This window comes from Candoia aspera, chromosome 5 (genome assembly GCF_035149785.1).
Source record: "Candoia aspera isolate rCanAsp1 chromosome 5, rCanAsp1.hap2, whole genome shotgun sequence".
Classification (NCBI taxonomy): domain Eukaryota; kingdom Metazoa; phylum Chordata; class Lepidosauria; order Squamata; family Boidae; genus Candoia; species Candoia aspera.
The window spans coordinates 109,012,507-109,079,409 of NC_086157.1; the positions used below are offsets into that span (position 1 = coordinate 109,012,507).

Below are 66,903 nucleotides of genomic sequence, written 5' to 3' on the forward strand. Positions count from 1 at the left end.
TCCGCCACCTTTGGCTGCAAAGGATGTAATCAATCTGATTTCGGTGTTGTCCATTTGGTGAAGTCCATGTATAAAGCCGTCTCTTAGGTTGTTGGAAGAGAGTGTTTGTTATGCAGAGTGAATTGTCTTGGCAAAATTCTATCAGCCTATGTCCTGCTTCATTTTGTTCTCCCAGGCCATACTTACCTGTAATTCGAGGTGTCATTTGACTGCCCACCTTAGCATTCCAGTCTCCTGTGATGAAAATAACATCTCTTTTAGGCGTGTTGTCCAGTAGGTGCTGCAGATCCTCATAGAACTGCTCTACTTCAGCTTCTTCAGCATCTGTGGTTGGGGCGTATATTTGGATCACTGTGATGTTAGATGGCTTGCCCTGAATTCGAATTGAGATCATTCTGTCGTTTTTTGGGTTGTATCCAAGCACTGCTTTAGCCACTTTACTATTAATTATGAAGGCTACTCCATTTCTTCTGTGGTCCTCTTGTCCACAGTAGTAGATCTGGTGGTCATTTGATGTGAAGTGGCCCATTCCAGTCCATTTCAGTTCACTGACGCCCAGAATGTCTATCTTTAATCTTGACATCTCACCAATAACCACATCCAATTTGCCCTGGCTCATAGATCTTACATTCCAGGTTCCAATGGTGTGTTGATCCTTAGAACATCGGATTCGCCGTTCACCACCAGCACCGTCGGCCGCTAGCCATCCTTTCGGCTTTGAGCTAGCTGCGTCATCACGTCTGGGGCTAGTTGAGCTCATCCTCTGTTCCTCCCCAGTAGCATTTTGACCATCTTCCGACCTGGGGGTCTCACCTTCCGATGGTATACCGACATATCTCTGGTTGTACTGATCCATTTAGTTTTCACGGCAAGAATACTGGGGTGGGTTGCCATTACCTTCCCCAGGGATCGCATTTAGTCTGACCTCTCTGTCATGACCTTCCCGTCTTGGGTGGCCCTTCACGGTTTAGCTCATGGCATCATTGAGGTGCTCAAGCTCCAGCACCACGACAAGGTAACGATCCTTTGCTGAAGAGAGCTGCTGTTACCATTCGGAAATTATTCCTGAGGTCCACCTGAAATCTACTTCCTTGCAAACTCACTGTTTCTTGACCTGCCTTTTGGTACAGCTCTAAAGGACGCTGCCCTATCTTCTGCATGACTGTCCTTCAGATACTTGAAGTCAGCTATCATGTCTTTAAGCAGATGGCTGCAACCTTTGCATGAACACATTCAGTGCAAGGGACCTCACCACTTCTCTGAGGAATTTGTTCCACAATTGAATTGTTCTTGCTGTTACAGTTTTGGCAAACACAAAATGGCTTTGTGCTGCTCTGGAAACAGCTTCAGACCTGCGAGGTTGGGCAATATAAGCTAGTTTTGAGAGCCAAGAGGCTTTTTTTTTCTGGCCCTGCACCAATTGGTAGGGTTTGAACCAGAGCAAAGTTGCTATGGGTCTCTGGAGCTATGGGTCTCTGTGCTATGGGTCTCTGGAGGTTATGTACTTTCCCCCTGGATCAGTCTCCTGATGAACCCCATCACCTGGTTGCTGGACTCTCTCTACTCGTTCACTACGGAGGAGCTCATTATTACATACTATCCTCAACTTTAGCTACTGCAGCACTTGGTTGCCAAACACTTAATATTTTATTATAACTAACAATTACATTTTAAATGTAGCAAGAGTGGTGATAAGGTGTTTGGCTGCTTCCTTTTTTTTTTTTTCCAGGACCAATGATAATGTAGGGCATCAGGAAACTGAACAATGTTTTGGTGGTGGTGGTGGTGGTGGTGGTCAACTGAAAGAGGTACTGACTGTCTCATAGTGATATCTCCAGATTCTCTTCAAACTAGGGTTGGCAGAAGCAAAAATAATTATGGACCAGTTCAAATTTCTTTGGAGGTCCTGGGAAGTAGAAAAATGTCTGTGGTAGATGTCCCTGAACCATTAAATGCTTACTATCAACTAATGAGCTGAATACTTTTCACATAGACACATCACATGATGAATGACTTTATGATATATGTGAAACAAGCACCAAGCTTTGGCATTATTTTTTCACTCTGACTACCTTTATGTATCTGTAGGACCTATAAGAAACTTTGATAACTTTCAGTGGCAAAGATGAAAACATTCCAAAAATCCATGTACCTTTTCACAAAATTGTGACTGCATGCCATCCTTGTCATCTCCTACTCTGTGTCAGCTGGAAACTAAAAAGAGGAGGAACTGTTATTAATCAGACAAAACTCTTTAATCTTGGGATTCTAATTAACACTTTAATTAGCCCATTCTTACCTTTTCAGACAACACATTGGGATAATGATCTGTAACAGTCAGCATTACTAAGCCACACTATATATACTAACAATTAGTCATAGTTGTACTAGCAGCAGCACAATCCTTAAAAGGTAATTTGTAATATGGGATAATAGAGGGAGAAAATGTAGAAGCAGTGAAAGACTTTGTATTCCTAGGTGCGAAGATTACTGCAGATGCTGACTGCAGTCAGGAAATCAGAAGACGCTTAATCCTTGGGAGAAGAGCAATGACAAATCTCGATAAAATAGTTAAGAGCAGAGACATCACACTGACAACAAAGGTCCGCATAGTTAAAACAACGGTGTTCCCCATAGTAGCATATGGCTGCGAGAGCTGGACCATAAGGAAGGCTGAGAGAAGGAAGATCGATGCTTTGGAACTGTGGTGTTGGAGGAAAATTCTGAGAGTGCCTTGGACTGCAAGAAGATCCAACCAGTCCATCCTCCAGGAAATCAAGCCAGACTGCTCACTTGAGGGAATGATATTAAAGGCAGAACTGAAATACTTTGGCCACATAATGAGAAGACAGGACACCCTGGAGAAGGTGCTGATGCTAGGGAGAGTGGAAGGCAAAAGGAAGAGGGGCCGACCAAGGGCAAGGTGGATGGATGATATTCTAGAGGTGACGGACTCATCCCTGGGGGAGCTGGGGGTGTTGATGACTGACAGGAAGCTCTGGCGTGGGCTGGTCCATGAAGTCACAAAGAGTCGGAAGCAACTAAATGAATAAACAACAACAACACAATATGGGATAAATAGAAGTTCTATCATTAAGGTTTAGCATCTGGACATTTGAAAGTGTTGGGAAATTCAGTTATTCATGGATCAGTTCACACTTCCTATTTTCTTTTGTGGCTGTGCTTAAACTACATCTTGTGCCAGTGCCAACCCAACACCTTTACTGCTACACCATACCTCTTCCACTGTTATTCCATAGCAGCTGATAATTAAGAGGTGTGATTTATCTTTCAAGAGTGAATAAACAGAATTCTAGACTAATAACCCTGGATAGAATTTGTTTGATTCCCATCTAGATTGATAGCCATCACCCCATCTAATCATGAACTCTGCAGTTTAGCATCATGCACGTAGAACTGGAAGGGTGCTTTCTGCCATCAAGCCCAGCCCCCATTTAGTGCAGGAATCTAAATTAAAGCATTCCTGATAGATGGCTGTCCAGAATTTGCTTTCCTTCCAGACCCAGCAGCCTCCAGACACTAGGACAAAAATTTGAGTGCATCACCAGAGTTATCCAGAGAGATGGTGTATAATTAGGTACCATAAACATATTGATGACATTGCACCCTAATTGAAAAGTAAAGGGGAAAGAACCAAGTCTTGTGGGACTCCATATATAAGAGTCCATTGGGCTGATCTCTTCTCCCCCACAACAATGGACTGGATACACCCACTGAGGAAGAGTGGAGCCACTGAAGCATAAAGTCCCAATCCCCAAATTTTGAATAGTTTGATGATTAGATGGTCTTGAAAAACCAATAAACAAATAAATGTTTTAAAACTCTGCAGGCACCTCAGAAGAATACCAGGTAGATGGTTATCTAAGGCAGGGGTCCCCAACCCCCGGACCCTGGACCGGTACCGGTCCGTGGCCTGTTAGGAACCAGGCTGCACAGCAGGAGGTGAGTGGTGGGTGAGTGAGTGAGCAAATTTACAACCTGAGTGTTTACAGCCGCTCCCCATTGCTTGCATTACCGCCTGAGCTCCATCTCCTGTCAGAGAAAGCAAGCCCAATGGCTGCTATCTCCAAATGGCGTGAAGAAAAAAGAATAAAAGGTCGGGAAAAAGAGGAAGCACTTGAATCATCCCGAAACCATCCCACCCCCACCCACCCCAGTCTGTGAAAAAATTGTCTTCCACAAAACTGGTCCCTGGTGCCAAAAAGGTTGGGAACTGCTGATCTAAGGCACCTGAGAGGTCTAATAGGAGCAGAAGTGACACACTCCCATCATCTAGATCCCAGAAAAGATTATCAATCAGCATGACTAATGAGATTTCTATTCTATGTACAGCCCTGAACCCTGATTGAAAAGGGTCTAGATAATCTGCTTCCCCGTATACTAGCTGCTTCCCCACCATGGCTTCACAGAGTGATAGCTATCTAACACATCTGGATCCAGGGAAGGTCTCTTAAGAAACAGGCACTATAGCTTTTTCAAGGCCTCAGGAGATACCCTTGAAGCAAGGCATTGACCACCTCCCAGGTCCAGCTGTTCTCACCCTATCCTGCCCCCCACAGGAACCAGGAAGGGCATGGATCAAGCTCACAAGTAGCAGGGGACGTTTAGTGAGCATCCAATCCACTTCGCCAGAATCTACAGGCCAAAAGGAATCAAGATGAACATGGCAAGGCATGGACCCAGTTACCAACCTGGACTCTGCCCACGAGAAGTCAAAACATTGGCATAATTGATGTAATTTGCATAATTATGTTAGTTTATGTCATTTACAAATACTGTAAATCACATCAATACTCTGGCTGCTTTGTTGATTACTCAAGACTGAAGTCTAAAGTAAAATGTCTGTTGCATCCAAAGTCTGAGGTGTTACTGTGCGAAAATTATTCTTCATCTTAAACTGGACAACACTTCAAAGCATCTAATTAGTATTCTTTTCCCCTTGGTTCTTACATTACATCTGAAACATTTATATGTTTTTCTGCTTGATACAACATATTCCTAAATGCAATTATCTATTCCTATAAAATGCTCACAACCCCATAAACTCCACACTTTAATTATCTTTGCCAATATCTGCTGTTTTGTTGTCACCCAAACCAGCCAACTCTGGCACAAAAATATCCCTTGTCCCATCCATCAATCATATGCTTTTTCTCTGCATTTTTACTTCTTCTCTTGACCCATGATATCTTCACAGGGTATTTTTAGTCATCCAAAGATCTCTAGTGAAAATGATTGGTATGTACTGGTCACATTTATTATCAGCATTCTCTTTTTTTTTCCCCTCAATCACATAGCTCTAATTAACAAATGGCAGGAAAAAACCCTGCCCAAATAAATGATTGAAAGTGATAACTTTGAGTGAATGTCTCATCTGCTGATTTCTTTTATAGCCAATGGAATATTTATTTATTTTATTTACTTAGAATGTTTATATGCCACTCACTCAATTAACAGTAAACAGTTACATTCCAAGCTCCCCAATTGTTATAAGGAAAGAGATTCATGGTTTCTTCTGCAATATAAGTCTCACCATGGAAAAACTAGAATTAATTGTAGATTAATTATATAACTTATCTGTGGTAGGACCTCCAAAACATGACCCATTGATGACCTGGACTGTGTGTGAATAGGCAGTTCCACATGTACCTTGGTCCTAAATCATGGGAAGTTTATATACCACTGTGGGTACCTTGAATGGTGCTAGAAAGGCAACAAGAACCAGTGAATTTGTCCAAACACAGGGGCTATCATCTGAGGTTTCCATGGGAGTGGGGTCACATTCCCATGGAAGTGACCTCACCCTGCAGATGTCCTTGATTATCTTGCCCAGATTATAAATGTTTTCCTCTAAGCCTCAGAATTGTAATGAAAACTGGGAAAGGGAACAGGACAAAAATAGCTGGATATAATGCAAAAATAGCAAATTAGCAAAAAAAGAGATATTAAAAGATAGAAACCCTCTAACCTAGATCTCATTTATAGTAATACAAAACTTAACCCATGGCCATCCTCATTGCCCTCCCTAGCCCATCAAATCTTTCCACAGCCCAAATTTCTTTCTTTTCTTTTCCTTCTTTCTTTTTTTCATTTTGTTTCATTCAATAAAAGAAAAAAAAAAGCTAGGCTTTCCAAGTCTGGGCTGCAAAAGTCCAGAGGATTATTAGATTGCAGCAAAGAGATACAAAGCCTGGTTGTTGTTGTTTTTTAAAAAAAAGCTATTTTAGTTTATTTTGGTCTTAGACCAGAGCAACTGAAATAATAATAAAATTGACTGATTATGTGCCATCAAGTCAGTGTAGACTCTTAGCAACCACATAGATTTTCTCCAGGAGGATCTGACGGCAACCTGGTCATTCAACTCTTCCAGTTATGCACCCAACCCTGCAAATAATAAAATGGACAGATCAAAATTGAAACATAATATACAGTAGATGAAATAATATACAAGAACACATATAAACTTATATTGACATAAAACAATACTCATACTTACCCCACTTGAAGCCAATGTTTACATCCCATCAGAGCCAGTAACCAGAACTTGGCTGCATTATTTGATATCTTTGCCTCCTGATCAGCTAATATGAGACTGACGTAGTCATCCTCAGATGGGATGGCAATCCAGTGGGCTCATGTAAAATGCCTTCTGGTATTTTGGAGGTGATATTAAACTGATAAGGGACAGATGCAAGCTTTTTTGCTGGTTTAAACTGGAATAAAGTAAGGTGATTCTGACCAAAATTATTTTGGAGGTCAGTATTTCTGGCACATATCTTAAAGAATGACTTGGCCTGTTAAAACCCCATTCAAATCACCGCATTATGTGAAAGTCCACAATACTTTAAGGTGTAACTAAGTGATTCCTCCAAGAAGACCAAAATTTATCTTGGGGAGTCAGAGGGGGCTGAAAATTAATTTAAGCCAATAGCTGATACACACGATCTGTGCTCAGGTTTTAATCAATGCCATTCTAGTCTCAGTCCAAAGGACTGAATTTGAGATGCAGCATGGAATCGGAAGTAAGTTCCTTAGAAATTCAGATTAAACAGCTTCTAACATAGCTTCTAATATAGGCATATATTTGAAAGCCATAAGATAACCGTGCTATTACTTTGGCCTCAGACACTTAAAGACCAGATTAGGGACAGATTGTCCTGGAGAAAATCTTTCTATGCAGTTGCTAAGAGTCAACAACAATAACTTGATGGCACATAATCAATCAATCAATTAATGAATCGATCCACATAGAAAACCCTTAGAGTGTGGCTACTTTCCTCTTTATCTTCTCTTTTAACGGTTGAATTTGGGTCCTCCAAGTGTAGTATAGAAAACAATTTTGAGATATTTAAAGGTCTTAACCTGTTCAATAATTCTGAACCTTCTGCCATCTATGTTTATATCTAGGAGGATTCTTTGATTTTGTTTGTTTGGTTTTGATTCTTTAATTTTTGTTTTCTTATAGTTAATACCCAGGTCATTATCTGTGCAATAGGAGGCAGTTGATCTTAATACTCTCCTTCGTCCAGTAGGTGAATAGGAACAATGGCTGTAGCATCTGCATACAATGTTCTACTTCTTGTGTTCTACTTCTGTGTTTGGAAATAAAGCGAATTGTGCAAATTGTCCATGTTCTGTGAAGCCAAAGATATCTAACTTCAGAAACTGTAGCACTGCTTCCCTATAAAAACTTATCTCTGCTGAAAGAAGTACAATTATACCAAATGATTAAGAATAGCTGTTTTGTTTGTTTGTTTTTGTTCTCTCTCTTATGTGTGTGTGTATGTGGGTGTGGGTGTCTATGCAAAATTCAAAGAAGTTTGACTCTTGGAAACTGACTGGGGAAGTCCCAGCAGTTTTCTTGGCAAGGTTTTCAGAAGTGGCTTGCCATTGCCTCCTTAATAGGGCTGAGAGAGAGGGACTGGCCAAAGGTCAGCTCACTGGCTTTGTGCCTAAGGTGGGTCTAGAACTCACAGTCTCCTGGTTTCCGGCATGGTGCCTTCACCACTGGACCAAACTGGCTCTCATCTTCTCACTGGGAAAGCAAAATTAAGCTGTTCCATCCTGCACAACTGAAGGCTGGATATTTGTGTACAAGCATCTCTATACATTTAAATGGTAAAGCTGGTTTCCAGATTATTTATGTACAATCCTTGAGTTATATCATTTAATCATATCTAGGATCAGGGAGGAAGAAAAGGAAGCAGAAAAGTAGGGAGTACATACAAAGAAAATAATTCAAGGCATTAATGATTTGAAGTCAAATCAGTTTCATCAAGTTTAACTACCACATCTAAAAATACCATAAAATTCAGAGTTAGCCACCATTTGGAGTCAGTGGGCCCAGGTGGTATTCAGAGAGCATTTTGTGTGGACAGTCTCACAAAATGGCCACACATTTGGTCAGAGACACATGCAAAAGGAATCAAAGAAGACAAGATGGTGGCCACAACCATGTGACTGAATTTCTGTCCCTTTTCATGTGTGGTTCACTTTAAAAAGGGATGGGCCTTTAGTCATGTGGTTGAGGCTGCCATCTTGACTTTTTTAACATTCCCCCCCATAGAAATCCCTGTGGTGGGATGGGTTAGCCACAAAAGATTCTTCACCAGAAAGCAAACTAACATTGTTCCAAACAATCCCCTTTAGTCCCTCCAGAACCTTCCTTATCATTTCTTAGCTTACTTTATCCAAGCAGATAGGCACATTTCCAGACCAAGTACTGGGGATTTTTATTTTCCACAAATGCCTTGTGATCTCATGTGGAGCCCAAGAGGCATTCTTTAAAAGAAGAAGATACTAGAAGGTTGATTTTGTTTTATACAACTCCCATCTGATCCCTATCCTTGTATGGAATTATAGCTGTAGAGCAAATTAAGCTACAGCCGATGGGATCAACAATTCTTATTAAAAGGTACTTTTAAAATGAGAGAAGAAAGTCTCTCCAAGATGGGTGTGGGTTTTGTGTGTATGTGTGTGTGCATCTAAAAGCTTCTAACATAAAATTTAGCACAAGGCGTCTGCCCTTCCCCAGAGGTCTGTTCAAGTGCCCCCAGTTTGTTCCTGTGATTTAAATCACATAACAAAGTTCAAGTACATGTTCCCACCTGAATCAATATAACATTAACCTCCTTTCTGGTTCTGATCCATTGGCTAGTGAGATCATAGGCCATGCTTGTTTGTGACTCCATTCTGGGGAACAATGTGCCTATTTAGTCAATTAATGAATTGTCACAGTTTCAGTAATGCAAAAATGAATGAACAAATGGCCACTTTGTACTGATAGTATCATCAAAGTATAATTGGATCTCCAAGTACTCAGTGGCTTACCTTGGTGAGTCAGTTGATCTGCATTTAGACAGAGGTCATTTCTCCCTTAGTCCCTTATAGCAGTTTATAACATTACCCAGCCATCATTATCCTCTTACTGCTATATTGGTATAAGAATGGTTGGATGTCTCTAAAAGATGTTCCACATCATTAGTAGATCCTCCTGCAGTTTCCTTGGAATTTACTGAATGTCCTTGGAATTTACTGAATTTCCTTGGAATTTCCTTGGGAGGATCTACCCATCACTAGTAGATCCTCCTGTAGTTTCCTTGGAATTTACTGAATCATATAAACTGAGAATGGAATGGAATGGAATGGAGTGATGCAGTGTGGCATGACGCCAGGTCTAGTTAGTATGTGAATGAGAGGCTACCAGGGAACACTATGGCTAGAGTGGGAAGCTAACAAACATCTCCTAAGAAGGCAGTGGCAAATCACTTTCTATTGTTACTTAAATGGCCTAAATGGTCCCACCCAACTCTGTGATTCAATATCTGTTAGTCTGGAAAAAAATAAGTTTAAAGAAATATTTAGGAATAACAGAGCTAACAGAAACCCTCCTCCACAAAAATGCACTCAATTGCAGCCTTTGGTGACATGTGGAGGGGAGAAAGAGAGGGAAGCAAACATTCGCTTGTCATTACCATCACTGCCCAGAATCACTTTTCTTTTGTTTGTGATGCAACTCTCTTGCAAATGACCCACCAGCTTATTGTTGTTCAGGGCAGCATGTTCTTTCCCATTCTTTCTTGATCTTTGTTAATTGATCTTCCTTCACTTAGTTTTCCTATCTTGCCCTTCTTTCTTTCCCAAGCATTCCTGTTCTCCCTTTCAGAAGACATATATAACATTCAACCTTTTATTTTGATTGAAGACGTGTATCCAGATGTACTCCATTTTATTTAGTTCTCTACCCTTGTTCCATTCCTGAAAACCACCAATTACTTAGCTTCTATTGTTTATTGTGGACAGTTGTCTATAATACTGTTGTATATGACACTCTTTTTCCTGTCTTTTGTTCCCCCATTCCAGTTCATCCCAGTTTTGCCTTATTTACAGATTTTTTGCATGGGTGTTCACATCTTTGCAATGTCACCAGTGAAATCATAGCTGGGGGAGGGGACTTAGTTAAATTGCAGTAGCAAAAGAGGATCCTCCCCCTCTTCCTCCTCCTCCTCCTCCCGCTCCACCTCCATTGTGTTTTGTTATGTTTTCATGCATTATTAGCCAACCAGAGTCACCACACTGAGATGGGCAGCCATAAAAATCATAAAAATAAACAGGTTTCAGTCAGAGCTGCCATGAATGCTTCATGGGAACTCTAATGTTGCACCCAACATAAAAAATTTGCAGCAAACAAATCAACAGCAGAACTAATGCTTGCATCTTAGATACCAGGGTAGATTGATGTAGGAAATGCCAGCCTCATACAATTGGTCAGCTGCCAACTGACGGTAGAATTAAACACCAGTAAGCAATGTGAAATATTCGAATTGTCTTAGAAGGCAAAAGTAGGAGAAGATTGCAGTACAGCAATCAAGACATATTGGTTGCATATGGCCCCCAAATGCTTTTTAGCATCTCCAGAAGTCCCCCAGAACTGCATTGCTGAAGTTTGATGGCAAGTTTCCAGTAGGAAACACAAGAAGTAAGATGTAGCCAATTCAGCCCCGCACCCCACCCCATTTTCTCCACCCACTTGTGGCATGCCATGATATTAGCATTCTGCTCCTGCAGGCCTGGGCAGCTGAAAATAATGCTTAAAAAGAGTTCTTCCAACTGTGGCTGGACTCAAGGGAGTCTTAAGCTTTACCTTAAGCAGAATACCATTTTCTTCCATTAAAAAAGCAGCAGTATCTCAAAAGTCCCTGGTTCTTCACCCATATTTTGATAACTAAAAAAAAGACTGGATGTTTTGTTTTATTCAATGGACTTAATTGGCCTTTTTCAAACTTCAGGATCTCACAAAATCAACAGCTAATGAATGATCCTAGTTGTTTGCTTTATTGGTTATAAAAAGCAGAGCCATTGCCTTCCAATTTATTGGCCATAAATGCATAACACCATCTGTTCATCCAGGAAAATTTTCCAGTATTGCATACAATTCAAATAAATTGAACTTCCTTTGATGGCTGATTAGCAGTCAGTTAGAATTTGATGTAAATTATATTGAATTAGGTCTATGTTGGCAAATGATCAGCTTTGTATTTTAATATGGACAAGCTGATGAGAGAAATGAATGTAGCATAAGGATAGAGTGCATTTATTTATTTGTGTCAGAAGCATCACAATTAAAATAAGGCATACTGTAAAACATAGAATTTAAAATATAAAAGTTAAAAGTTAAAATATATAAAAGTTAGACAGATCTTGCCCAGAAACTGGCAACTTTAATTGCGTCCTGTCGCGCTGTCATGAGGTCCTCAAATGTGCATTGGTCAGGGCACAAAGGACAAGTGTACATATGTATTGTTGTCTGCATGTCTCCACAGTCACAAAGGGCAGAGGCCACCGGACAGCCCCATTTGTTCAGAGCATCTCTGGATCTTGTTATGCTCGTGCGCAGTCTGTTCAACGATTTCCATACTTCCCAACTTTTGCCAGACCCAGGTGCCAGCTCCTCTACTGGTTCCATCCAGTGTTGGTTCTTTGTAGCTTTCCATAGGTCCACTCTACTTTTAAATTCATTGAAATCTTCCGTCAACATAAGGAAACTTTTCCTGGATTTTAATCTCTGAGGAGCTGGTTGTAGGCCATACAGAAGTTGTTGTTTGGATATTGATGATTTAAGCCTCTCTCTGTATGCTGCTGCTTCTCTACGGACAGCAGGTGGTGCAATGCTCACTAGGGGTAGATCTTATCTAGAAAAGTAGGTTTCAGACATCCGGTAATGCTTCTGCTAGTTTCATTTAAAGCAACATCTACTTTCCCAGCATGTGCTGATTTATACCAAACTAGGCAGGCATATTTCTAACCTCTACATACAATCATAGAGTGATGATCGCATGTAGAAGTTCCTGCTGGAAGCATGAGTTCAGTGGTGATGACTTTTCAGCCTTCACAACCTCGCAACCATAAGGGACAGTGAGGTGTAGATAGAAAGTTAAGGATTTACTCTGTGTCCTCTCTTTGTCATTCTGCCTCCTCTTTGTCTATGAATCACTAACCTTGGATCACTAACCTTGGATCACTAACCCTGGATCACTTCCTTCTGCTTTTGTTCCCAAGGCTTACCTTCACTTGCTCTCTGATTCTCCTTCTGGTAGGATGTAGTTCCTGCAGATAAGTGTTAGGCTTTGTATATCCTTAACACATATTTACAGAAATCTCCTTTCTTTCATAGTTATAAACCTGCTTCACTAATAAATGCTCAGATTAGATTTCCATTCTCGAAAACACCCATAAATACACAAATGCCTTCCCTCCTACAGTCCCCAGGTTCAGTTCTCAGAACTTCCAATTAGAAAGATCATGTTGGAAGTCATGGGAATATTTCCTTGCCTCACTGCTACTGCTAGCCAGAATAGACAATACTGGGTTAGATTGAGGAACAGCAACATGATGGCTTAGAGAGGCAGGGTATCCATCACCTGCCCCACCCCAAAAAACCCTGCAGCCAACTAATTAATTTAAAAATAAAAGAAGGGGTTTATTTATTTATTTATTTTTATTTTTTTATTTTTTTAAATGGGACGCGGTGGCGCTGCGGGTTAAACCGCTGAACTGCTGAGCTTGCCGATCGGAAGGTCGGCGGTTCGAATCCGCGTGACGGGGTGAGCTCCCGTTGCTAGTCCCAGCTCCTGCCAACTTAGCAGTTCAAAAACATGCCAATGTGAGTAGATTAATAGGTACCACTTCAGCGGGCAGGTAACGGCGTTCTGTGTAGTCATGCCAGCCACATGACCACGGAAGTGTCTACGGACAAACGCCGGCTCTTCGTCTTTGAAACGGAGATGAGCACCGCCCCCAAGAGTCGGACACGACTGGACTTAAAGTCAAGGAAAACCTTTACCTTTACCTTAAATGCCGAAATTTCACAAGTTTTCAACATCTTAGTTGAAGACGCCAAATCTTATGAGATTTTGCACGAGAAGGCCAAAATCTCATCTTTGGGATCATGCATAACATTCTGGTTTCTCATCCAGGATCTCAGGATGAGACTGTCCAAATGCAGTGAGATTTGGCACTCTTATAAAATTTGGTAGTTTGGGTTTGTTGGTGCCTGGGTCATGATGCAAGATGGGGGCAATGCTAATCCCAGATATAGATGAACAAATGAAAAAATGATGAAGCAATTTAAGTCAGCTTCCTCTGATATTAACAAAGAACTCTGTAAATGACAGACCAAAATGTCCTTTCAGGCAAGCCATTATGCTTTCTCATCATGGGTGGTTCTGTGCATAAATTGAAGTCTCTTCTCTAGTTTGTTATTTAAAAAACAGACTGGAACAGAGATCATGTACTCCAGAGATAGGGAAGCTGGTGTCTTCCAGATACTTCATGCTATAATTTCTGTAAACCCCAGTTCATATTACCAATGACTCTAGGAACTGTGCTATAAAACAGTTTGAGGCCACCAGGTTTTCTTCAGTGTGATATCACCAAGAACCATAAGTTTGATCACATGGTATCTGTAGGTATCCAGGGACAGGGGGATAAACAAAATCCTAATCTGGTTGATGAGAACTAAATTACGCTGGGATCCTAAGAACGCCTAAGACTGTAGGCTTATTAACAATAAGTACATCTTTGTAATGCCATGTATGTGTCAAAGCAGATTATCCTAGCTGGCTAAGGATGCCCACTCAGAAACAGGTGTAAGCTGGTAATGTTTGCATAGGGATATTTCTGCTCACTTGACAGTGATACATACCAGCTTTGAGGGACCATGATGAGGTGCAGGAATAGAAGGAAGAAGAGGTCCTGGTAGTAGTCAATTCTTACAGAGTCCTAACATAAACTTCCTTCCAGGTAGCATAAAAAGATAGAGTACAGATCTGGAGGGTTGGCTCCTGACCTCTCTATCCTAGAAATTTTTTTAAGATGCAAAAAGGAGTTTTTGTCTGTCTCCAATTCCTATATGTATGCATTGTTTTTGTCTTCCATTAAATTCAGTCTTTGCTTGCAAACCATCAGTGAGCTTCATGTTGAAGAGAAACTATGAGCATCTCTCAGTTGTCACACACTGTTATGTGAAATATTTTTTCAAACCTATTTTGTTTGATAAAATAGATCTTGTTTCTGTTTTAGTCTGTGGTTCTGCCATTCTGTGCAGAGGGTAGGTGGGGCACACCAACCTGAATCTAGTGAAGTGTAGCTTCTGGGATAATTGTTATAAGGAATTGTCTTGGCCGGTGCTAAAATTAAGCAATTCTATTCCTATATTTCTCTCCTAGAGAATGTTCTAATGAATCCCCCCTCTGTCTTCTTCTGAATATATCGATTTTCATATGAGGCAGACAGGCTGATGACTTCATGGGATGTAAGATGTCACAATCTCACTCCTTCCAAGTAGGTTGGACCACAACTCCTAGAATAGAACCCAGGATAACCCACTTTAAATTGGATTCATGGCTTATTGAAAGAGAATTATCTGTGATTTCCAGGAAGAAGATGAACCAAACCATGGACAATAAAACTCTTAGTCAAGTAACAATATGTTTCCCAGGAGACAAAAGCAACTAAATGCAAATTACTGTTATTAATAACCCATCCCTATTAACTTTTCACAAGCAAGTGAAAATAAGCTATTTAACCAAACATTGAGGATGTAGATGATTGATCTGTTGGATGGACAACCATTTCATGGCATTGTGATTTTTAGTATTTACTGTACCCTGCCAGATTTCTAACCAAGCTGGGTGTTTTAAGAGTACTCTAAAATATCAACAGACAAACAAATCAATAGAGCAGTAGGCTTGTTGATTTCTTGTGAGAAAAATAACTAGCACTATGGACTAACATATTTATCACCACATAGGCTTTAGTGAATTATAACCACTTCATCCCATGAAAAATGTACTGTGAGCCATGAAAGCTTAGGAAATAATAAAATCATTACTCTTTAAAATGTCCTAAGTTCCTTTATTTTTACTAAGGGGAAGTTATGACTGATGGGACTAATTAGGAACATTTCAAAAGAAGCTTTCCAGCTCTTGAACTGTTTTTTGATCTAAAAATAGTTTGGACAAGATGGGATGTGTTGTAATTTCCTCTTCAGAATATCTTAATAAATTGAATATCTCCTAATTATTACCAAGCTGATTGTTGGTGTAGGGGGGAATAGCACACTTATGCCAGGAATTGTAATAGGCAATTTGGAGGTTCTCTGAGTCATCTCATTCAAAACAGGATGTTAGCTGGTATGGAACGATGGGAGCCCTTGATGGGACATTTGGTGATTCTGCTGAAATTATATTTCAGTTAAATATTCCTTGTAAATAAAAAAAAATATGAACAAATTTCCATTATAAAATGTTTTAGGCAATAAAATCTACTATACCCATACCCACACCCACACATACTTTTTGGGCCAGAGAAACCATAGAAGCAGGGAGATATCTGAAGTCTCTTTTCCCTTTAGGGCTTTTCATCATTAACAGGTACTGTATATAGCAAGCAGGGACCTGCAGAGAAGGTCTTCTCCATGTACAGGAAGTTCTGTTTCTACTTCATCTGTTTGGTACAGACCAATTTTGTTTGCTGCATGGTGGATGTTAAGTAACCAACATGCAACCACTGAATAGAAAGAACTAGAGTCTGTTAAATATTTTTCAAAAGTGGGAGGAAATCAGCTGCAGCCTTTCATGTTGTCTGCTTCAGGTGAAATTTGCCTGCCCAACGTCATGCTATAAATCACCCCCCACCAGGAGGTGAGAAAGGTGGGAACTCAAAAGCAAGAATTCTTTGCTGCAGCTTCATTCCTATGGAACATCTTATTATTTATTTGTTCGTTTGTTTATATTTGTTTATTCCATTTCTATGGCCGCCCATCTCGGACAAGTGACTCTGAGCGGGAACAATCATAAAATCAGTTAAAAAGTACAGTCTTGCCCCCTGACATTCTTGTCTCCAGAACTTTGGGAATTGAAGAGAGAGGTACTGTATTTAGATAATGATTAATTTTCCTGGAAATTGACAGGAGATTGCTGTGCTAGGAAAGTGATGTTATTTATTGATGTATGTGCTTAGTTTAGATCATATTTCAGTTGTATCGTTTACTGAACTGTGTAAGCCAGGTAGACTCATTTGATTGAGGCTACATGGAAATGCTAGATAAATAAATAATGGCTGAAAAAGGAGGTGAGGTGCTTCTCTAGGAGCTGGAACTTTGCTCTTGTTGATCAAACCAAACAGAAGTAGCAATGACGAACAACACAGTTGTGTACAGGTAGTCCTCAGTTAACAAGAGTAATTGGGGCCAGCATTTCCATCGCTAAGCGATGTGCTCCTAAAGCGTGACATCACGTGACCACATTGCTTAGCAACAGCAATCCCGGCAGTCTCCATTGTTGTTTTTAAGCGAATCTCATCTGATCATTAGTGAGGACCCATCCTGATCCAAGCCATTCTTGGCTTGGTCCCTCCCAGCCCCGAACTTCACTAAGCCTCCGTAAACCTGCCTCTTCTAGAACTCCCCCCACCCACCTATCTCCCCCCTCATCTCTGCCCTTTTGCCCATAGGCTCAAGATTGCTTATCCTTAACATGGACAATAATACCACTGAAGACAGATTAAGACAATAAGCAGTACGTTAGGGTTTATTTCGGTTTTGCAGGAGTTGGCCCCTCTCAAAAAAAGAGAAATAATTAAAAGAAATGTACCTGTTGAAAAGTTTCTAACTGGCCTTTTTGAATGCAGACATACATATTAACCTATCAATTATCCTGATTAATTATTTCATCTTCTATGCAAATAGGACATTCAGGGTTATGGGATGCATACTTTTAGCAGAAGGCTCTGCTTTCTACTCTTTATACTTACATGAATGGAATAATTGGGAGCTTTTTGATCAGAGGTTTACCCTGTATTTGGAATTAAACATCAGTTATCAGATGGAGAAGCAGAGTGATCGTTTTCCCAGAAACAGCTGTAAATCCACAGTGGAAGTGAAAGAACAATGTGAAAGGAACATAGCTGGGTGGCTGATGGCTTTAGTAGAAGATGTTACAACCTCAAACACAAAGATTTCAAAGCAAGGCAGGAGAATAAATCAAAAGTTGGTCTTTTGTCCTGCATTTAAAAATATGCTAAATCTTTCTCAGAAGTAAGGGAAGGGAAAAAACCATAACAATTATTCTGAAGGAAGTTGGGCTTGATTCTTTTTCCCTTTGCTTTCTTTTGAAGGATGAAACCTATGCCCTGAAGATGTGGCATCAGTCGATTTCTTACACCTGTCTCCAAACCTGGCATCTTCCAGAAGTGCTGGGATTGCAACTCCCAGAATTCTTAGCTGACACAGTGGCTAGAAATTCTGGGAACTGTAGTTCCAGCAAATCTGGAACATATCTGGTTGAGGTAAGTTGTAGACTTACTACTAAATAAGTACCTTCTCTTTGATAGCAACATTGCACTAAGATAAATTCTGTTCCTCAGTATCCCTGATACTACAAACATCCAGAGTGCTTCTCTCTGAATTACCTACTCTGTTTTGTCCTCCTTAACCTCCCACAATTTCCATTGCCACAAACACTCATACCATTTTTGATCCATTTTAAAATGGATTACTGGATCATTTAACTTGGATCATTACATGGTTGCAAAGGGGTCACACACGTTGCATCACTTTGATCCAATCTAATGGTCCCATTTTTGAAGATTTTTTGATATAACCCAATCCCAAAGACTCAGGACATTTGAGGATTTTACTGCTGCTTTTATTTAGTTCTTTATTGAATTTTATTTCAGAATTGCTGAGTAGGATACAAAGTTAGTCATGCTTGGAAGAAATCCATTCAAATCCATAAGACCAAACATAGACATGATTAAATTCCATTGTTTCAGTAAGTCTACTTGAAGTAGACTAATATCTAGAGTCAACCAGCTGTGTGCCAAATGAGAAGACAGGACCTTAATCATCATCATCATCACTGTCATTCTCATCATTATTTTCCATGTTTCATAGGAAAGACTTTGAATTTCTGAATTCAGTATCTTCAAGATATCTGTGCAGATGTGGAACACAACAGGGTAACTAGCATTCTCCAGTCCTACCTGAAGCTCACCATTATCTGCACCGAAGATTGATTGATTGATTGATATTCTATCCTGCCTTTATTATTTTTATAAGTAACTCAAGGTGGCGAACATACCTATTACTCCTTCCTTCTCCTATTTTCCCCACAACAGCAACCCTGTGAGGTGGGTTGGGCTAAGACAGAGTGACTGGCCCAAGGTCACCCAGCTGGCTTTCATCCCTAAGGTGGAACTAGAACTCTCAGTCTCCTGGTTTCTAGCCCATTGCCTTAACCACTTAATTGGATGATAAATCACAGTTCAAATTCAACTCATCAACCAAACTAGGTTCTTCTCCCCTAGGAAGACAGAAGGGAAACTTGGATGCATAAACTAAATGGTTGCCTTTTTGTTCTTGTTCCCCAATTATCTGAGGCTGGACACTTTCTGTTCTGTTGTTGTTGTTGTTTATTCATTCAGTAGCTTCCAACTCTTCGTGACTTCATGGACCAGCCCACGCCAGAGCTCCCTGTTGGTCGTTGCCACCCCCAGCTCCCCCAGAGACGGGTCCGTCACCTCTAGAATATCATCCATCCACCTTGCCCTTGGTCGGCCCCTCTTCCTTTTGCCTTCCACTCTCCCTAGCATCAGCATCTTCTCCAGGGTGCCCTGTCTTCTCATTATGTGGCCAAAGTACAAAGTACCAGTTTCATGGTCTGTTCTTACTGTTTGCCTTTAATATCATTCCCTCAAGTGAGCAGTCTGGCTTTATTTCCTGGAGGATGGACTGGTTGGATCTTCTTGCAGTCCAAGGCACTCTCAGAATTTTCCTCCAACACCACAGTTCAAAAGCATCGATCTTCCTTCGCTCAGCCTTCCTTATGGTCCAGCTCTCGCAGCCATATGTTACTACAGGGAACACCATTGCTTTAACTATGCGGGCCTTTGTTGTCAGTGTGATGTCTCTGCTCTTAACTATTTTATCGAGATTTGTCATTGCTCTTCTCCCAAGGATTAAGTGTCTTCTGATTTCCTGACTGCAGTCAGCATCTGCACTAATCTTCGCACCTAGAAATACAAAGTCTTTCACTGCTTCTACATTTTCTCCCTCTATTTGCCAGTGATCAATCAAGCTGGTTGCCATAATCTTGGTTTTTTTGAGGTTTAGCTGCAAGCCAGCTTTTGCACTTTCTTCTTTCACCTTCATCATAATGCTCCTCAGTTCCTCTTCGCTTTCAGCCATCAAAGTGGTATCATCTCCATATCTGAGACTGTTAATGTTTCTTCCAGCGATTTTAACTCCAGCCTTGGATTCCTCAAGCCCAGCTTGTTGCATGATGTGTTCTGCGTACAAGTTGAATAGGTAGGGTGAGAGGATACAGCCCTGCCGTACTCCTTTCCCAATCTTAAACCAGTCCGTTGTTCCATGGTCTGTTCTTACTGTTGCTACTTGGTCGTTATACAGATTCCTCAGGAGGCATACAAGATGACTTGGTATCCCCATACCACTAAGAACTTGCCATGATTTGTTATGGTCCACACAGTCAAAGGCTTTAAAATAGTCAATAAAACAGAAATAGATGTTTTTCTGAAACTCCCTGGCTTTTTCCATTCTCCAGCAGATATTGGCAATCTGGTCGCTAGTTCCTCTGCCTTTTCTAAACCCAGCTTGTGCATCTGGCAATTCTCGCTCCATGAATTGCTGAAGTCTACCTTACAGGATCTTGAGCATTACCTTACTGGCATGTGAAATGAGTGCCACTGTTCAATAGTTTGAACATTCTTTAGTGTTTCCCTTTTTTGGTATGGGGATATAAGTTGATTTTTTCCAATCTGATGGCCATTCTTGTGTTTTCCAAATTTGCTGGCATATAGCATGCATTACCTTGACAGCATCATCTTGCAAGATTTTGGACAGTTCAGCTGGGATGCCGTCATCTCCTGCTGCCTTATTATTAGCAATGCTTCTTAAGGCCCATTCAACCTCACTCTTCAGGATGTCTGGCTCTAGCTCACTGACCACACCATCAAAGCTATCCCTGATATTGTTATCCTTCCTATACAGGTCTTCCGTATATTCTTGCCACCTTTTCTTAATCTCTTCTTCTTCTGTTAGGTCCTTGCCACCTTTCTTTTTGATCATACCCATTTTGGCCTAGAATTTACCTCCGATGTTTCTAATTTCTGGAAGAGGTCTCTTGTCCTTCCTATTCTATTGTCTTCTTCCACTTCCGCGCATTGCTTGTTTAAAAATAATTCCTTATGTCTTCTGGCTAACCTCTGGAATTTTGCATTTAATTGGGCATATCTCTCCCTATCACTGTTGCCTTTTGCTTTCCTTCTTTCTTGGGCTACTTCTAGTGTCTCAGCAGACAGCCATTTTGCCTTCTTGGTTTTCTCTTTCTTTGGGATGTATTTTGTTGCCGCCTCCTGAACAATGTTGCAAACTTCTGTCCAGAGTTCTTCCGGGACCCTACCTACTAAGTCCAGTCCCTTAAATCGATTCTTCACCTCCACTGCATATTCCTTAGGGATATTAGTGAGCTCATATCTAGCTGATCTGTGGGTCTTCCCTAATCTCTTTAGTCTGATCCTAAATTGTGCAAGAAGAAGTTCGTGATCGGAACTACAGTCAGCTCCAGGTCTTGTTTTTACTGACTGTATAGATGTCCGCCACCTTTGGCTGCAAAGGATGTAGTCAATCTGATTTTGGTGTTGTCCATCTGGTGAAGTCCATGTATAAAGCCGTCTCTTAGGTTGTCAGAAGAGAGTGTTTGTTATGCAGAGTGAGTTGTCTTGGCAAAATTCTATCAGCCTATGTCCTGCTTCATTTTGTTCTCCCAGGCCATGCTTACCTGTAATTCCAGGTGTCATTTGACTGCCCACCTTAGCATTCCAGTCTCCTGTGACGAAAATAACATCTCTTTTAGGTGTGTTGTCCAGTAGGTGCTGCAGATCCTCATAGAACTGCTCTACTTCAGCTTCTTCAGCATCTGTGGTTGGGGCGTATATTTGGATCACTGTGATGTTAGATGGCTTGCCCTGAATTCGAATTGAGATCATTCTATCATTTTTTGGACTGTATCCAAGCACTGCTTTAGCCACTTTACTATTAATTATGAAGGCTACTCCATTTCCTCTGTGGTCCTCTTGTCCACAGTAGTAGATCTGGTGGTCATTTGATGTGAAATGGCCCATTCCAGTCCATTTCAGTTCACTGACTCCCAAAATGTCTATCTTTAATCTTGACATCTCACCAATAACCACATCCAATTTGCCCTGGCTCATAGATCTTACATTCCAGGTTCCAATGGTGTGTTGATCCTTAGAACGTCGGATTCGCCATTCACCACCAGCACCGTCGGCCACTAGCCGTCCTTTTGGCTTTGAGCTTGCTGCATCATCACGTCTGGGGCTAGTTGAACTCATCCTCTGTTCCCCCCAGTAGCATTTTGACCATCTTCCGACCTGGGGGTCTCATCTTCTGATGGTATACCAACATATCTCTGGTTGTACTGATCCATTTAGTTTTCAGGGCAAGAATACTGGGGTGGGTTGCCATTACCTTCCCCAGGGATCGCATTTAGTCTGACCTCTCTGTCATGACCTTCCCATCTTGGGTGGCCCTTCACGGTTTAGATCATGGCATCAGTGAGGTGCTCAAGCTCCAGCACCACGACAAGGTAACGATCCTTTGTTGAAGTTAGCCCTGTTCTGTTCTGTTAGCCCTCTTTAAATCTTGCTTAGCAGCTCATAATGCTTGACTAACAACAGACCACTGATTTTTCTTGAAAACAAGTTATTTCTTCAGTTCTGCGATGACTCTTCCATAACAGTTGAGAAGGAAAAGTAAACTTGTGTTTTTTGTATGATAAACACAACTGCAGCAAAGGTCTTTCTTCCAGGCTCATCATCATGACATCAAACATCTCATAATTTCTATGACTCTGAAGAAGGAGAGAGACCTTTCAAAGTTCTGAGCAGCCTGTTGGGGGTAAGGGAGGTCTTTTCTCATGGCTAGCACAATGAGGGGCCAAGCTGGTCATCTTCTATAATTCTATAATAACAGTTTTATGACAGCCAGGAACAGGGAGTGACGGTATGATGTTACTCTTTGACTTGCCTGTGTGTTAATTTCAAGGATCAATTTGTTCCTAGCTATTGCTGTTTCATTTGTTCTGGAGTTACTCAGACTAAAAATTTGCAAGAGTTATCTGGATTATACTGCTTTTGATCTTCTTAAAGTTACATAGAATCCCAGGAGAGAAATGCAATTTGTGAAGGTAGATTTTGCTTCTGATGTTCCTCTGCCTGCCAATCAAAAAGTAAAATAATTTCTTCAAATTTTAAGTTTTATTTTCAAACTATGTAGGATGTAGGGAGTGGGCACATTTTTTTATTCCACTGAATCATATGCACACCTTCACACAAACTGCACACATACATATTCTACACATTATACATGCATGTTCATGCATCACATTCATCTACCCATTCACCTGTCACATACTTATATACTGTGGAGTCCTTGGTGCTCTCTGAGCCTGGTTGTTTTCTTGCAGACATTTCATTGCCAGACTAGGCAACGTCTTCAGTGCGAAGAGGGAGTGGGCCTTGCTCTCAGTTTATATACCGTGGCTTGCCCTGCTTGTGTTGGTGGGGGTGTTGTTCTCTCCTTGGGAATTCTTTGATTGGGCTGTTGTTTGCTGCTTGGTTGGAGCATGCTAGTCATGACCTTTAAAGTTCTACATGGATGGATTGTCTCTCCTAGCAATTTTCTACCCACTCTGGGCATTCTTCTGGAGAGGTGATACTGGGGTCCACACCCCATTTGAAGTAAAGAGAAAGCTATCTATCTATGAGTGATTGACTGATTTTTTTTTTAATCTGTTCAATTATGTCTGATTCTTGGAGACTGCCTGGACAAGTCCCTGCAGTTTTCTTGGCAAGGTTTTTCCAAAGTGGTTTACCATTGCCTTCTTCCTAGGGATGAGAGAAAGTGACTGGCCCAAGGTCACCCGGCTGGCTTTGTGCCTAAGGCAGGACTAGAACTCACAGTCTCCTGGTTTCTAGCCTGATGCCTTAACGACTACACCAAACTGGCGCTTGATTGATTTATATCCTGGCCATATTTGGCACAGTTCAAGGTGGCATAGATAATGCTTCTTCCTCCTATTTTCCCTATAACAACAAGCCTGTGAGGTGGGTTGGACTGAGAGAAAGGGACTGATGCAAGATCAAATATCAAATCTTCACTCTTTGCTCATGCCTTCAGTAATCAAACCAAGGGTCAGTACTGTGGCTCACTTTGATTGTGGAGTCCTTGGTGCTCGCTGAGCCTGGTTGTTTTCTTGCAGACGTTTCATTGCCAGACTAGGCAACATCTTCAGTGCAAAGAGGGAGTGGGCCCTGCTCTCAGTTTATATACCGTGGCTTGCCCTGCTGGTGTTGGTGGGGGTGTTGTTCTCTCCTTGGGAGTTCTTTGATTGGGCTGTTGTTTGCTGCTTGGTTGATTGCCTGAGTTAACACTAGGATTAACACCAGATGAACCATCAGACAGCACAATACACCCTAATCAAGGAACTATTAACTCAGCATTGGCATTGGCACCGAAACGCCATGCCTTTTTTCAAATTTATTTATTTATTCATAAAATTTATATGGTCGCCCATCTCACAAAAAAGTGACTCTGGGTGGCATGGCATGACTCTGTTTCATCTCCTGACTGACATGACACTCATTAACTCATTCCCAAAACTTACTCTATTCCTTATATTTCTTGAAATATTGGCAGTCTTCTGAACCAGATGCTGCATGTCTGTTAGCTAGCCATCTCTCTCCACTAATCCTCTCTCAAATTGCTGTTTCTACTCTGTTGCCAGAAATGGGAACACCTGGAACTGTTCTGTGATGCCTAGCTGATGTTTGATCACTTGGGTTCTTGACGTCCTCTGAGCTTGCTTCTCTTCCTGCAGATGTTTCATTACCAGGCTAGGTAACATCATCAGGGCAAAGCAAACTCTATGTCCCCACAACTTTACCCAGGGGTCTCATGTAGAAGTTGAAGAGGAGGGAGAGAGTATCAAACTCACAAGTAGTGGGTTGCGTGCCACACCCCACAAAGAGGAGCCTAGGGAGCTACCTTTCCCCCACAGACAACACCAACTGGAACCAGCCCAAAAGAAGGAAAATTTCCAACCCTTGGAGCCAGTCCAGAAGGATATCATGGTCAACAGTACTGAACTCTGCTAAGAGATCAAGGAGCACAAGGATGGACTCACCGCCTCCATCCTGGCTCTGGCATAGGTCATCTACAAGTACAGTCCCCATATTGAATCCCAGTCTGAAACCCAACTGAACCAGGTCTCCGTAATCTGCTTTCTCCAGAAGATCATCCTTTCTACACAAATTGGGGAGAAGGGCTGTTTTGAGGTGTGTTTTTTGAGAGTCCAGAGAAAAATAAAGTGAGAGAAAAATAATTTTTTTCTGAATTTTTTTTCTGAAAAATAAGTATTTTCTGAAAATATTTTTTCTGACAATTTCTGAAAAAAAAATTTCTGAATTTTTTTTTTTGAAAAATAAATCTTTTTCAGGGAAAAATAAATTTCACATTTCAGTGTAAAATTCATAACGTAAATATAGTCCCTTTCTTTCAGGTCGATTTCAATGACGTTGCAAATCAATGACACCGAGGAGCGGTTTCAGTGAGCAATCAACTAAGCAGCTGCAGGCAGGAATAAGAAGCTCTATAAATTAAGAACAAACCTGGAGGGATTGAGTAGCTCACTATCTGCTAAAAAGTGTTTTATTACATGAAATGGGAGCGAGTGAATACATGTATTGCTATTGGTGAATTGCTTCCCAAGAAAGGTTTGAATCAATGAGTATACTAACATGCATATAAAAAGAGAAAAATTCACAGCCATTAAAGCTAAAGTAACAGTACTAATTGACTGTGGGATTTTTCAGAAGATTATGTCTTTGCAGCTTGTCTCAACCCATGCTCTTCAGAATATTCCAGATGTCATCCTGCAGTGGAGGCAAGAAGAATGTTGCTATTCCTCCAGCTGTAAAAATGGGAAAGCTTGTTCTCATCACTGACACAGAACAAGCAGACCTGCTATTTGGTTTACCAAGTGGTTGTAAGAAAATCATGGTTTATGCTTAGGCAGCTAATATTGGAGGGAAGCAAAGTGTTGGAAAGAGTGCTGTTTGGTTTGCTTGGGGGGTGGGGTGGGGAATGACTCTGCCCTATCTAGGTTTAAGCACAGTTTAAGTGCTAAAATCAGTGTTGGAAGGATCCTTTCATGTCCTTGAGTCCAGCCTGCTGTTCAGTGTAGGAATCCAGCTTAAATCACTCCTAAAGATTTGAACAGATCTCTCTCTCTCTCTCTCTCTTGTTTTTTGGTGCCTTCAAGTCAGTGTTGACTCCTGGACAAGCTGCCTGGACAAGTCCCTGCAGTTTTCTTGGCAAGATTTCAGAAGTGGTTTGCCATTGCCTCCTTCCTAGGGCTGAGAAAGAGTGACTGGCCCAAAGTTATCCAGCTGACATTTGTGCCTCAGGCAAGCCTAGAATTCACAGTCTCCTAGTCTATAGTCCGGTGCCTTTAATCGCTACATTAAACTGACTCTCAACTTCATTATACTATAAACTAAAAGTTCATTACAATACAAATGATCCAAAGCTCCACTCTATTTTTTAATGATTGAACGATCAATGAGCTTCTTTCTTTTCCATTTGCCAGTTCAGGCAATCAAGGGCAATGCACAGTCATTAATCATTCAAATAAATTTCTCCTTTTCCATAGAATAGCCCTCTCAGTAGATGATTGGGGAAACCCACTGCTCTAAGAATCCATTGTCCAGGATTTTGCTTTGGTAATAAGCCCTTTTGATGGGGGGGGGGGGGGGAAAGCTGCCTGAATGTAACTGTCATGAATGAAGCTTATTTGTACCATTAATTTGAATATTCTCAGAACACACCACCTGTCTCTAATCAAAAGGGCTGGAATTCCCTTCTTATCTCTCCAGCTCATTCCATTTTCTCTGCTTCCACAGTCACCAAGTGTATGACAGGAGTGGCAGCGGGCACTTTTTCAGGTGTCGAATTTCTGCCCGCCTGAAAGTCAAGGCTCAGACTCTACCCAAAATAAGAAAAAGGAAATCACGCTGTCCAGAGAGTATTTTTTTTCCTTTTATCATACATGCTCCTTTCAAGATTATAACTGCAGCTGGATATATGAAAAAAAAAAATCTTCAGCTGAAACTGGAGGTCAGGATGAGCTTCATTCTCTGCTTTAATGGTGTATGTTACACATCCTTTTGTGTAGCTGATTGGGAAGGAGGGCCCGGGGACTTTGCACATAGAAAAGAAGCTCATTGAGATCCCAAGTCTGATGACTGAGAATTTTATTTAGCAGCCCCACTGACATTTGAGTTGCCATGCTTGCCATCAACTCTACATTCCCAAATAGTTTGTTGTAATCACAAGGGCTAGAACCATGGTGTTCTTCCAGCAGGAAGAGAAGAAAGGGCAAGAGCAAGACAAGGGTTTCTAGAATTTGATGTTCTCTGAAAAATTAAATCCATTCTGTGCTTTTTTGAAGAGGGGGGAAATAGAAATGCATGGATGTGTTCATAGCAAAATATAGGAGAGTATGGAGCTCCATAGCAATATTGTGAGGCTCAATTTATAAGCTAGTGCCTCTAGCATAAGATCCAATGCAGACTCTAATCCGGATCTACCAAGTCACCCAACCACTTCTGTGCCATGATCTTTATACAAGCAATGGAGAACCTCTGGAAAACCTCTAGCTTTCCAGATGTTGTTGGGCTGCAGTGCCTCTTACACCCAGCCAGTTTAAGCACTGGACTTGATAGGACTGCTAATCCAACCTCTGGAAAGCCACAGATTCTTCGTCTGTAATATCTACTGTCCAACATTGTTCCCCAGTCTGATGTATCTAATGTGTTGGCTTTCTAATTCCCATGATTTTCAGCCAGTTGAAATCCAACACATCTGGAAGAAGAAAGCTTCCAGTTGAAGAATGTGTGTGTGTGTGTTTGTGTTTCTCTCTTTGAGATCTCACTTGCAAACACATCCACTTATATCAGTTCATCAGATGGGTGACTTTTCTTACATGGTTTCTGGTGGAAGTCTTATGCTTAGAAGTTAAGTGGTGTAAATGAAATGGCCTATTTGATGGATCTGCTGGTGCATGGAGGCACTAACAGCTTCCTCTCGGAAGCTGCATCATGAGAAACAGATTTAAATCATCTAAGTGCTTGCCAAATATATTAGGGCATATTGCCATAAAAATGTGAATGTGACATCCAGAATTAACTCTCAAAATTTAGCATCCTCCCTCCACCGAGCTGTTATAGATGAGAAACAAGCAATGATGAAGAGGCTAGTTTGGGCCTTGGAAAGCCAATATATTAAAATAAGAATTGCTTCAGCACCTTTTTCGCTCCTTTTTTTTTGTTTGCAAACTGTGCCTGATGCAAAATTACATATAATCAAATTGTCTGAAAATGCTGAGTGTGTAATGGATAGATTGTAAGCTCCCCACCAGCAGTATCACTTCTAATGCCTGGATGGGACATTACTAAAAGAAGCTTGGGTATATAATGTTGGATTGCACTGAAAAAATGTGGGAAGTGAATAAATATGATGGATCTTATAGAGCAGGGTTTTTCAAACTGTGTTCCACAGAATCCTAGTGGTCTGCAAGAACGTGATGAACTTGATGAGACAAGAGAAAACGAAAAATTCACTTGAAAGCAACCAATTTTCTACCTCTAGAGCTTTGCCTGCTGTTCATGGATTCTAGGATTCTTTTTTTTTAACTAACAGGTTCCACAGCCTGAAAAAGCTGGAAAACTCCTGGCCCCTTACTCTGACACAAAATAATGTTCTAATTTTCTGCCATAAGGAACAGATTCAGGCTCAATCCTGCCAAGACTGAGGGGCTGTAGCTGTTTGGTCTCCAGATATGGGAATTTTTGACCTTTGGTTTTGGTTGGGGTAGCACTTCCCCATTCAAGGCTAATGTGTGATTTGGGGTCCTTCTGGACTTGCAGCTTCTGTTCTAAGAGCAGGCGACAGCTGTGCCAGGTGAATCTTTGCACAGATTTATCTTGTGTGTCAGTTGCACTCATTCCTGGAACAGGAGACTCTTCAGAGAGTCACTCATGCCCTGGTCACCTCACAGCTTCACTGCTGCAACATGCTGTACATGGGGCTGCCCTTGAAGACCACCCAGAAGCTTCAACTGGTCAAAAATGCAGTGCTAATAGGTGTACCTCAAAGTGTCCATGTGTTATCACTGTTCCATGTGCTACATTGGTTGCCAGTTGGCTTCTGACTGCAATTCAGGGAGCTGGCTGTCACCAACAAAACCTTCATGGAATGGGACTGGGTTATTTGAAGGACCAGCTATCTCCAGTGGTTCTGTCCAGTAAGACTGGGCAGAGTGGGGGTGCTCTGGGTTCCTCAATTAAATGAAGTCCTCTAGTGGGACTCCAGAAATGCACCTTCTCAGTCTCCCTGGTGATTCTCATTGCTCCTACACTATAGGGGCTCTGCAAGTCTACAAATGTGGCTCTACTCCCAGGCCTGGCATTAAATTGTTTGCTGAGCCGCTGGAAATATTTTTGTAAGGTATTGGGTGATTTTATCTGGGTGTACCTGTTCTTTTCTCTTTTGGTTTTAACTATGTAAGCCCCCCAGAGTCATTTTGGCCTTCTAAATCTAAATAAATAAATGGAAGCAGCAGGATGGCTCCTGCACACATTCGCTCACATACCCTAACCCTCCCAAATTGCCCATTCTTGTTTTATACACACACACACACACACACACACATATACACACACATTGTATATAAAATTTATATTTTATATATTTATAATTCAATATTTTCTACTCTAATTGAAAGCAGCTCATCAGCTCTCCAAGGTTTCTCTTGTTATCTGCTATTCAGCCAGTCCATTAGCTCTAAGTCAATCCAGACGACCCTCTGATGGCAGCAGATAGCATTTTCTGTTTCTTTTTGCAGCCGTACGGATTGCTGCATCCCAAATCTTGCATCTCTAAAGCCAAGGGGAAGGAGTGGTTTGAAACTTGGATCACTCCCAGATATGAAACTGTTTGACTGTAGAATGTTCTGTTTCAACTGATCCCAGCATTTCAGGGATGAGTTGTTCAGTTCTAGACAATTTAGGAAGCGACACTTCCAGAAATGCACAAACCACCATGGAAATGCTCAAACTGGACCATTCCAGCAGACAACAATGTTCCAGAGACAACATTTTCTTTTTTGCACATAACTATCCCACAGTTATGTCATCTCTGAAAGAAAAAAGCACCAATGTAGTTGCAGGCAGTGGGGCAGGAGTCAGACCAATCCATTTCCAACTTCATAGTGTTAGACATTTCACCCCCCTCACCCCTGAAAAGTCCTATAGGGCAGTGTTTGAATTAAGAAGGAATGGGGAACTGTGGCCCTCCAGCGGTCTGGTGGACTAAAATTCTCATGATCTCTACTCACTGGTAGATAGTGGCTTTGGGGAGGGGGAATCCAACAACATCAGAAAAGCTACTGTTTCTCCACTCTGGATTTAGAGATGTGGCCAGAGGCAAAGCAAAAGTTGAAATATCAGTAGGTTTGGTTTGGTTTGGTTACTCACATAGATGCTCATACACTGCAACTAGTTGTACATGTTTCACTAATTGATGGTTTCCTCAATCAAGCTTTGTTGAATAAGATACAATTGACTGGTTTGCGCAAGACGTTAGGCCATATCTAACAAGCCATGTTGTGATTTATCATGTTGCATAATCCCAGGCACAGACTGTGTCATATATTACTAAGCCATGTCTTGTTCAGCCATGATTTACTGATTCTACAATTGGTTGGGTTTACACAGTAGGATTAGGACCACTTATTCCCACAGTCTCCCCCCATGGGGTATCTTCTGCTATTTTAACAGTCATAATTAATTCTGCTTTTTCATAAGAAACCCACATTATGAAATTGCCAGTGTCCTGAAGTGAATCCCTCTTTTCATGGCTTAGGATAAGGGGCCCAAATAGGTCTTTTCACACAAGGCTGTTAGGGTTTTATATGCCACATAGGGTTTTTGTTTGTTTTTGTGCCTTCGGGTCAGTGTTGACTCCTGGCAACTGCCTGGACAAGTCCCTGCAGTCTTCTGGCCAAGCTTTTGGAAGTGGTTTGCCATTGCCTCCTTCCTAGGGCTGAGAGAGAGTGACTGGCCCAATCAGCTGGCTTTGTGCCTAAAGCAGGTCTAGAACTCACGGTCTCCCGGTTTCTAGCCTGATACCTTAACCACTACACCAGACTGGCTCTTTTATGTTTGTGCTATAGCTCTGTATTTCTGTAAACCAGCAGAGGTGTTGATATTGTGCAGCATATCCATTTCTGAACTCAAAAACATTACACCAAAACTGATAATTTACAAAGCAGTGCCTGCATGCACCACATAAATGGGAGTAGTATTCCACATTTTTAGTGGATTTGCAAAGGGGGGGGGGGCAAAATGATGCAATATTTACCAGGACACACATATCCCTGGGCTCAGATTTCCTTTTTGTTTGGTATGTGTGAGCTGAATTAACTAATTGGGGATGATGATGATGATGATGATGATGATGATGATATAACATAAACCAGCTGTGGTTGTCCGAGTGGTTATCGGCACATGGGGTGCCATACCAAAGGTCCTTGGATGACACTTAGAAAATCTGCACGTTGACAAAATTTCCATCTGTCAATCACAAAAGGCTGCACTGCTTGGATCTACTATGCCTATACATTACAACATCCTAGGTTATTGGGAAGAACCTGATGCGAATGAAAGCCAACACTAGCTAAAGAATTGGCAGCTGTGATTTCACATTGTTGTGTATATAATAATAATAATAATAATAATAATAATAATAATAATAATAATAATATGATAGGTAGACAAAAATGCCAAATCCAGTCTAAACATCTGGCTGACTGTGCAATCAGCCATAATAAATTAAATTTATATCCCACCCAACTCCCAACGACTCACGTCATGTACAATTTAAAAAGGAGGTTTTATGGACATATATTTTATGTGTGTGTGTGTGTGTGTGTGTGTGTGTGTGTCTCCCGTCAATTTATTCCTAGAATAACAATAACTGAGAGGTGAGCGACTGAGCCAAAATCACCCAGAGGAGTTTCTGTGGCTGAGGGTGGATTTGGACCTGGATCCCCTCAGTCCTAGTCCGACAGTCTAAGGCAGTGTTTCTCAACCTCAGCGGTTTTAAGCTGTGTGGACTTCAACTCCCAGAATTCCCCAGCCAGCCCTGCTGGCTGGGGAATTCTGGGAGTTGAAGTCCACACAGCTTAAAACCGCTGAGGTTGAGAAACACTGGTCTAAGGACTACACTGAAATGTCAAAATCCAGGTATTTTTGAAGGGAGCTTCTGTTTGACTTAGTTCTTTCCAGTGATCAGGAAGGGCATCAAATGAGTTTTCCAAACCCACACAGATATCGGCCACCGCTAGCCATCTCCTGGTGGTCCGTCGCCCTGCAGCTTTTGCGACGTTTCCACCCATCCCCGCCAGCCTTCCCCGCTTCCCTCCGTCCCTTCTTCTCCCCCCTCCGCCTTTCCACGCAACTGACCCGGTGAGTCACGCCCGTGTCGCTCGCGTGGAGAAAGAAGGGACGTCTTCCCACGTGCTCTCGCTCGTCCCGGGGCGTTCAACTCCCTGGCGGCGGAGGGGCATTTCTAGAAAAAGCAGGGGGATGGGGGGGCGTCAGAATAGAGGAAATGCAAAGAGATCATTATTAGTATAGACAAGATTTTGCAATAGGTATTTCGGGGCAAATGGTGAACGTGTGTCCCTTTGTCGTCCCTTTACAGTGACCCCGTCCCGCGCCTGCTTTCTTCTCCACGCACGAGCAATGACTGAAAGGCACGCGCGCTAAAGTGACTGTCCTTTGGCATCCTGCAAGCCCCGCCTACCCGGGCGGAGGAGGCGTGGCGTAGCTCCAATGGGCGGGCTCGGGACTCCTTTCCCGCTTTTCCCTTCCAGCGGCAAAAGGAAGAAGGTGGGCACTGGGGCGTTTCTTCACCGCCTCCCCAGGACTGAAGCCCCGCCTTCTTTTCTTCCTTTCGCGCCTCTTGTTCGGAGGGAGAAAGGGAGGCGGGCCTAGGGGCGGGGCGAAAGCAGCAACAGCCTATTAAAACCCCTCGCGGTGCGGAGAGCGGTGGAGTAGTGCTAGGTGGGTGAGCGAGGCAGGAGCCGGGCCCGGAGGGGCGCTCCGGAGCATCTTCCAATGCGAGGCGGCGGCGGGCGCGGGGCAGAAGGAGGCGGAGGAGGAGCAGTGCCGCGCTGGAAGCGCAGAGGGGCTGCTCTGAGATGCTGGAGAATGGATCTCTGAGGAACTGCTGCGGGCTGGGCGGGCGAGGGGGCTTCGCCTTCCCCCAGGGCGGGGAGGAAGACGGGGAGGCGGCGGCGACTTCGTCGGCAGAGGCGGCGGCAGACCTGAGGCCGGGCTGGGTGGTCACGGTGCTGTCCAGCGTCCTGATCTTTACCACGGTGGTGGACGTGGTGGGAAGCCTGCTGGTCATCGTCTCGGTGTCCAAGAACCGCAAGCTCAGGAATGCAGGTAAGAGGGGAGGCAGCCCGCCGCGCGCGCCCCGAGGGAGGAATCATGTGTCTGCGAGTTCCACGGGACAAGACAAGCGCGGGGGAGGGGAGCGAGCGGGAAAGCACGCCAGGTGCTTCTCTCTCCCTTGGCTCGGTGGCTCGCCTTCCTCGACGCAAGGGGAAGCGGACCAAAGCGGGAACCGAGGCTCAGAGACCGGCGTTAAGTTTGCGCACGGAAACGCAGGCGCCTTTGCTGCAAGGAAAGGAAAGAAATGTTTACAACCCAAAATGGGAAGTTTACAGCTTAAAGAGTATGTGTTTTCTTCAATGCCATCCTTTGGATGGGGTGCCCCAAATGGACACGACATTGTCTAAGAATTTTACTAAGGCTCACGACCTCTGCTCCAGAAACAGTGAGATTCATTCTCACCTTAAGAGCCTAAGCAAAGGTCTTGTCAGACCAAAGTGTGCTCAAGTTTACGATCCTGTTTCCCAGAGGAACCAAGGAGGTCCCTTCCCCAGCCACAAGCATTCACAAAGGGTGCACCTTCCCTGTTGTTGCACCCCAACAACTAGTTCTGATATATTGCCTTTGACATGAAATCTCCATTTACTGAGCACAGCTAATAGCTGCTGATAAACCTACCCTCTACAAACTTTGGCTATTGGCTTGAACATTTTAAAATTCCAGATGATTCTGGTTGCAACATCCTTGAGTACCTCTTATTCCTTCTGTTCGTGCTCAGAGGCCACCAGGCCACATGTGCAAGATACACGCATATCTATTGCACTTTCCCCTTTCACAGTGAGGAACCTTATGCAATGCACAGAAAAGGGTAAGAAATAATAAAAGAAATTAAAGGTATGAGATTGAAAAAGGAAACAGAGTGAAAACAAGTCTACACCAACACCATTCATTGTCCCACTCCAGACCTTTCCATTTGGGCTTCCACGTTCATACATTGCCTTTTATTCTTTAAACTTCTCATCTCTTTCCTTTTGAGGATCTCATCAACTCTATCTAACATGGTGTACAAGTAGTCCTTGGTTAATGACTGCCCTGTTTAATGACTGTTTGAACTTACAATGATGCTGAAAAAGTAACTATGTGTGAAAGTTCAGGTAAAGGTATAAGAGCAAACAGCCTGAAACCAGTTTATTCTCTTTCCATTACAAGGGACATAAAACAGAGAAGTCCCTTGTCCCACACAGGTGGGAGAAAGACACACAAATCCGGTCCTTGATCTCACTGCAAATAGGGTTTGCATTTGACGTATAGCAGTTGCTGGAACACCTCAGGCTACTGAACAAGCTGCTAGTGCCTTACTCCTGCACCAGAAACAAGTGGCTCAGCATCAGAACTAGGTGATGATCCAGACAGATTATCTGAATCATTTGTGCAGTAGATGGGCAGATGCAGCAACCACTGGCCACAGTACCACTTTTACCACCACGATGCTACAATTCCCCCAGTTGCTTGCCTGCCAAGTATGATGGGAGTCACAAACAGGTGGTTTATGACCATCATTCAATGTGAACTGTGCACCTCTTTGAGAACAGCAGAATTTTCTACAGATTGCTCCCAAGTCCAGTTTATAATCGGCATTTTGACAGAGGAGCTGTAAAATGGCAACCCCCTTTTGGGAAATTAAGTTAACACCCTAAAGATAGACAATTGTACCTATTTCATAAGTGGACTGAGATCTGCCTTCAATGACACCATCAGATGAGCAAACTATGGGATCCAATGCTTACAACAAGGTTAACTTAGGACACAGGCGAATGTGTCAACTTTTTGCTTAGGATGTGAGCTGGAATGAAGTACTTTGACCTGTTTAGAGACCGTCTGTCAGATAAGCTACATCATTAGCTAATTTGACATAGAACTCCAGACCCCTTGGAAGTATGAATTTAGTGCTGCATGGTTATATGGATAACTTGACTGCACACAGGATGGAGTTGAAGAAAGATGCTACTACTCCCTGTCTTTCTCTCCTTCTCTCCTCCATCTGTTTATCAGAGTCTTTGTTTTTTTTAAATTAATTTTTATTTTAAAAAAAATTTACAAAGTAAAAACAATACAAATTTAAAGAAAAAAAGAAAGAAAAGAAAAGTGATAAGTAAATGTAAATTTTATTGTAAGCCACCCAGAGTCCCTCTTCTGGGGGAGATGGGTGGTAATAAAATTTGAATAATAATACATACATAAATAAATAAATAATGGAAAAGAAAGAAAGAAAGACAGCAAATAGAGAGAGATAAAGAAATGGCTTCCAGTCTTCTTTACAGCAGTTATACTGTAAATGCATTTATATTTTATTCTCTCTCTTTAAGGTTACTTCATGGCTCCCTTCTTTCCATATTCTACCCTTTCTAATCATCAAACCCATAAATCACAAGTTCATTTTTTCCATTTTCTGCAAAAAGTCCATAAGGGGTTTTCAACTCCAACACCAGACTCTGGAAGATTTTGGGAGCCAGAAGGCACACCTCTCACTTCACCATGCATTTTGTACTCAGGCAGCCTCCATATGTACAGGCCTGAATAGGTGATCTTTGGAAATGCCCCAAGTCACCTTTCCTTTAATTGGAAAATGGGAGAATTGTGTCATAATGGCCAAGTGTACGTTCCTCTTTCCCCAAGGAAACTTTATGGCTTTGTCATGCAGCCATCTAACTGAGCATCCTGGGGAGCCCAGACAAACTGGCTTTTATCAGTGTGTAGGCTTTCATCAGGCTTTCAGGAAACACGAGGAGACAGATCTGAGATGACAGCTGATTGTCAGTATGCAAGGAGGTGAGGCAGTGATAGCAAGCAGACTCTCACCAGATGACTCTTAGTACACAAAGACAACTGAAGTGGTAGCTGAGCTCTGGCCTGTGAACAGGGGACGGCTGCAGCAGATCACCTAGCCCTCCACAGACCATATGTTGACAATCACCACCATAAGGAGTAGCAAGTGAATCATGTAAGTTGTTATGGACAACAGCCCATGTAATTGTTAAAACAAGGACAGGACTATTCATTCAGATGTAAGGCCCATTGATTTTAATGGGACATAACAATCAACCTTCAGTCTGCTGGTTTCATCAACAAAGTTCATAGTATCCTTTATCTGTCTTGCTCACCGTCTCTCATCCCTTTCCTTGGCAGTCAGCATGAAGAAACAGCAAACAAACTAGTTATTTACAGTTTAGTTGATCTGAGAGTTTTTTCAGTTCAAGAAGAGAAACCCAAGTGTGTGCTCACCCCTCTGGTTCAACCCAGTGACTTTTAAACCTGCTTAGTTTCCCTGGATCATAGCTAGTACAAATTCTGAACTATGATTTAATTTGCTTGCTTTGCTGGGATGATCTTGATTTCACTTTCCTTTGGAGCTAGAAGGCAGGGAGTTCTGTCTGTTGCTGAAAGGGCTGCTGTATGAAAGAAGAGGAACCTTTCGTTTGCAATTCTTGAATTGCTCTTTTCAAAAAGTGTCTTGTTTTGTGAATGGTGGGATTAAGAGGATGAAGCATAGGAGGGAATCCTGGTTGGAACTTTAAATGATTCACATTCGGCACTCTTTACAAAATTCTCCCTCTCTAGAACATTTTGATCTCAGAGGGCTGGAATATAGAGGAACAAGCGCTCGTTTCAGCACCCGAGAGGTGGACAGTTCCCCTGTGTGTAAGGCAGAGAGAGACACAATAACTACACCACCTCTTTCTTTTCAGAGTAGTGTTTCTCAGCCTCTGCAAGTTTAAGAAGTGTGGACTTCAACTCCCAGAATTCCCCAGCCAGAATTCTGGGAGTTGAAGTCCACACCTCTTAAACTTATAGAGGTTGAGAAACACTGTTTTAGAGTACTGAAAGCAATCCCTTTTTCTCAGAACTTCGCATGATAAATAGATAGGTGTGTGTCAGCATGCTGAAGGAATCCTTCCTTCTTCCCTCCCTCCCTCCCTCCCTCCCTCCCTCCCTTCCTTCCTTCCTTCCTTCCTTCCTTCCTTCCTTCCTTCCTTCCTTCCTTCCTTCCTTCCTTCCTTCTTGGTGTCATTTTGCTTTATTTTTATTTAATTACAAGTGACAAATTGCACTGAAGTTGGTTAAGCTCATGTGAATGCTTTAAGCTGCAGTTCTTTACTCAGTTTATCTGGGAGTAAACCCCATTACAAAGGGACGTGGTGGTGCTGCGGGTTAAACCGCTGAGCAGCTGAGCTTGCTGATCAGAAGGTCGGTGGTTTGAATCCGCGTGACGGGGTGAGCTCCCGTTGCTAGTCCCAGCTCCTGCCAACCTAGCAGTTAGAAAACACACCAATGTGAGTAGATTAATAGGTACCACTTCGGCGGGCAGGTAACGGTGTTCCATGTAGTCATGCCAGCCACATGACCATGGAAGTGTCTTCGGACAAACGCCGGCTCTTCGGCTTTGAAACGGAGATGAGCACCGCCCCCTAGAGTCGGACCCGGCTGGACTTCATGTCAAGGGAAACCTTAACCTAAACCCCATTAATTCCCTGTAGGTACGCATAGGATTACAGTACATAAGTACAGCAAATACAAAAGGTATTAGTGTCCATTCATTCAATGAAATACTCTCTAGTTCTCAAAGCTTTTTCTGTGATCAGTATTTTAGTCTTAAATTTGGTCAATGACACAAGGGTGTGCATGCACACTTGTTCTCTTGGTTGACTCTTTAGAACAACAACAAAAAGCAGCTACCACTGCTAGTAATTTGATGAAGTCCTAGGAAGTTGAAGGTGTACTAAAGAAACTTAATGCTTTCGAGGTTAGTACATGACCTTGATCTAATCACTGTCTCTCAGACAAGCCTTGCTCAAAGGACTGTGACAGTAGAAGGAACAGGTGATTACAGATATTAACTTGATCTCATGGGATAATCAGTACGATTCTGGAATTAGAGCTTCAGGACAGGTCTTAAGAGCTCTAGGCTCTAACCTCTATCCAACCATGAAGCTCACTGGCCCCATCATACAGCTTGCCCTCCTGAGTAGTGTTGTTATAAGGATGAAATGAAAATGGAAGAACCATATCTGATATGTCTTGGAATCCTTGGATATACAGTAATTAAGTAAACAAATGAAATAATTGATAGGATACAAAATTAGTAAGGTTAGTAAACAATCAAAATCCAAAATATTAATCAGCTTGCTTTGCTCAGGACATCTGTTTCCAGTGCCAGGGGTTGAACATTCAATATATAAAGACGAATTGAGTCACTTTTCAGAGCCCTCATCTACCCAGGGTTAGAAGAAAATTCTTCCAGATCTGAGTATTTGGAGACAGATTTAAATCTCACAGTGGGCACATGATATTTTACATTGGTTGTAAAATAAAGATGAACTTAGGGCATGAAAGGCACAAAGGAAAGGAATCATTTTTGCAAAATCATCCTCATCTTAAAAAGTGAAATAAGCAGTTATACCTTACCTTGTGAATTTTGGGGTTGAGCAAGTACAATGTAACATATAAAACCTGATCCTTAACAATACTGATCTATTTCACAGAATTGCTTGCAAGATGGCATGACTACTGATTATTAATATTCATTTGCCTTTATTGCTGAAGTAAATATACATTCTTATGCTGTAATAAATATGTTAATTTTGAAGGTACCACAAAACATTTTGTTGTTTTTTTTACTCTGCTTATTCCTATTTCCATATTCATCAAATTGGCTCTGTCTTTTGTCATTTTCCTCCCTAACCTATAGTTTACCTCCAAGAGTATTATGCTGTTATCCAAACAGAGCTCACAGCTGAGTAACACTAATGATTCTGCTGAACATGAACACTATTATTGATTTTTTTTTTTAAAAAATCATACTAAAGAACTAAAGAAACTCCCTAGGCAGTGACCTTGAAATATACAATACTATGAATGACAGTGAGCCTCGTGTGGCACAGAGTGGTAGGCGGCAGTATTGCAACCAAAACTCTCCCCACGACCTGAGTTGGATCCCAGCAGAAGCTGGATTCTCGGGTAGCCGGCTCAGGTCGACTCAGCCTTCCATCCTTCTGAAGTCAGTAAAATGAGTACCCAGCTCACTGGGGAAGGTGACGACTGGGGAAGGCAATGGCAAACCACCCCGCTATAGTCTGCCAAGAAAACGTCGCAAAAGCGGCGTCCCCCCAAAGGGTCAGACGTGACTCGGTGCTTGCACAGGGGACCTTTCACATGAATGACAGTACTGAAAGCTGCTAAGAGATACAGGAAAACAAAGAATACCGCAATTCTCCTCTGAGTTTTTTGATGTACGTCATCCATTAGGATAACCAAGACTGTTTCTATCTTAACCCAGCTCTGAACCAAGATTGAAATGGCAGCAAATAACCCATGTCTTCTGCAGCAAACAAGTTATGAGAGGTTGGGATAAGATGCAGCATTTGCTGGAAAGTGTAGGATAGACACAAGTTAATGAAGATTGAAGAGCCTAATTTTTTCTGTATAAGCCTAAGCACAATCTCCTTAATGGCAAGGGTTCCCTTAAAGAAGTATTTATCACCAAGATCCAGATACTCAGGATCTACCCTAGATCTAGGGTTCTACCCTAGCAGATTTTGAAAGCCACAGCGGGGAAGGTTCTAGGAAATAGGCAGTGGCACTCAGGACTCCCCAAAATTTTATCCATATCTTCAATTTGAAAAATATTCAAAGCAGTAGGACCATATGGTATTCTAGCTGCTCCAGTATCTGATTCCATCAACAATGTGGAAATTTAGTGCAGAAACACAATATGCAGTGCAAACTGATTCCCAAAAGCTCTAGCATGGTCCCCCGAATTAACCGGAACCCTTACCATGTGAAAATGAAATAGTTTTGAAAATTGGTGTCATGTAGATAAAATAAGGGCAGAGAAATAAACTTTCCAAGCCTGTGGAAATCAACCCTGGTTGAGTTCAAACCAGAAATTTGAATTTCCAAGAGGGCATGGTTCAATCTGAGTTTTTGATTCAAGGTTCCAGGTCAAACTAATCTGAGTCAAGCCATTTTGAGATTCAGTTCAGAAAAAGATAGTGTCCCCTAGAGAACATCAGTCCTGTTAAACTTCAGCTAGCCACCTGTGAGGGTTTCACCACAGTGCATTTAAAAATGTTTCTGCCTGCCCATATTTAAGGCAAAGAGAACAGAGATGAAGTTGTAAGCTTGTATGATTCCTACTTATTTTTCTGGAGTGCTAGCCTTTGCGCAACACTGAAGAACTAACATTGACTTGCCCTAATGAGGTCGTGTGCTTTGCTGCTTCTGATTCCAGATTTTTGGGTGGGAGGAGAGCTACCATAGCTGGTTGGCAAGCTTTGACTGTCCCAGGAAGAACCTGTTATCACTGGCAGAGTTCAGTCAAGGTTGTAGCTTGCTGGTCACACTCTGGATAAGTTAATTAGCAGAGCAACAGCCCCAGGCTAACACAGTGAAATATAAAGACCCAGAGGTAGTGAGCAATAGAGAAAGAGGGTGGCACAGGAAAAAAAAATGGCATTCATGGGCTTAGCACCACCATTCCTTTTTAAAAGTAAATGTTTAGGCCAGCAATTCCCATCCGTTCATGGTTGAGAGACTTAAACCTGCCCCAATCATATGGGTTTTTTAAATTAAAAAACAGCATTTGACCCAAGGTTAGACTCTGGACTCATCAGTCTTGATCCCACATTCAGAGTGCTGAAAGCTGAGCTGGACTCCTCACTGTGTTGGCAGGAAATGTATCACTCCCTTCTCAAAGTTAATGCTTGTGGCTGGTCGTTTTAAGTGTAGGGATTAAATGGATGGGTTTTCAGGGGCATAGCTCTTGAATCTGCTTGGGACTTGAAAGAGGAGTGACTCGCTTTCAGCCCTGTTTGCAGAACTAGTTGAGAGCTGAGGAAATTAACGATGCCCAAAGCATGCTTACAAAGTTTTGGTAGGCTTGAATCTCATTGGCCAGCTGTACACATAAATGTATAACAACCCCAGAAGCTGCAGAAAAACCACTGAAGCTGTGAAGCCCTTTGATGTACTACTTCAGAGCAATTTGTCATTCACTTTACAAATCTGCTTCAGTGGGGTGATTCATCCAGAACTTCACTGAACCGGAACATACTTGGACAGCTTTGAAAAGCCCTAAATATTTCTTCTCTACTATCATCACCACAACAAAAGCCCTGAAAATGGACTACCATCCATGCTCATCCAGTGGCTCCCTGACTCATATATTCTGCTAGCTGATGAACTCATGAGAGTGCCTGGGACTGCAAGAAGATCAAACCAGTCCATCCTCCAGGAAATCAAGCCAGACTGCTCACTTGAGGGAATGATGTTAAAGGCCAAACTGAAATACTTTGGCCACATAATGAGAAGACAGGACACCCTGGAGAAGATGCTGATGCTAGGGAGAGTGGAGGGCAAAAGGAAGAGGGGCCGACCAAGGGCAAGATGGATAGATGATATTCTAGAGGTGACGGACTCGTCCCTGGGGGAGCTGGGGGTGTTGACGACCGGCAGGAAGCTCTGGCGTGGGCTGGTCCATGAAGTCACGAAGAGTCAGAAGTGACTAAATGAATAAACAACAACAAAATGAACTCATGACCCTTTGGGGAGTGAGAACCACATGTGGATATTGTGTCAGAGGCTGCACTTAGTGAGATAAAGGGAAAGTAAATATGGTTAGAACATAAAATAGTTATGCCCAAGGCAACAACATCAGTACAAAAAGTGTTATCCACTTTTTTCATAAGTTGATTTCCCCACCCTATCTATTCTCTCCTAACTTCTACAGTAAGTCTTTAAAATCACCAATGTGCATGTATTTAAAAAATAGCAGTGTCTGTGATGAAGGGAAGCTGACAAGAAAAAGATGCATATGGGATTCCTGCTGCAAGTTGGGTTTCCATTTCACATTCTATGTGTCCTGCTTGATTAACTTTGATAGAGTTTGTGAAATCTTGAATCACGCCAGCTAAGGCAGTCCTGAACTCCTACTCCAAGACTGCATTCATCAACTCAGAAAATTATGCTGTTGAACCAAGTGGTGGATGTTGCACCAACATAATATTTATCCTGTCCCTTATACTGAGTACCAGGAACTAGAATCTGAAAATGGTGGGCTGTTGGAAAGTAGTTTTGATTTAGCAGCCTTCCAACATTCCTTTCAGTGCCCCAGAGTTGGTGGGGCCCAACTCTGCATTTTGCAAGCTTCATTATTTTGAAGGGGCAAGAGGGATGCTCGTTTCACACATACACAACATACACAAACACACCTCTGGACCCTCTATTTAAAGTGAGCCTGGTCCTAGCCACTTTTGATTTATGCACCTCAACAAGATTGCCTGTTGTAGCCTTAATAAGTTGCACATCTTGGCTACCTTTCCAGCTTCCTTTGTTGATGCTATTTGATTAGTCTTTGAGAAAACATTATGGCACCTGGAAGGGTCATCACAACCAAAGGCATCTTTTGCTAACGGTACGACAACAAAGCCAGCATACAAGCTAATCCAAACACAGTTAGCAGTTGTTATTGTTTTGAAGACATAACGCAGTCTGGACACCATCCATGTATCCTGTTTTATCATTTTCTGATAGAGTAGAGCTGATGTCTTGGTATCAAGCTGTTATAGTATGGAGACGAACAATTGGGAAAAGGATGGGCAAAATCCCGAAGGATCTCCTGAGAAATATGAGGGATAGCTCCCCGATTACTCTCCTCCAAACTGAAATTAAGAGAAAATCTATAAGGCAGGTAAAAAAGTCTTTTGAGATAAAGAATCTCTGAAGAGTTGGAGGGTCTCTTTGCTCCAGACCCATGCACTACAATTGGTTAGATGGTAGCCATTGCCAGACCTTTGAGGTAGTCCAGACAAGAAGCATACCCAGTCTTTGAGTTGGCAGAAAATTATGCCAGCATGAAATGTGTTGCTTTTATTGCTGATCCATTTTTGGTCTCAATTGCCTCCCAGTCATTACTAGCTGTCACACTTTTTCCCAAGGTATTGGGTGATAAAGCTTAATAGATATTATATACTTTGAGACTGCCCTTGGATGGTATAAGAATAAGGACAACTTAAGCCTTTCCCATGTGTTGGCATTTCTTTGTTTTTGCAAGGACCAAGCCATTAAGGTTACTATGGTAACAAATCACTCTAGCAGAGTCAGAAGGTCAAACTTAAGTATCCTTAGTTTTGGGTGTGAAAAGGCATTACTATATAAGGTAAAAGCTCCTGATTTGCCTGGAGGGCAGCTTGCCTGGGCTTGTTAGTTTCAGTTTCCTTTTTTCTACACAGCCTTCCTCCCAGTCCTCTCTGAGCACGTGTGAATGCACAAGCTTGTAAATGGTTTTGTGCTTTCTGTAAATACATTTATTTTTATAGAAATGCCTGGTGTGTGTGTGTGTGTGTGTTTTTTCCTGATCTCTTCGGCCAAAGACTTTCCAGCACACTCTAACATCATGCATGGGCTAGAGATGAAATGAAGACAATGTCATGGGACACGGCATAAAAAAAGAAGTTGCCAAGGCATGCTGGTGCTACAGTAAGGTTAAATGAAGAAAGGGTCTTTAAAATTCATAGAAGGAAAACTTCTTCATTGTATGCCATCTGCAACCACCTTCCCCACAAAAAGGCTCTTTTGGGGGGGTCTCTCTTTGGGTTGAGATTTTTGGAAAAGGGAGTTGGTATATCATGGGGAACTTAAAATGGGGATTCCCCAGGCCTGCCTGTCTACCACAAACACTTATGAAAGGGAGTCAACAGAGGTAACTTATAACTATGCTGGGGCACTGGGCCTCTTCTAAAGACCAAATATGCATAAGAGGGTTGGGGTAATGTTGGACAAAGCTTCCTTATATTGTCATTGCTCAACTACAGTTCCTTTATTAGCCTTGGTTCATCAAAGTCATTAGCAGAGGTTCTACACACACACACACACATGGTTCAGTTTGGGACCATTTGTATGCAAAGGGTATATTCTATTATTGACTTAAGGTCCAGTCCTTGCTGATAGGAGGACTTGGACAGATAAGTCCAGGAATCAAAAAAATGCTTGGGTAGGACATGTGGACCTCAGATGCTGCTGGACTACAGCTCACAGCATCCCCAATTGGCCACAACTCCCAAGAATGCTAAGAGCTGTAATTCAGAAATGTCTTGAATTATAGAAGTCCCATGCAAGAATTTTTCTTCCTTGAAAGTTGGATTGGTGGCTGATATTCTGTTAACAAACCCTTGTTTTTAATAATGAACATGTGGGCTAGAAATGTTATACATAAATAACCGTTTGGATCATCTCAAGGTTCTCTAACTCTGGTCTAATTCCAGGTAGAGAGTTCTGCTATTCATGAAACCTGGCATCCTATGGCTTTTGGAGAAGGCTCATGTGAGTTCAGGATTGGCCCTAAAGGGAAAAACTGAGATAGGCCAGCTTGCAAATATGAATACTTAATTCAATTCAATTAAACATACCATGAAAACTACAACGCAGGGATTATCTCTGCTTGAAGTCTCTAAGACAGAAATCCTGGACTGAAATAGATAAGCAATGAACAATCTTCTGAATCATCTCTGAATCTCTTTTAAAGGTGCAGAAGGCAGCAAGGGGGGTAACCTCAACAGTCAGTTAGTAATACTTGGTTTTTAATGATTAAATAAGAGATGGGAAGACACCTAGGAGGATTTCAGGTGACTTTAACTCTTGCCCCATACTTAAGTTAGGCTGTGTTGAGTCTGATGGAATGCATTCCATGAAGATCATCTGAAATGTCAGGTTGATTCATCAACCAAGCATAGCATGTGGTGCAAATTTATCTATCTATCTATCTATCTATCTATCTATCTATCTATCAAATTTGTCACCACCCATCTCCTCCGACCAGAGGGACTCTGGGCGGTTTACAACACAAAATAAATATACAATAAAAACTCAAATAAAAACAAAAATGCAGCCACTAGGTCTATAACTGGGTAAGGTATTCTATTAACACAATGAATGAGATAGATCAGCCTGCAAAAATGATAAAGTAATTAATTCAGTTAAATTAAAAACACATTGTGGAAAACACACTTCAGAGATTACCTCTGCAGTCTGAAAGGCTGGGCCAAAAATGATGAGCAATCAGCAGTTGTGTGAATTTCTTTAAACATGGAGGAGGCAAAAAAGGCCCTAAGCTCAAAAGGATAATATTAATTCAATTAGTGGTTGCATGAATTGTTTCTAATGAGAAATAACAGATGCTGGAAATGTTCAGAGATTTTCAAGAGAGCTTAATCTTTTGTTTTGCATGCAGTCCTGAGCTGGATTGGAGTCCATGTATCTGCTCTTTGAATAGGAAAAAAAAACTTGGTTCCAAAGAGTTTTCCTCTTAGACAAGTAGGGGATGTAGGGTAAAGAACAAAGTTTACAACCCCAGTGAAACCTATTTACCCGCATCTTACCTGTTACTTACTCCTGATAACCATTCCCATAGCTGCTAATGGTCAAACTGATGTCAATGTTTAGCCTGGCCCTCCATGCTTGACATCTAGGGTGGAAAAAATGTAAAATCTCCTTCAAGCTGAGGAGGGGGAAATGTGGACATGGGTGGGATGGCGTCATCATGCAAATGATGTGACTTACAAACTTTTGTCAGTTGTTTTACATCTTTACATAATCAGGCCACTTGTACAATGATCATCTAGTAATGCAAGTGTCACGCTGACATCATCACAGCTTGATTATAGTCCTTATGGAATACGGATTAAAATCAGAATACATAATTAATTTTTAAAAATGGGACAACAGAGGGGAAATTTCTGAATCCCATCAGTTCAAGCCTGTACTTTTGGCTTTCTTAAGGCTACTGAATCTGTGATACAAAAATCCAGATAACATTTGATTGTTGGCAGAGTGCTAGAAAGCATTTGGCCCAGGAGAGATCAGAAAAGTCACACACCAGGCATTTCTATAAAAATAATTTTATTTACAGAAAACAAACATATTTAAAGGCTGTTTGCTGAGAGGAGAGATTTCTCTCAGCTGCATATTCTCTGCAAGCCTACACAGAAGGGAAACTGAAACTAAAACAAGTCCAGGCAAGTTCCTCCCCTTAGGCAATGCAACCATTAACAAGTGAAAAGGGGACAATTAAATTCAACCTCTTCATCCGGCCAAAATGATTAGTTACCATAGTAACCTTAATCTGTAGTAGAAAACATATTAACATTGATGGCAGCCAAGAGAAACAGGAAATGAATGTTTGCTACCATCTAATGGTCATTCAGATTTTTGCAGCCCAGATCTGGTAATCCTAGCCCTCCTTCTTTTCCTATAGAATTATAATGGCAAAAGATGGAAATGGGGTGGGTGAATACCTCTATAAAGGCCCATATATGAACACCACATGGAAACCTTTCTGTACAATCCCTGGATTTGCTCTAGACTACCTGAATTTATACCTAAAATCTTGATAAAATAGTTAAGAGCAGAGACATCACACTGACAACAAAGGTCCGCATAGTTAAAGCAATGGTGTTCCCCATAGTAACATATGGCTGCGAGGGCTGGACCATAAGGAAGGCTGAGCGAAGGAAGATCGATGCTTTTGAACTGTGGTGTTGGAGGAAAATTCTGAGAGTGCCTTGGACTGCAAGAAGATCAAACCAGTCCATCCTCCAGGAAATCAAGCCAGACTGCTCACTTGAGGGAATGATATTAAAGGCAAAACTGAAATACTTTGGCCACATAATGAGAAGACAGGACACCCTGGAGAAGATGCTGATGCTGGGGAGAGTGGAGGGCAAAAGGAAGAGGGACCGACCAAGGGCAAGGTGGATGGATGATATTCTAGAGGTGACGGACTCGTCCCTGGGGGGGCTGGGGGTGTTGACGACCAACAGGAAGCTCTGGCGTGGGCTGGTCCATGAAGTCACGAAGAGTCGGAAGCGACTGAACGAATAAACAACAAAAAACCTGAATTCAGCTCAGAAGATACGTTGTCAACCCCTTGTAATCTGTTAAAGTAAAGAAATAGTTTCAGGGAACTGTGCTTGATATTTGCTGGATGGAGAACAGAATATATTTCATGGGGCTGCCCTTGAAGAGCATTTGGAAACTTCAGCTGGTACAGAATGCAGCTGCCCAGGTTGTAAATAGTGTCGGCTACTTAGCACACGTAACACCACTGTTTCAGGAGCTGCATTGGTTGCCGGTGTGTTTCTGGGTGCAATTCAAGGTTCTGGCTGTCACTTCTAAAGCCCTTCATGGCTTGGGACTGGGTTACCTGAGGGACCGTCTTCTCCCAGTTGTTTCTGCCCGTCCAATTTGATCTGATAGGTTGGGCATGCTGCAGGTCCCGTCAGCCAAGGCATGTCAGTTGGTGGGGACTAGAAGGAAGTCCTCATCCTTTGGAACATCCTATCCCCTGAAATTTTGGGAAGACCCCCAATTACTTTGGGGGGGCATTTGGGGACCATTGAAGTTTGCTACCTCCAAATGGTGGCCGGTAAGATGATTATTTCTTACTGTTGTTTTGTTTTGAACCCTATTCAAAACATCTTTTATTTATTTTATTTATTTATTTATCAAATTTGTCACCGCCCATCTCCTCCGACCAGAGGGACTCTGGGCGGTTTACAATACAGAATAAATATACAATAAAATTTGAATAAATATACAATAAAATTCAAATAAATATACAATAAAATTCAAATAAATATACAATAAAATTCAAATAAAATCCCATTAAAACTAAAAGTATTTCTTAACTACCCCAGCTCATAAAATCCAGATGGCTATGATCTCCTTCAGTCATTGCGTAGGAGGGGCACTTCAAGGCACTAGCCAACCCCAAGTATGTCAATTCTCCTCCCCGCCCCAAGCCCAGTGGCAGAGCCAGGTCTTCAGCTTCCTCCGGAAGGCGAGGAGCGATGGGACTAGCCTCACCTCTGGGGGCAGATGTTCCAAAGGGCGGGCACTACTGCCGAGAAGGCCCGCCTCCTGGACCCCGCCAGATGGAATTCTCTTATCGATGCAGCATGCCCTCTCTGCCCTCATGTAAGCCTCTTGGAGTTTCCAGAAGTGGAGCAGCATATAAGTGACAAATCAAATAGTATACATAAATATAAAATATTATAGGCCAAAGACATTCCCATGGAATGTTCATCTTAGTAATAGAATACACAATAAAATAAGCTGCCCCTAGAGGTACATTTGACCATGACCTACCTCTCATTCCAGAATGCCCTGAAGACCATCCTGTTCCAATAGAACTTTGGCCCATAATTTGTTTTATTTATTCATCAGCTTATACCCTTAGGTGTCACTATTTTTATGAGGATTGCTATTTTAATGAGGTTGGGTTTGGGTTGTTGCATTTTGTTCTTATATCTTTGTTGTGGAATTATGGTTAAATGATTAAAAAATATATTGGAGTAAATGCTTTGAAGCTATCTCGTTGAAATGTTCAGAAAGTTAATGTATTCTGAAAAGTCTAACATCCCAGCTATTTTTATCGCATTTTGCTAAAAAATGAAGCAACTGCAGGAGTTCTGATACTTCCACATTACAGTCCATGTTCAAATCTTTTATCAAATCAAATCTTAAACTAGTCTGAATGAGAATCTTGTTGTCTTTGAGATCTGAGATGCAAAGACTTTGAGAAAGTCAGATAAGTTTTGCCATCTTTGAATCTCAATTTGAAACCAAATTTTGGCTGATCCTTACATGTGAAATAATAATATTTTCATGAAAACATCCAAAGAACATCCACAGAATTCTGTGGAAATGGTCTTCACCCCTGCAAACCGTTCAGCCCGTTCAGTCGTGTCTGACTCTCGGAGACCGCCTGGACAAGTCCCTGCAGTTTTCTTGGCAAGGTTTTTCAGAAGTGGTTTGCCATTGCCTCCTTCCTAGGGCTGAGAGAAAGTGACTGGCCCAAGGTCACCCAGCCGGCTTCGTGCCCAAGGCAGAACTAGAACTCACAGTCTCCCAGTTTCTAGCCTGATGTCTTAACCACTACACCAAACTGGTTCTCTCTCTCTCTCTGCGTATATCCATACACAAATAATCTTCAAGCTGGCAGAATTCCTTGGGCTTCTGATCACAACTGCAGTGTGCCATTGCTTTATTGTACAATATTGTGTTAATAACAATTTGCTAGGGACGATTTACTGTTTGGAAACAAAGATGCCCTCGAGTCAGACTTGATTGCTGGTGAATACATGGACATGACAATGAAGTTTTCTTGGCAATACTGTAGAAGCAGTTAGTCATCACCTTCTGATATGGGTTTCCAGCTTCCTAGACCAGTCACAGCCCTAGGATTTCTTGGTGCTCTCACAGCAAGTTTGGATCCCGCTTAGCCTTTTTAGGGATCAACAAACACTGGCAAGTGCTGTGGGCACAACCTTTTTCAAGTCTTGCTGACCGCATGAAGATAATCATGCAGTTTTCTTGGCAACAGTTAGGGTTGGTTGATCATTGTTTTGTTGCAGGATGTTATTTTTATTTCCCAGGCTCACCTAGAGCCCTGGAGTTCCTAATAACGTCCCATTCAACTATTAACCAGACCTAACCTTTCTTAAATGTCTAGCCCAGATAGGTTCACACAGGTGCTGTCACCTGGAATGAACAACCTTGCTACCCCTTGGAAATCTGCTCTTTAATTTCAGCCATTTATGTTTCTTTGCAGCTTTTAGACAAAGGGTCAGGCTCACTACAAGGCTGCTACATTTCATAGATACTCAACTTGTCATGGCTTGACTAGGCTCTAGACTTGCTTGGCTTACAGCTGACAGACCCATGACCAGGTATGTCCAGAGAAGACCCTGTTGCATAATAGGAAGAAGCCTAAAATACTTCATTGCCCTCCATCTCTGTGAAAGTGCAATTCTGTTTGTATAAACACGGAAGTCCAATTCGGATGCTTCCTTAGCCCATCCTTCCACATTTTGCTCTGTGCTTCTTAACCTGGAACCTGAACAACTGTTGATTGTTGACATAGTGAGTGTCCTAACAGTCAGGAACCACGCTGAGACAAGGAATAGGTCTCTAGTGTTTTATTACTGCTACATTAGACAGAAAATCCTAACAAACTGAAGAAGCGTGGGAAAAACCCAGACAGATAAAGCCCAAAAGTCAAGGCGGGTCTGATCTGTGTCTCTTTGAATGGCTGCTCAACTCCTCACTACTATGCATGCGTTTTCCCCCCTGGATAGGGGCCCCCTCCTGCTCACCATCAGTACTCATGACATCTAGCATCTCCTTCGTAAGAAATTTGGGCTGTCAACTTAACTCCTACTGAAAGAGGGGAAAAATAATTTCAAACCTTACTGTATAATTACATCTCAGGCTAGTTAATCTGGGGGCCTCTTAATTCTGCTATTCAGTTCTTGCACAAGACAAATTAGAAATGTGGAGTCCTTGGTGCTCTCTGAACCTTGTTGTTTTCTTGCAGATGTTTCATTGCCAGACTAGGCAGCATCTTCAGTGCGATTCTTTCAGATTAGGAAGAAAATACAAAGATTCTCTCTTAGTCTTCCTTTTATTGTTAGCCACACTTCTCTGCCTCTTATGGAGGACCACAGAGACTGATTTGTCACCCTGGGAGGGAGAACTTTTTTCTTTTCTTTTTCCTACATCCTTTTGCATTCTTTACAGCCTGCATAGGAGGAGAACATGTTATAAAGGAAAGATTGCAAAATTGGCCAAAAAAAAACAACCCCTCACTGCTTGGTCTAGAAGCTTTATAGATATATTTAGTGGTTGCTTCACACAACATGCTTAACATGTTTATTAAGTTAACTATCTTTTCAATTCATGTAATACATTGAATCATAAACTAAGCAAAGGGGAGGGGGTTGCTCAACATGCTAAGCAATGAAAAGATAACCATGGTTAAAACCACTCAAGCTCAGCCTATTTTACAAATACAGCTGGTAGATTTTAAATGATCTAGTTAAGTGTGTTGTGTGAGCCTAGTTGGTAGGTCAATTCAGCATAGTGCAGGTATATAGCTTCATAGTAGTTATGGCAGGTAAAGGTAAAGGTTCCCAGGCTTAGACTTTCATACTTTGGGCACATCATCAGGAAAGGCAGATCACTTGAAAAGGACATCATGTTTGGTAAAGTCGAGGGCCAGTGGAAAAGAGGAAGACCTTCAATGCGATGGATTGACACAATTACCACAACAATAGATGCAAACATTGGAACAGTCAGGCACATGGTGCAAGACCAAACAGCATTTCGTTCTGTTATACATAGGGTCGCCATGAGTCATAAACAACTCGACAGCAACTAACAACAGCAACATTTATGGCAGGACTACTCACAGAGCCTGTTTGTGGGATAACTGAGTCAGATGGATAGCATGTTGTGTGAACTCTCTAACCCAACAACTCAGCCCAGAACAGCTTGGGTCAACTGTATCATCTAAATAACTTACTTGGGGTTAAGTGTTCCTGTTTTCCCCATTCCTTAAATTAGCCATGTCAGATGCATTTGGGGAAAAGAACGGTAGGAATTATCTCTTCCACCACCTCAACATCATTCTTGTTGAACTACTACTGACTGATATGAGGCTATGAGAGAAGGAATGTAAGGAGTTTGGTGTGGGGTTTTGCGTGGGAGGGGATTGTTGTTAAAATCCAATCTTAAATCCTAGGATCCTGTGCATCATCATGAAAAAGAGGTCAAGGTTTCTGTGATGTAGGTGCAGAAGAACGTAGGAATCTAGATTGGAGAATTTATAATTCCACCACTCTGCTAGACTTGCTCACTCAAGAGATTCAGCCAAGCTTTAGGTGAAGGCTACCCTATTGTACTATTAACTCCTCTGTTTCCTTGCTGTCTACAAAACCTCCATGTATGGTGATGTATCTATGATGTATCTAGTAGGCTCTAATTCCTCTTTCTAATAGGAGCAGATGGTGAAGACCAGCAATGGCTTATACAGACCCTTGACCCTTCAAGCACATAGTGGCTGAATCCACACCTCCTGCATTTACTAGGGGAGAAAAGTCTAGAGTTTCCAAACCTTTTGAAGATTCAGTTTGGTTGCTATGGACCCATCTGGCAATTCAGACACCAATTCAGAGGCTGGAAAATTACAGTACAGCCAGCTTCTAAGAAAAAGCAAGAAATGCGCTTCACTGGGATGGAACACAAGTCAGTACCACAAGGCAGGAGAGAAAGAGGCCAAGCAGGAGAAATATGCAACAGAGAAGCCATACTCTTTCAGAAACCATCCATCCAATGATGCATAGTCTATCTATTCTAGGAACCAGATCAATGTTTCCCAATCTTGGCAGGTTCCAGATGGGTGGATTTCAAATCTCCAGAATATTCAGCAGTAGCTATCTTGGCTGGGAAATTCTGTGAGCTGAAATCCATCCATCTGGAATTTGCCAGGGTTGGAAAACACTAAAGTAGACTATCAATGAGAAACCTACTGCCATAAAATTATGTGCATCGTCCAATTTCAGTCTATTTTAGGAATCCTCCAGCAAGCAGGAAGTTCAGAGAACTTGCAAAAGCCAGTTTGTCTGTACTAACTGCTGAATAGAGAGTAAGAGAGAAAGAGGGATGTCAGGGAGGGGAGTGAGAGACTCAGAAAGAAAGTTATAGAAGAACATATAAAAGGCATATGGGACTCTCAGAGTCAGCAGTGGACATCCTGATAACTTTGGCAGATGTTGCATTATGTAGAGACTTGTCACCATATTTATGAAAATATAGTCAGTAGAATGCTAAGTTCCAAGACCATGGTGCCCCAAGGAATCTAATCAGGAGCACTTCCACACAACCAGCATTTCTGTCCCTGATAAAGCAATCTGAATAGGACCCATGATCATCTTCACTTTGGCCAAGTGAATACTGACACTCAGAAAATGTACAGGGAACACTGATCCATGTTCTTCCTCCAGCTGACCAACCAGAGAGTGCAGTCAGTTGTGTAATCAGTGTCCTTTCCCTTGAGTTGCCTTTGGACTTTCCCTTGTGGGGTCTTTCCTGCTACTACCTTCCCATTTTTCGACATGCAAAATATAAAATAAAATCTGAGCATATGGGAGAAAGGAGTGGCTATGGGTGGCTGTGGAATTCAGGGCATTGAAGTCCACACTCCTTAAAGTTGCCAAGGTTGAGAAACACTGGACTAGATGATCTATAAGTACCTTTCAACCCAATGATTCTCTGAATTCACAGAAATTCTGAAAGAACCTAGCTTGGGTTGCTCTCTCTTTCACATCAAAGATTCTCTGCCTATGAAAAGCTTGAATCAATTTGAATATAGATTTCTCAGCCCACTGATTGTCACTAATAATATCCTACCTGGAACCCGTTTACAGCCCTTCGGTGAATATAACCCTGAATGGTGCGATTAAGAAACAAGAATTTAGGAAGCAAACTGGAGCCTTATTGTTGGGTAAGGAATACCTAGCACTGTTTATTTATGATCACACAAGCATAGCATAGTTATGCCTTTTCCATCCATGCTGTCAGTATGCTTTTCAAAAAGAGACTGCAACCTTTTGAGATTAAACAATGGCTTGTTTTTCCATCTGAAAGCAACAGGTATCCTACTGTAGAATCAATATACTTTGCTTTTGTTCTTTTACAAAATATTATTTGTTTCATCTATGCCTATAAAGACAAAAAAGATTGTAGAAGTTACACAGATAGTTAACAAAGGGTGGGGTGGGGGGCTTAAAACAAATCCTAGTGTGCTGTTTATTCTTTTTTAATGAGCACGAGATGGCAACAGAGAATCATTTTAATCTCCTTCATTAATACAGAATGGAAAGATCAGCTAGGGAGACAATAACTGAGCAACTTCATGTGTGAGGGCAGCAGTTCATATTTCTCTTTCAAGAGAAGGGGAAGAATCAAGGTAGGAAAAGAGATTTTCCGATCTGCAGGAAGGTTAGAGGATTTATGGATAGGGAAGTGTCATTATTGCAGAGGGCTCACCCAGGCCTTCAAAACAGTTAGAACTACAATTCCCATCCAGTACAACTGAGAGCACCAAGTTGGGGGAGGCCAGATTAATCTGCTAGTTATTAAGTGGGTGTGTGGGCTGTGGTCCACAGTCTCAGAGTTACTCAGTACAACCTCAGTTTCTTTGGATACGTTGAGCAAGATGATGCGTGGGAGAGTGCTGCCCTAGTAGAACCATGAGTTTTTTTATTAAGTTTTTATTGTGATGGGGCGGGGCTTACTGTTTTGTGAGCTGCCCAGGATTGTGGTTATAATGTAAGTCTTTTAAAAGTGAATAAAATACAAATACTAATGTAGCCTTGTAAATAAGCCCACAGATATTCTAAACCCCCAAGAGGCTAGCAATCCATGATCTTGCATTGGATATGGCAGAGAAATCCTTTCTTTGAGCACGTAAATCTTTGCAATTTAGCTTTTTAAAAATGGGCAGGCCACCTGTGAAGTGGCTGGTCATTAAGATTTGTTTAGACTCAGCTCTGACCTGGTACAAAACAGAGTGTAATAGATTGCAAGGAAAGTCCTGTTATTCCCCATAACATGGGTAAATCTGACTTCTGATCAATACCAACTTCATGATAGAGGCAGGTGGTCACCTAGCTGTTTCAGTTTCAAGATGCCCCCTGAAATGGGCAGAGCCATCCTCCACAACCTCACAAAACAACACAGAAAGAGTTCAGAATACTCTGCCCCTTTTTTGTTGGTCTGTTCACTTATGTGCAATGAAATACATGTTCCCTGTGGTTACCAAGTGAGCTATTAACTATAAAACGTCGTTTGCATAGCTTTGCATAGGTTATAATAAATGGAAGACTGAGGAAACAGCACTTTTAGAGCACTGACTCAGGAGAGGTAGTAAGACCAAGAGAAGATAGAGTTGTAATTAGTTACTGCAGTTCACAGAGACAGATGCTGCCTCAATCACAGATTCTGATGGCTTAGGTAAAGTTTTCCCTTGACATTAAGTCCAGTTGTGTCCAACTCACATCCTACATTCCAAAGGTTTGCTGGAAGGGGATAGTCTTAGCCTCTTTCTGAAAGAATAACACAAAGATGCCACTCTAATCTCAGGAGGGAGAGTATTACACAGGGCAGGGGTGGCCACCAAAAAAATCTGTGCCTGAGCCACCCCCTGTCTAACCTTAAAAAGGGAGATCAGAAGCATGCTGTTCCAGATCTAATACCCAGGAGACTCAGAGAAGATGGGTCCAATAGATATAAGAGACCCCAGCCATAAAAGTCATTGGATTGTACCCAGTGCCAAAATATGGGAACCAATTTTGTGAATCAAGGCCAAAACAGAAGAAGGCAAATGCCCTGATCTTGCATAGTTGAGTGGTAGACTCTGTAGAGAGGTCCACTTCCATCTGCTGGAACACAAGTAGACTGCCCCATGGTAAAGCAAAGGACACCATTCACAGAACCATAGACTTGGAAGGGAGTGTTTAAACCACTGAGATAAATTCCCCATTCAGTACAGGAATCCAAATTAATGCATCCCCAACAGATACCTGTCTGAATGTGTACAGTAAGGAAAAGGTCACAATTTCTCTGGGCCATGGGCTTCACTGATGAACTGCCTACTGTGTGGCAGTTCTGACATTCGGTTAGAGTTTACCTCCATTCTAATGGGTGCACGAAGAATTGATTTTCAACCCTTACTGCTTGACCTGGTAAAGTCAGGGACTGGCCACACGCAGGATTGTTGGGGAGGAGCCAACACATGTGATGTGGTACTTTTCATATGTGTTAACATACTAGGGCATAATGTTGGAACAGGATTAGGAAGCTGTATACTTCAACAGTTGCTTTGTAAAACTTCACTGCATACCTTTCATAGTTCTCCAAAACTGTTTTCACAAGTCCTTTCTGAGTAGAGATTATAGCCATTTCCTTTTTAATGACTTGTAGCATCTTCACTGCATCAGTTAGAAGTGATATAAAGTTTGTCTTCATTACTGTTGTTTTTGACACAACAATGGTGGCATGACTTTAGAATACCTTTAAATACCTAGAATACCTCTAGAGGGGAAATAGATGATAGAGGTAGAGGTAGAGGTGGAGATGGAAATGAGCTCTCCGATCAAAATAAGCAGAAACAAACCAGGACAAAGACCTGAGGATGGGAAAAGACCAGTTTTAATCATGGCTACGCCCATTAGAATAATGGGATTTAGTTATATGGATTCCCAGGGTAGGTGTTTGTGTTCTAATGTATCTGCAGAAGAGTGATCAAAATGCTGATGTGTTGCTTTATCTCTTCATTCCTATCAATAGAAGGGAATATCTGTAGCTCAGGGTTGAACTGTGGAGTCCTTGGTGTTCTCTGAGCTTGGTTGTTTTCTTGCAGATGTTTCATTACCCAAGCAGGTAACATTTTCAGTGCTGGAAGGGAGTGGGGTTTGCTCTTCATTTATGTACAGTAGCTTGCCCTGTCAGAGTTGGTGGGGTTGTTGAACTACCAAGGAGAAAATGACTTCATGTAGTGGCTCAAAATAATGAACAAAATTCAATAATAATAACAACAACAACTTTGCAAATATGTTAAAACGTCCCAAAGCAAGACATTGCATCAGACCCCCCACAAATCCTCCAGAAAAGCTCTCTTTTCAACTTTTTCCAGAAGACAGATCATGTTGGAGATAAGCAGACCTACAAAGGGAGGCCATTCCAGAGGGGCAGTTCTATCACAGAATAACCATGGTTCCAGACTTGAGTTCCTCAAATCTCCTGAAAATGGGGACAACCAGCTGCTTCTCCCAACATGAGAATCAAAGAGGTTGGGTTGACTCTAGTGGAGAAATGTGGTCCTTTCAGCATGGAGACATCATACATCATGGCCAAGTGTTGATATGTCCTATGTGACAGTGTAAGATATTAAACATGGGGAAATATGGCTTACTTGGTTTTTGGTTTATATTAAATCTAGCTTTCTTTAAATCATTATTTTAGAGTTCATTTATCTATTACACTGCTTTTATCTATGGAGTTGAGAGCAATACATTTCTACAATGCTAATTCTTATATGTGGCCCTCCAACCTATTTTATCCTCAACAACCTTATTACATAAATTATGTTCAGAGTGAGTAGCTGGCCATGGATCACCTGAAGGATTTCTTGGTGGCATCTTGATATAAACCTAGGTCTTCTTCATCCACCTCCTGGAAAAGCTTGAGCTGAATGTTCTTCCCTAAGAACTTTGAATCCAGCCCTATGTCTTAAATAAAGAAATAACAGATATATGTACAGATCCCAACATTCAGCTTTTTAAGTGCCAAGTTCTAGAGGAATTTTTTTTTAATTGAAGCATGCATATAGTCTTGAAATTTGTTGTTTGCATCTGAAAGAGTTTCTCATTTTGGGATATCCAGTACATAACACTTGACTTTGTTCCTCTCTCTTTTTGTCTTTTTCAGGCAATGTGTTTGTGGTTAGCCTGGCACTGGCAGATTTAGTAGTGGCCTTGTACCCTTATCCTTTAGTCCTTGTTGCCCTTTTTCACAATGGCTGGTCATTGGGGGAAACACACTGCAAAGCAAGCGGCTTTGTGATGGGATTGAGCGTTATAGGCTCCATCTTCAACATCACCGCCATTGCAGTAAACCGATACTGTTACATATGCCACAGTTTTGCATACAATAAAGTATATAGCTGGCAGAACACAATGCTCTATGTCTGTCTGATCTGGATTCTGACAGTGGTCGCAACTGTACCAAACTTTTTTGTTGGCTCTCTCAAGTATGATCAAAGGATCTATTCATGCACGTTCACTCAAACAGCCAGTTCCTGCTACACCATTGCTGTTGTCGTCATCCACTTCATCCTACCAATCACCATCGTGAGCTTCTGCTACTTGCGGATCTGGATTCTGGTGATACGAGTAAAGAAGAAAGTCAAATCGGAATTGAAGCTGAAGCTGAAGCTGAAACCAAGCGACTTCCGAAACTTCCTCACCATGTTTGTTGTCTTTGTGATCTTTGCCTTTTGCTGGGCACCTTTGAACTTAATAGGTCTGGCTGTGGCAATTAATCCTTCAGAAATAGCACCCAAAGTTCCTGAGTGGTTGTTTGTTGTGAGCTACTTCATGGCCTACTTCAACAGTTGCCTTAATGCAATAATCTACGGACTTCTGAACCAAAATTTTCGGAAGGAATATAAACGAATCCTAATGTCACTGTGGACACCCACGCTGTTTCTTCAGAACACTTCCAAATGGGGGGACAGAAGTTCAGAAGAGCAAACCTTCACCTGCTTTAAATAACAGTCACCAAATCCATACAATCCACTATTGTGGATCCATGATCCAAATCCATAACCCATAATCCATAATCTAAATCCATACAATCCACCTTATAAATAGATGAATGTGAATTATTAAAGTGTGCCATTGCATGGAGTCAAACCAAGTTGTTTGTAAATGTGTATGCTTAAACTTTGTTCCCCCAATTCTGGACTTTCCATTTAAATAACACATCATGACAACAAGGAACTGTGTTCTTGACAAGGAAGATTCTATTTACATCTTTGTCACTGATTCACTAGGAACAATTTTAAAAATGGCTTTGGAGTTTGGCAAGTAGAGGTGAATAAACCACCTGTTTGGTTGGTTGGTTGAAATTCAAAAACCTATGATGGACTTGGATGAATAGACTGGACCAACCACTATCTTCTTTGAGTTTTGTCCAAAATATGACTCTTTAAGAACTGGAGTGTGTCTCTAAGGAAGAGGAATGGATGCAGTTTAATGACGTTCTTTTTCTCTTTCATCGTGGTTGTGGTGATTATTTAAACTTCCTTCAGCTGAATGCTGGTTCAATTTTACAGTATATAGTGCTAAAAGAGTAAAATGAGAGTAGTAATCCCTATTCCTAACAGTTGGCTTAATTGAATTGTCAGATCATGAAGCATTCATTGTTGCTTTGTGTGTGGTCAGAATTATAATCAAAATGATGGCATTACAGCCATGAAGACACAACTGAAACCAAATTCGGATAGACTTTTCTCACCCTCTCTCTCCAAACTCTAGTTACTCCATACATAATCACCCATAAGTGAGTTGGGCAGTGGCTTCCTTGGTGTCCTCTTACAAAATCTTAGCCCTCCCACAAATCCGTCAAGGGGATCCCTGTCTGCCCCCACAAGTCTCATTCCAGAATCACTGTAAGCTTGCCATGATGGGAAATCCGAGTTAATTGTAAACACCAGTCTTGAGAGTACTTGGATGTTTACAACTCTTGCTGAGTTTGTAGGTCCAGATCCATAGGAGGTGTGCAGATCCTTCTTAAATGGGTGTGCTTTAAATGCTTCCATGAGTATCTTAAGTCATCTTAAGTTACTAATCATTGCAACCCCTTATAGACTTTTCGCATGAAACAGGAGAAAATGAACTGATGGTTTGTGGTTTTGATGATTAGAAAAAAAGAACCCTAGATAATAGAAAAAAGAGAGCTTTTCTTTTTGTAACCACAGAGTAACAGACAGTTTTGTAATCATGCTTGTACTTGCTGCAAAGAAAATCGGAAGCTTCTTCTCCATATTTCTTTTCATCCTTTTTTTTGCACTTTCTTCTTCTGTCTTTCTTTTTTCCTTTCTTGTCTGTTTTTACATTAGTTTTTGTTAGTTTTTATCTTCTTTTTAAAACTTTTAATAAAATTTATATTAATTTATATTAAAAAAAAAATAAGCTAGTAATTATTGCAGACAGAGGGAAGGCTTCACTACAAAAATATGTAAGAGAATTTATTTTAGCACATCAGGAAATTCAATGCCTTCCACCTGTCAGAATGAAATGCAACATTTGTGCTGATCAAAAGGACGTAAAGGAATTGAAATGTTAAAGCTCCATAAATGAAATGTGTTCTTGTTCTTAGAACAAGATAAAAGTATGCTTTTCCTCAGGTTAGGTAATTAAAATCCACTGTATTATACTACTTTTTTTTCTATCAGCTATACCAGTGGGATTGATGGACATGCATCTTATTCTAAATACATTGGGTGCAGCTGTGCCTCACTTATTTCTTTAAAGGATGAGAAGCAACAGTTTATATCTGAAACACTGTTGGGTATTTTGGAATATTTGGAACAACATAACGAAAAGCAAGCCTCATTGATCTTTTTAGATGCAGAGAAGGCTTTTGACAATGTGAAGTGGACTGTCTTGTTTAAAGTGGTGGAAGATACGAATTTTGGAGAGAATTTTACAAAATGGGTAAAATCAATTTATACTTCACAGATGGCATGAATAATTGTCAATGGAGATTTAAGTAAACCACGTGAGATACAAAAAGGAACAAAACAAGGTTGCCCACGATCTCCTCTTTTGTTTATTTTACTTCTTGAAATGCTGAATGGAGATATAAGACAAGATGAGAGGATCAGGGAATATGAGTATACATTGTAGCCTTTGTTAACGCATTCAAATATTGTAGTTCTAAAGACAGTAGCTAGAGAGGGCTTTGCTTTTGAATAAAGATATTTAGAGCTCTTCTATAAGAGCCTATAACTCTGGATAGACCATATTCATTTTTTTCCACAATGAATGTTCCCCCTATTGGCATTATTTCTTCCAGGATAAATAAGACATTGGATTTTATATCATTGTTATTGTCATTCTCCATTTCCACCGAAAAAGAATTCTCATAGTAGCTGACACAAAGGAATCAAATATATAGACAAATTAAAAATGTAACTCAGGTAAAACATAAATCATAAAAGATTAGTGGAAGCTGACATGTGGGCTGCATTATTTCTTCATCAAGGCACTTAAAGCGGCAACATATTTCACCAATATCTTTCATCTCTTCTTCTTGGATTTTTTTTTCCACCATGTAATTCTGTTCCCCTTGGAAACCATTATATCTCCTTGAGGGATAGTCAATGTGATTGCCCTTTGGAGACTCTAACTAGGAATGCTTAACAATCTTAACAATCTTTTGCTTAACAATCTTTTGCTTTCAAAGCTATTCCCATTCCACCCCCTGTCTAGACTTCATAATATCAGTTCTTAAGCTAATACTGGGAAGTTTTGAGGTCACAAAAAGCCACTCATTTGGGCTACAGGGGAGGGAAGAGAGAGAGCCAAACTTGGCCTTCTCCCTTCGATTACAGAAGAGTGAGTTTGTTCAGTTTTTATCTTAAGTTACTTTGTTCTTTCTATCACTTTACTTTCTACTACAACTTATTTCTAGTCTGTGCCAGTTTGTCACATGCTCATTAATAAATCAGTTTCATCTTATTTCTCATTAATTTATGAGTTCCATTTAAAAAAAAAAACCTAGATGAATATATATACATATTTTAATGTATTTTTCATTAAAAAATGGAAGAAGAGATTTCAAAACATCTTTTAACTGATGTGCAGTATTATATGCAGGTTGAAATGTTTTAAAACAGAACTGAATCATGAAATCCAGAACAACCCTATTTTTTTTTAAAGTGGTATTTCACCCATCCTGCATTCTGATCTGTAAGATAACAAGGTCCGTTCATATCAGAATTCAGAAAGATTGTATTCCTCAAGCATCCCTTTTTCAAACCTGGAAACTTCTACTTTATCTTCCTTTGTAAAGAAATTTAAATTGTAAGAGGCAATTATTTGTGATACAATAGAGGGAAATGATTTTACTAGCCTTTACTAATTACATGTTTTAGCACCCTTTAAAATAAATTCAAGAAGGATGTATTCAAACTGTGATAGAGCCCTGTATGAATCTTCAGAATTAGCATGCCAGTTTCAAATAAAGCTGATAATAGCATTTAAAATATTGATTTTTAATATTTCAAAAGGTAGCAAAGAAAATCTATAAGGGTTCATTTATAAAATATTTGGAGAAAATGATTGAAGACTACTGTTTTGGAAAGCTATCATTTTATTCCTTCTTACCCTGCATAATAATGTATACATAGGTTGCATGTATTACTTTCACTATGTGCAATTCATCATATTGGGGGGGAAAAACTAATACCATTAGAATCGTAATTTTGTCTAAATGGGAAGAAACTCTTCTGCCCCTAAAATCATTCCTGGATTGAAAGAATGATTGAGTTTATTCCAGAAACACTCTTATCCCCAAAGTCTGCTCATTCATTTGAGGAAACGCCAAGTGCTCAATTAAATTGAACCACTTTGTTAAGCTGATTATATAGAACTCAAGATGTTGTACCATGAGAGAAAGGTCAATATGCCACCATGTATTTACACATACAGAATAACCAAATTAGCCATTATGTTTTGTTCAACTTTTGACAATTGAGCAATGCTCTTCACTACACTGAGGACAATAGGTTGTCTTATAAGGTTAAGAGCAAACCATACAGATCACACAATCCTGGTAGCCAACAGGTCACCATCATTCATTCACTTCTGAACCTGCCATCTGAGGTAATGAGTTCTCTCTGGCTAACAGTTGGTCCTGATCTGTACTTCAGAGCCCATATAGAGCTCTGACTCAGAAGCTGAATTTGCACTTCCTCACTTTGATTGATTGATTGATTGATTGATTGATTGATTCATTCATTCATTCATTCATTCATTCTGTGCCATCAAGTCGTTTTTGATTCCTAGCAACCACATGGGTAGCTCACTTTGGGGTGCTCAAAAATACAATATGGGAATCAGGCTTTGGCTATTGCATGGCTAGATCTTTTCTTGAGTGTGTGGCAGGAAACAACCCTTACTTCAGAAAGTTACAATTTAATTTTATAAAAAACCAAAATCTGAACTCTGTGAGCAGAATCCTTCTCACTATAAGAGGAAAATGTTAAGAGCTGCCCCACAAAAATTTAACAGACTCTTCTAATATTCCACTAGGGCATGCTTTTGTAGTCTGAAAGTTCTTCTAGACTTGTTATTAACTGTTACTGTTATTAACTACAGAATCTGTTTGCTTTGGTGATCAGAAATGCTTCTTACCAACTTAGGTTGGTACGCCAACTGCAGTTTGATTTCAAAAAGAGTGACCCTGCCTCTGCAATCCATGTACTAATATTACCTTTAAGCCTTGAATTATTTGTGACTCCACCAATCCCTGTTTGCTAACTTCATCTGGCTCGTATTTTAAGGTCTTTCATGTTCTTCACTGCTGAGTAGCCATTGATGGGCATGAGCGAGTAGGTCTCTCCTGAAGTGCCCCATGTCTTTGAGACATATCACCATCAGTAGTTCCTCACAGTGCATCACTGTAGACTTTCAGAAAATCCCAATAGATTTCTTTTAACTGGCCATTTCTGATGTGGTAAGTTCTAGTTATAATGAAACCCAGGACTATACCCTTGCACCTTTGCCCACTCTCTGTTTCTTTTTGAAATAAGCAAATCTGTGCAAAGCCTTGAAAAGGACGAAAAACAGTAAACCAAAGATATTTAAGGCATGAGACATAGCAAAGAAATTTAGCAAAGTCTAGCTTACACTGACACCTTTTACAACCTCTCCATATCCGTTTCAGCTGGTAGACCATCCTGGCTTTTACCGTATACTGCTTCATGCATCGTTTTGCATTCTTTACATGTTTCATCTCTCCCTTTTTGAAGATCTCATCAGTTCCATCTAACCATGCCATTCTTAGTCATCCCCTTCCTCTGCATCCATTAGCTCTTCCTTAATATGTTTTATCTGTAATTCAGTCTTCATTCATTCTCCCTATATGACCCAATCACCGCAGTGTAGTAGCAAAGAAGTCACTTAATTCTGTATTCAGTCCGTGTTCATTCAGCACCCATTCATTCTTGATCTTCTGTCTTCTTATACCACACACATCTTCAGTACCCCACTGCCACTGCATTCAATTTCCTTTCTCCTGTCATGCCCAACTCTTACTTCCATATGACTAAGGAGCAGAGGTACACCCTTATACACAGGCATCTTTGTGTAGCTATGCAAACTGTTTTTTTCTAATCTAGAACTTGAAGGACAACATACGGTTCGCTCTATCATACCAATTAGAAGGTACATGCAGGGTTTAAAAAGTGGCATAACTAAAAGTGCCATGTGATTTAAAAAACTACATGCCTCTTCAGTGCATTGAAGCCCTCTTTTCCAAGAAGCCAATAAACCTTTTGGTCCATCCTATGCTAATTTTGGTTGCTCAGAAGATTTTCTTGTGTTTGTTTTAAATGAATAATTTTTAAAAGGTCATTGAATTAAGTCATGGCTCTTCATCAGTGATGACTACTTTGTGCGAGATGGGTGGTGACAAAATTTGAAATGTAAATAAATACATACATACATAAACAACTACATGAGATCAACTTTTTAAAGAGCAAATATACCTGAATAATACTTCCTGGAAGCAAATGCCAATTAGGTTTTTATCACCAGATTTTGAAAGGCAGCTTACTGAACATGATGGTGGGCTACCCAGGACTGTAATATTCCTATAAGGGATTCGGCTCCCTTCTTATAAAATGAAGCAGAGAGGGCCTTCAAGAAATATATTTTTTCAGTTTCATTTCTGCCTGACATTGCATAATGGGAAGTAGGAATAACCCTGAAGAACAGAAGGAAGAGCCAAACCAAGGCAATAGTCAGATAAATGAAATCTGAGTCCGGGGTAGAAATGTAATTTGAGAAAGAGTCTCAGACGGGACCCTCCCTAGTTCTCATGAAGGTAAAAGGGAAGAAGGGGGGGAGAGCATTCAGATTTGCAAGATTCTGTTACTGTGACCTTATAATAAAAGTAACATTAGCATCCATAAGTCTGGTGTCATAATCTGGTCTACCTTGAAGGGCTGACATATTGAGACACAAATAAGAGAGAATGGTATCTGCATCATGACATCACCATGCACTCATGTCATCATGATGCATGTCTTCCATCACCATGATTAGACACAGATGCCGATGCTTGTTTTGTGACCCAGACTTATCTCAGCAAAGGCAGACTAAGACAGAATCATTCACAATTCCAGTCTCCCATTGTACATGAAGATGACCTTGACAGAAACAGGCCAAAGCAATGAGGACAAAAACATAGCTTAAGTCCAAGACAAGTACAAAGTATGAGTAAGTGGTTCAGACAGACACCTGTCTAATACACATGGTATACCCATGGAAGGGGAGGAGGCACAGCACAATCAGATTTGCAAGATTCTGTTGTTATAGCCATTATCAATAACAGTACTCTTTGCTTTCTTGTTGAGTTGATTCTTGGTCCTGTCTGACACCCATCTCCCCATCTATGAGTCCAAAGCAGCTTACCACTGGTTAGCAGAGGAGCAAAAGGCTGAATGGTGGAGAAGAGCCAAATTGCAGGATTGCTGTATGGGAGAAATATCCTCATCAGTAATCTAAACCATAATAAGCACCATTGATTGTAGGAGGCACTGATTGTGGGGAAGCTTTAGGTAGAGATGTTTGCTAGAAACAACATTCAACCAACCTGTGAGCCCTAACACTGGAATCTAAGACTATGCCCTGTTTCTCTGAATATATCCACCTTTGCCCTGCAATCAGCTGTCTCACCTACCCTTTCTTATATTTGGTACAACGTTATTTTGGCCTTGGACCTTGGACTACCTTAGACAACTCTTTCATTCTAGCATCTCAATAAGACTGATTACCTAACTGGCTCTTCTCCCCAGCTGAACTCCTGCACCTTCACAGGATAGACCACTTTGTGAAAATTGATTCTATGGTAGGACTTTTTCACACAAGTCAACTGAACTCCCAGTTTCCATTTTGCATGTCCTACATTGCTTACGCTCACAGTTCCCAAAGTTCTCTCACACTCCAGGGAGACAAAGACCCAGAATCCAGAAGAGGACACTGCCACAAAGGAGGCAGGAACACACAGGTAGCTTGATCCTCAGCAGTTGAGGATCCTACCCACATTCTTTTTCCTTTCCTTCAGTATTACACAGTCACCCAGGAATTCCCTGTTAAGATGCAAGAGATACAGCCAATTTGGTTTTGTTAATCATTCTGTTGCAGCTTTGCTTATTGAAGTATAATAGAGACAGATTAGTGCCATGTTGCATGGAGTGTCTGAGATTCTTAATTATACAAGAAACTGCTTCTTAATTTATTTTTATTTGATTCTTTAGGAATCATGCTAATTCAATCTGCTTTTCCTCGGTCTCATGCAGATGCGCCGTCTGGCTGATGTCAAATTTCTACCAAACCTTCCCACACATAATGCTCCTTTTTCTCACACCATCTGGAGGGTTCCCCAGTGGGAAAAACTGTGGTATTTTGCAGTGATGAGGTAAATTAATCCAAATCAAACCCTTAGTGGATACAGTTTTGGAAAAGAAAATGAAGACAAACTGAGGGATCCTGTCTGTGGTCCAAGCTCACAAGGGTGCAGTTGCTTATAATCAGTGTTGTGAGTTTTACCATCACTCACTGTTACCATGGGTTACTTCTGGCATATCACCCAGCAACAATGTTGTTGGGCAATTTATTTTCCATGCATTTGTCTATTTATTTTTCAGGTATTAAAAGTGTCCCAAATTATATATAACATGTTACTATAATAAGTGAGGGGAAAACTCTCTACAGAGTTACAATTTAAAAGACATGATGCAGAAATAAAAAAGGGACACACTTAGGACACTTTCACATCACTTCCACATCATCCCCAAACTGTGATTGTCTTCTCTTCAGCTGACCATGCAATACTGAAAACAAGGACTCCAGATTTTGTCCTGCCCTGCCCTGCCCTGCCTGGCGTAGCAAAAATCCATTCACCCCCACTCACATTCCCTCCTATATCCTTTCTTTGTTTCATGTTGTATTCATTTATGGCACCATCTATGTACTACTAAAAGTCTCCTGTTTGTCTGTTTGTAACCTGTAA

General features: G+C 41.3%; 1 protein-coding gene across 1 annotated transcript; it reads left to right on the plus strand.

Moving 5' to 3' along the window:
* Positions 1-32,945: 32,945 nt before the first annotated feature.
* MTNR1B (melatonin receptor 1B) lies at positions 32,946-58,370 on the plus strand. Its single transcript, XM_063304488.1, has 2 exons — positions 32,946-33,195; positions 57,526-58,370. The coding sequence occupies exons 1-2, from the start codon at positions 32,946-32,948 to the stop codon at positions 58,368-58,370; spliced, it is 1,095 nt and encodes a 364-aa protein (XP_063160558.1).
* The last annotated feature ends 8,533 nt before the right edge of the window (positions 58,371-66,903 follow it).

Excerpts from the sequence above, each read along its gene's own strand:
- MTNR1B (XM_063304488.1), top strand. The coding sequence starts at position 32,946 with ATGCTGGAGAATGGATCTCTGAGGAACTGCTGCGGGCTGGGCGGGCGA. Across the intron at positions 33,196-57,525 it reads CCGCAAGCTCAGGAATGCAG|GCAATGTGTTTGTGGTTAGC; the intron begins GTAAGAGGGGAG and ends TGTCTTTTTCAG.